The 53,890-nt window shown below is 49.5% G+C and overlaps 1 protein-coding gene and 1 long non-coding RNA gene across 3 annotated transcripts; one reads left to right on the top strand and one right to left on the bottom strand.

Moving 5' to 3' along the window:
• Positions 1-23,016: 23,016 nt before the first annotated feature.
• FAM43B (family with sequence similarity 43 member B) lies at positions 23,017-26,166 on the top strand. The gene has a single exon (XM_069575079.1). It carries the CDS (start codon positions 24,089-24,091, stop codon positions 25,058-25,060), a length of 972 nt encoding a protein of 323 aa, XP_069431180.1. The 5' UTR covers positions 23,017-24,088; the 3' UTR covers positions 25,061-26,166.
• A 1,705-nt stretch (positions 26,167-27,871) lies between these two features.
• Positions 27,872-41,652, bottom strand: LOC138434424 (uncharacterized). 2 transcript variants are annotated; one of them, XR_011254779.1, is made up of 3 exons: positions 41,538-41,652; positions 30,250-30,469; positions 27,872-28,349 (listed from the first exon to the last, which is right to left on the bottom strand). It is a non-coding gene; the product is annotated as an uncharacterized lncRNA (long non-coding RNA). The 2 variants fall into 2 exon arrangements; XR_011254780.1 differs by lacking the exon at positions 41,538-41,652 and adding an exon at positions 30,616-30,860.
• Positions 41,653-53,890: the final 12,238 nt, after the last annotated feature.

Genomic DNA, 53,890 nt, shown 5'->3' with positions numbered 1-53,890 from the left:
GCTAATCACTGAAGCCAGGGGAGGCAAAAAGAGAGCAAAAAACTGGCTTGAAACTCAACATTAAATAAACCAAGATGATGGCATCCAATCCCATCACTTCATGGCAGGCAGAAGGGGGAAAAGTGGAAATGTTTTCAGATTTTACTTTCTTGGGTTCCAAAATCACTGCGGACAGTGACTGCAGCCATAAAATGAAAAGACCCTTGCTCCTTGGAAGGAAAACTATGACCAACCTAGACAGCATATTTAAAAAGCGGAGACATCACTTTGCCCACAAAGGTCCATATAGTCAGTGCCATGGTTTTTCCAGTAGTCATATACAGATGTGAGGGTTGGAACATAAAGAAAGCTGAGCACTGAAGAAATGATGCTTCTGAACTGTGGTGCCGGAGAAGAGTCTTGAGAGTCCCTTGGACAGCAAGGAGGTCAAACCAGTCAATCCTAAAGGAAATCAACCCTAAATATTCATTGGAAGGATTGACACTGAAGCTCCAATACTTTGGCCACCTGATGTAAAGAGCCAGCTCATTGGAAAAGACCCTGATGCTGGGAAACATTGACAGCAAAAGGAGAAGAGGGAAGCAGAGGATGAGATGTTAGATAGTATCACCCATTCATTGGACATGAATTTGAGCAAACTCAGAGAGATAGTGAAGGACAGAGGAGCCTGGCATGCTACAGTCTATGAGGTCGCAAAGAGTCAGACATACTTAGCAACTGAACAATAAGAGCAAGCCAAGAAGAAATGACACAGTTCAGTTCAATCCAATAAATAACAGTCAAGCACCTTCTATGTAACAAGCACTGTTCTGGGCGCTGTTCCCTGAGGAAGGAAGGATGACTTCTCAGCATCCATTCTACCAACCATAAGACAAGTTAGAGAGGTAGGAGCTCTGAGGTTACAGATGATATCTGAACAAGTTATAATCAACACAGTCATGTTCCCTAATTCGTGGCTTGTGTTACCAAGCCAGCTGTTGGCAGCAGTGAAATGGGCCACGGTTTACTTTCTTAGCCTAGAAACCTACTGACGTTGACCCAGTTGTCTGTGTTCTTCAGGCGATACCTGTTAGTATTTAAATGTATTTGGCTAATTTAATCAAATGATATGTTTCTAGCTTGCAATGACAAAATATCAGCAGAGTTTTTATTAGCCAATAATTCATTCAGTCACAAGACATTGAACTTAACTCAGGCTAAAGACTAAGGCACACCCGGGAGGAGTCTAGGGTACAAATTTAAGGGTGCTCATTCTCAGGAGCATACAAGCAAGCCTGCCTGGCTGCAGTCCTAGTCAGACCCAATTCAAACTAGCTTAAGCCAAAATAGAAAATTATAGATGAATATTCTAAGCAGAAGAGGCACATGGTGAAGCTGGTCTCTAGCACACATGGATCCAGGGCTCAAACGCGCCAGTATTTGCTAATTCTCTCTTTTTCTCCCCTTCCTCTCTCCCCTCTCTATTCTTCTGCTTGTCTCTGCCTTTTCACTTCAGTCTCTCACCACCATTAGTCTTTCTCCTTTCAGTTAGATCACAGTTGCAAGCAGCATTAGACTAAGGTCTTCATTTTGTAAGGAAAACTGGGACAGATGAGGCAAAGAGGGGGACCATGAAGGGGAAAAAAGAATCTCAGGGAAGACTTCCCGTTGGCTATCCTGGGTCACATGTCTGTGTCTGGACCAATCACTGTGGCCAAGGCTAATATAATTGCCTGATCTGGGACATGTGCTCACCCCTGTGGTCTAGAGGCTGAAGGTTGGGACCAGAAGAGACGAGGGGTCTGATGGGCAGACAAAGACAACTCTTGGTATTTTAAATCTGAGACACTCTAGTCTTTGTTATTTTTCTACTGAAAACAATTATTTTTAAACAACACAGCTTGATAACCTGAGGTTTCTAAAAATTGCACCAATTGAGTTACAGAAAAGTAGATACCACCCCTGATCAGGAAGAGGTAGTGGCAACAAAGGCTGAAAAGATACATTAGAGCCAGATCATGGAGGTCCTTTCATTATTTCAGTAAAGCTGTGTCCAAAGCCTTAGGTGCCAGCAACTGTGGAGTTTGAACTCTCTTCTGTAAGCAGCAAGGCGCTTTTGAGCAGAGGCATGGCAGAGTAAGAGAAACTGCTGAAAAGTCACCAAACAATGTGACCGTCAGCTGTCGAGGCTGGAAGAGAAACAACACACCCATGTGCTAGAAAGGACTGCAGATAAATCTCTGGCTCAAATCTGAGGGAGAGAAGGCAGGGAAAGACCACCAAGGCAACCCGTCAGCTGAAAAAAGCCAAGTATCTTCAGCATTTCCCACCCAGCAATCCCTTGGTCTGTGAGCAGTTGGAACTCATTGCTTTCACAGCTTTGAGTTTCCAGTCCACAGGCTGAAAGCACTGCAGTAAACTCATCTTTCTGTTTTGTTGTATTTAGCGGACAGACTTTGGTTTGTTCAGAATGGATACACTGAAACATTACCAGCCTTGACAGTATGTAGTAGTACAACCATGCTGATGAGGATGCTGAGGCTGTGAGGGGGCCACACAGCTAGAAAGTGATGGAGCCTGGATGTGGATTGAACCCAGGCAATGCCACTCCAGAACCCACCCTCTTTAACTTAACTGCCCAGTTCAGAGAAGCCCCTCAAAATCCTTCTGTCTGGAACCATGTGCTGTGCTGTGCTTAGTCGCTCAGTCATGTCCGACTCTTTGTGACCCCATGGACTGTAGCCCGCCAGGCTCCTCTGACCATGGGGATTCTCCAGGCAAGAATACTGAAGTGGGTTGTCATGCCCTCCTCCAGGGGAGCTTCCCAACCCAGGGATCGAACTCAGGTCTCCCGCATTGCAGGTGGATTCTTTACTGTCTGAGTCACCAGGGAAGCCCAAGAATACTGGAATGGGTAGCCTATCCGTTCTCCAGGGGATCTTCCCTATGCAGGAATCGAACCAGGGTGTCTCTAATGAGAAAGCCTGCACTTCTTCAGGGAGGAAATATGAGCAGGAGTCCAAGCCAACAAGATTCTCTCAGGTCTCAGGCTCAGCTACTAATGAATATTGACAGGGAAAAAAAGAGAAATCTCATGTTTCCTTGATTCTAAGACACGCCATCCATTTAACTGAAAGTAGGGAAAGAAAGGGTTTCCCTGGTGGCTCAGCAGTAAAGAACCCGCCTGCCAATACAAGAGACTCAAGTTCGATCCCTGGGTCAGGAAGATCCCCTGGAGAAGGAAATGGCAACCCACTGCAGTATTCTTGCTTGGAGAATCCCATAGACAGAGGAGCCTGGCTGGCTACAGTCCATAGGGTCACAAAAGAGTCAGACAGGACTTAGTGAATAAACAACAAAGGGAAATAAACATTTCACTGAATATATGGTTGACGATAAAAACACATCCTGATTTCAGAAACATCGTAACAGGGAAAGTGTGCATCTTTGGTTAAGAAAATGGAACACATAGTCCAAAAGGTCTTTGAGAAACTTGTCAGAGACCTTTTCTTAAATATTCCTCGAGTGTGCATAGTGTGGCCAATCTTTTCTGTAAAAGAACTTAAAACAAAGCTGGGTTCTTTGATTTCAACCCCCACCAACATCTGTGCCAGAGCTAATCACTCCCTGCCTGCCTGTGCCTCATGCTCGCCTCTCCCAAGCCACAGAGTAATTTGGGTGTTTACTTATCTCCCCTGAAAGGTTCCGGGCTGGAGAGAGAGGCTCGCAGCCTGAATCACGTCCTAGTCGCCGCCAATGCCGCAGCCTGGGACCTGGCACGTGGTGGGCTCTTAGTGAACATTTCCTGAGGGGTCACGTGAGTGACTCCAAGAGCCAGTAAAGGCAAGAACAGGTGCAGAGTGACCCCTACACCCAGCCCGCAGGGGTGTGTGCACCACACCTGGTAGAAGCCGAGCGTCGCTCCAGAGGCTTGAGCATCAGAGGCCGAAGGTGCGGAAGACAGACCTCCTTTCAAGCAGAGGGGGTAGGGAGATGCATTGGTTCCGTGACCTTGCAGGAGATGCTGTCACCCTGGGTGGGGTGCGGGGTCCGGCCTCTGGCCCTGCTATTGCCCAAATCCATCAATTCTGGAAGGAAACCTGGTGCTGCTAAGCTCACCTTCCCCCTCCTCAACTCACAGGCAGGAAGAAGGCGGGACACATTTTCTCCCCAAAATATGCAGAATGGCGGTTGCCATGAGCACTGGGATCTGCATGTTACTTGACATCCGTTTTTTTAGAAGTTCGGTTGCCATGGTAACAAAATACCATTTGCGAGACTGAAGATGCATCTCTGGCTCAAATCTAAGAGAGACGAGGCTCTTTCTAGACATCTCCTGGAGTGGCGGGGCGGAACCAAGTCTCCCAGCTCGGGAACTCTGATAAATATCAAAGATTTAAATTAAAGTGCACTGAAGCAGCCTGGGGTTAAAAAAAAAAAAAAAAAAGGCTGATGGAAGGGAAATGAAGCTCCCATGAGGCTGCCTGGATTGCGGAGCTGCACAACACACTCCCCAAAGCCAGCCCAACCACTGCTGACACTGCCTGGCACATTGGGGGCAGGTGATTTCAAACAGAGTCTCTGTTGCTGGTGGCACATATCTCAAGTACAGGCAAACACAGTCACAGCCAAAACAACAGATGTTCATTCAAGAAAATATTTACTGTGCATCCACTGTTAGCCATGAATAGCCCTAGGCACTGAGGATATGGGCAGAAATCCTTCCCAAGGAGTCCAGATCCTCAAGGAGACAGCTGATCAAGTATTAATAATATGTGGTTTATTAGAAGGTGGGCTAGGTGAGGGGACTAATACTACCGCCCTCCAAAGTTGTTCACATCCTAATCCCTGTGAATTCCTGAATACATGACCTTTCGTGGCAAAAGGGATTTTGCAGATGTGATCAAGTTAAGGATTTTGTTGTTGTTTAGGCGCTAAGTTGGGTCCAACTCTTTTGCGACCCCATGGACTGTATCAAGATTGCCAGGAGAAATATCAATAACCTCAGACATGCAGATGACACCACCCTTATTGCAGAAAGCGAAGAAGAAATAAAAGCCTTTTGATGAAACTGAAAGAGGAGAGTGAAAAAGTTGGCTTAGAACTCAACATTCAGAAAACTAAGATCATGGCATCCAGCCCCACCACTTCATGGGAAATAGATGGGGAAACAGTAGAAACAGTGACAGACTTTATTTTGGGGGGCTCCAAAATCACTGCAGATGGTGGCTGTAGCCATGAAATTAAAAGACGGTTGCTCCTTGGAAAAGTTATGACCAACCTAAACAGCATATTAAAAAGCAGAGACATTATTTTGCCCACAAAGGTCCATCTAGTCAAAGCTATGGTTTTTCCAGTAGTCATGTATGGATGTGAGAGTTGGACCATAAAGAAGGCTGAGCACCAAAGAATTGATGCTTTTGAACTGCGGTGATGGAGAAGACTCTTGAGAGTCCCTTGGACTGCAAGAAGATCCAACCAGTCCATCCTAAAGGAAATCGGTCCTGAATATTCATCGGAAGAACTGATGTTGAAGCTGAAACTCCAATACTTCGGCCACCTGATGTGAAGAGCTGACTCATTTGAAAAGATCTTGATGCTGGGAAAGATTGAAGGCAAGAGGAGAAGGGGAGGACAGTGGATGAGATGGTTGGATGGCATCACCAACTCGATGGACATGAGTTTGAGCAAGCTCCAAAAGTTGGTGATGGACAGAGAAGCCTGGCATGCTGCAGTCCATGGGGTCGCAAAGAGTCAGACACACTTAAAAAAAAGGAAAAAGAAAGTGGGTGGACCAGGATGGGAGAAGAGGAGGTGACAGGAAGGGTCAGATCCTGGATACACCTGCAGAGGAGCTGACATGAACAGTTCAGCCCGGTGAAGGGTGTAAGGGAAAGAGAGGAGTCGAGATTGATGCTAAAATTCTTGGCCTGAGTAACTAACTGAGAGGCTGGCATGGCCATCCCCGTTTTTAGTCACTTGAATTTTGAGAAGTTTATTTGACATCCAAGAATGGAGGTTAGGAAAGAGAACAGACTCAGAAATGGTCCAGGCTACAGATAGAATTTGGAAGTGAATTGAAAGTCACTCAGTTGTGTCCGACTCTTTGCTACCCCATGGACTGTATACAGTCCATGGAATTCTCCAGGCCAGAATACTGGAGTGGGTAGCCTATCCCTTCACCAGAAGACCTTCCTGACCCAGGAATCAAACCAGGGTCTTCTGCATTGCAGGGGGATTCTTCACCAACTGAGCTATCAGGAAGCCCTTAGAATCTGGAGGTGGTTAGTTAATAAAAAGGGACTTCCCTGATAACCCAGTTGGTAAAGAATCCAGTTGCAAAGCAGGAGACCCCGGTTCGATTCCTGGGTTTGGAAGATCCCCTGGAGGGGGAGCATGGCAACCCACTCCAGTATTGTCTCCATGGACAGAGGAGCCTCTCCCCGGCGACAGAGGAGCCTAATGGGCTACAGCCCATGGAGTCTCAGAGAGTCGGACACGACTGGGTGACTAAGCACAGACACAGCTTATAAAATGGTATTTCAAGCTAAGGGCCTGGATGCGGTCACCAAGGGAGGGTGGGGCACTTCCACATCTCAAGGTCCAGGACACAGGGAGATCTCAGCAGAGGGGGCTGAGACAAGTGGCCATTGAGAGAGGAGGACAGCAAGCGAGGACGTAAAGGCAGAGCATTCAGGAGGAAGAGGTGAGCCGTATCAGATGCTGCCGGGAGCCCAGCAAGGTCCGCGCTAAGACTCCACCGCTAGAGACGGCAGCTTGACAGTTGTTGGTGACCTTGAGAAGCACAGCGGCAGCCAAAGACCTGTGAGCAGGTCCAAGAAAGTAACAGGGAAGAAACTGGACCTAGGAAGCAGAGAGCTCTTTTCCTCGTTTTTCTGTACAAAAAAGAAGCAAAGAAATAGGGATCGGCTGCAGAGATGATGTCAAATCCAGAGAGGGTTTTACTTCGGCTTGGTTTTGTGTGATGGGAGAAACGATAGCACGCTGGTATGCTGATGGGAAAATGATCCAAATGGCAGAGGGGGTGGGTAATGATAGCACAGGATGAAGTGGGGGGCTCCCTTGGAGTGACGGCCCCAAGCGCACAAACAGGGAGAGGCTCCAGGCGCCAGTGGGGGACTGGCTTTGGGCAGTTGGTCCATAGCAGCTGAGAGGGAGGGTGGAGACGAGCGCAGATGCCAGTGGGCGGGTGGACGTGCGGCTGAGTCTGTCCGCTTCTCATTGCCCCAGTTTTCTCAGGGAACCAGGAAACAAGAGCCTCAGCAGAGAGTAAGGACAAGGAAGGAAGTGTGGGGATGTGAAGAGTGAGGAGGAGATATGAGCTCATCAAACAGGAGAGGGAGAGAGTGAATGCCCTAGGGGAATGTAGCAGAACTGCCTGGCAGGCCTAAGGGCTTACTCAAGGCTGTGGTCATAGCGGACTTCCCTGGTAGCCCAGTGGTTAAGCATTTACCTGCCAATGCAGGGGACAAGCGTTCAACTCCTGGTCCGGGAAGCTTCTACGTGACTGGGGGCAACTAAGCCCATAAACCACAGCTACTGAGCCCGTGCTCTGGAGCCCACGCTCTGCAACAAGAGAAGCCACCACTGTGAGAAATCTGGCCCCGAAATGAGGAGCAGCCCTCACTCGCTGCATCTAGAGAAAAGCAATGAAGACCTGGGGCAGCCAAAAAGTAACTGCGTAAAAAAGGCCAGTGGTCATGAATGCGGAGTGAGCTGTGGCTTCTGTCTTTCTCCAACCAGGCTGCACTGCACAGGTGCAGACAGGGAGTAAGCAGACAGTGGACGGAATGAGATTTGGGATTTTGCTCAGGTTAGAAATAATAACCCAGGGGATGGGAAAGGCATTTGAGGGGCTTGTGGGAGGCAGAATAATGGTCCCCTGAAAGATGTCCACATCCTCACCCTTGGAATCTCTGAATATATTAGACTAGGCGGCAAAAGGGAATTACAATAAGGTTGCAGACAGAATTAAGGTTGCTAAACAGTTGAGCATGAAATGGCTCATGGAATGGAGAGGTTATCAGAGGTTATCTTGTGTGGTCTTTTCTTGTGTTGTTGGAAGAGGGTGTTTGCTATGACCAGTGCGTTCTCTTGGCAAAACTCTATTAGCCTTTGCCCTGCTTCATTCTGTACTCCAAGGCCAAATTTGCCTATTACTCCAGGTGTTTCTCACTTCCAGGTGTTTTTTGCATTCCAGTCCCCTATAACGAAAAGGACATCTTTTTTGGGTGTTTGTTAGTTCTAAAAAGTCTTGTAGGTCTTCATAGAACCATTCAACTTCGGCTTCTTCAGTGTTACTGGTTGGGGCGGTAGACTTGGATTACTGTGATACTGAATGCTTTGCCTTGGAAACGAACAGAGATCATTCTGTCACTTTTGAGACTGCATCCAAGTACTGCATTTCGGACTCTTTTGCTGACTGTGATGGCTACTCCATTTCTTCTGAGGGATTCCTGCCCACAGTAGTAGATATAATGGTCATCTGAGTTAAATTCACCCATTCCAGTCCATTTTAGTTCGCTGATTCCTAGAATGTCAACGTCCACTCTTGCCATCTCCTGTTTGTCCGCTTCCAATTTGCCTTGATTCATGGACCTGACATTTCAGGTTCCTATGCAATATTGCTCTTTACATCATTGAACCCTGCTTTCATCACCAGTCCCATCCACAACTGGGTATTGTTTTGGCTTTGGCTCTATCCCTTCATTCTTTCTGGAGTTACTTCTCCACTGATCTCCAGTAGCATATTGGGCACCTACTGACCTGGGGAGTTCATCCCGGATGCTTTAAATTGACATCCTGTAGGGCTCATCTGTGTATGCACCCCAGATAACGTAGGGCCTAGAAAAATGTAGAAGCTCAAAAAGTGACACAAGGTGACCCTAACCGCGAGGCAGGAAGAGAGGTGCAGACCTAGAGAATGACTGTGTGGACAGGGTGGGGTAGGGGAGGGCGGGGTGAGTGTGGAGACTAGGGCTGACATAAACACACCCCCATGTGTAACACAGATCCCTAGTGGGAACCAGCGGCACGGCACGGAGAGCTCAGCTCAGTGCTCCGTGGTGACCCAGGCGGGTGCAGTGGGCGGGCAGGGAGTCCACGAGGGAGGGGATATATGTGTGCCCGTAGCTGACTCACGCCATTGTACAGCAGAAGCTAACACAACTTTAAAGCAATTGTACTCCAGTAAAAAAAAATAAACTGAAAAACTGACATTATGTAGGGGTTTCAGGTTTTGACAATGGCAAGGTCAAGGGTATGACAGTGAGGATGCGTGCTGAGATGGGTGGAAGACAGGATCCTCAGGGGAGGGACGGGGAGGCAGGAATGTCAGAGGACCGCTTCATGGAGGTTGAAGTGGCAGGGAATTAAGCAGCAGTGGCTGAGCAGAGGACACAGGAGCTCAGACCTCAAGAGAGATGGTCCCCGGGGCTGGTAGATGATTAGAGCAAAGAGAAGCATTGGGTAGTATGGTCTAGCGGCCTAGGAGACTTCAGGAAGGAAAAGACGGTTTTGACTTGGGAGCAACAAGCACATCTGTTCGTTTAGCACATATCCTGTGACATACAGCCCTCTCCCCAGCAAGACTGTAAGCTCCAGAGTAGGGGACACATATATCCCTTATTCTCCTCCATACCGTGTCCCTACATATCAAGCAGTCAGAAATCGTTTGTTGAACGGCTGATTGAATGAAGATATAAAATAGATAAACAAGGACCTGCAATATAGCACAGGAAACCATATTCTGTATCTTGTAATAACCTATAATGGAAAAGAATATGAAAAAGAAATATATGTTGTTTATATGTTTATAAATATACATATAGCTGAATCACTTTGCTGCACACTAGAAACTAATACAGCATTGTAAATCAACGATACTTCAATTAAAAAATTTTTAATTACAAAAGAGTTACTATATGCGGTTAGACGAGGGAGGCCAAGACAGGGGGATTCACAGGGAGGTTAGTGTCAGCACAAGATGGAGCCGAAGACATTCCCTCCTCTGACCCCGTCTTTGCTCCCACCTGCTCTGGCTCAGGGCCCGGGGGCGCTGTAGGGGTCTCCTCTTGCCTGCATTCCTGAGATCAAGCTGTATCCCAACACCAGCCTTGGTTTAGGCAGCTCTGTTGTACAAACATGACTTTTCTTTGCACTGGACTGTAATTTGAAGGATGCACCAGCTTATCCACAAATACAGGTGCGCTGAAGGTAATGTTTTCATCCGTCACCTATGCTGCCCTCCTGTATTCACACCGCTCAGTTCCGAGACATCTGATTGTAGACTAATGCTATTCTGAAGGCGCCTTTCTGCTGAAAATCCTTCAGAATGAATAGCAATTTTGGTCACATTCCTCTTTTTCTTTATTTCTTAGTCACAAAGGCGCACGCACATTTTTCCAAAGGTTAAGAACACGCCACACAGACTTTAGTTACTGATCTGTCGGTTGCTAGCTGTGCGGCCTTAGGGAAGTTGTTTCACCTCTCTGAGTCTCTGCTCCCTCATCTGTAAAACAGAAATTATAAATGTCAGTAGTTCCTATCTCGCAAAAGTAATCATGAGGGTTGGCTCTGATAAAGGAAAACGTTTTGCATAATTCTGACCACTTAAGTAAATACTGGTTTGTTATTATTAGAAACGAATAGAGCCGAACGAATTAGAAATGAAAACAGCTTCAAGAAAAGTCAAACAGTTACAGCTTCAAACGAGTCTGCAGCAGACTTCTGGATGTTCATGAGCATTCTAGAGCAAACTATTCTTTAAAAAGAAATGAAAGTGAAAGTCGCTCAGTCGTGTCTGACGCTTTGCGACCCCATGGACTGTAGCCTGCCAGGCTTCTCTGTCCATGGAATTCTCCAGGCCAGAACACTGGAGTGGGTAGCCTTTCTCTTCTTCCAGGGAATTTTCCCAACCCAGTGATCGAACACAGGTCTCCCACATTGCAGGCAGATTCTTTACCATCTGAGCCACTAGGGAAGCCCAGTATGCACACACCAGTGTTTACCAATTTAGCACCAAAAGGTATGCACACACACACACACACACACACACACACACACACCCTCATAACTGAAATACATTCACACAGTAAAGCATAGTTCATTTCTATTCATCACTTATATAATCATTTACAACCACCTGGATACAGAGAAAATTGTACTTTAAGAGCACTGAAAAACCTTGCCAACCTCTCTCTAAATGAAACAGTTCCCCAGCCTTCCAGAGAAGCATTGTACCAAATGCCATCTACCTTTTTTCAGAGAGGAAAGGCGAGCAGTCCAAGGTCACAAAATGAGTCACTGACGGAAGTCAGACTTTAAAAATAAATAAATAAAAGTGTACGTGCTATCCTTTAAGAATAATGTACTGACCTGCCATCAATTAAGGGTTGGCTCTAAGTTGTTTTTTTCAGACTGGAGAGAATGAAACCTGAGTCAAATAACGGGAACACATCTCACTCAGCTATTCAGCAACCATCTTTTGAGTTCCTGCTGTTTCAGATGCCAATCAGGGCCGTGTGGAGTTAGGAGTGCAAAAGACAGATGTAGAGGACTTCGCTGGTGGTCCAGCGGCTAAGGCTCCACACTCCCAATGCAGAGGGCCCAGGTTAGAGTCCCTGCTTGGGGAACTAGATCCCCCATGCCACAGCTAAGAGTCCACATACCGCAACTAACGCTCCTGCGTGCCGTGACTACGACCCGACACAGAAATAAGTAAATATTTTTAATAATAATAATAATAAACAGATGTATTCCCTGTCCCAGGAGTTCCCAAAGCCTTGGGAGCCTTAGAGTAGAGGAGGGCAGGAATTAAATAAATTATTACACAAATAATGAAAGAGTGACTGTTCTGATACATGTTTCGAGAGATACAACCAAGGAAGTCAGGACAGTTGGTTCAGGGAACTATTTTCCTAAGAGAAGTGACTTCTAAGACAGCTTGAAAGATGAGCAGGCTGGAAGAAGAGATGAGAAAGAATGGGAACAGCGTGTTGGAAAGACCTGGGGGGCAAGACAGCGCTTAGAGGTTAGAGGCACTGGGTACAGCATGGTTGAGGCCCAGAGATGGGGGCAGACGGCACCTTGTAGGGAAGCTGAGCAGGGGGAGAAGGGGGTGCAACCCGAGCCTTGGAGCCCATGTGGCGGGCCGGGAATTATATTCAAGTCCCTTTTGGTAAAACTACACATTTGCAAAGCAGAAATGGAGACACAGATGCAGAAAGCAAACACATGGACACCAAGGGGGGAAGGGGGTGGTGGGGTGCATTAGAAGGTTGGGCCTGACACACACTGCTGCGTATTAAACGGGCAACTAATGAGAACCTCAGCGTCCCTGGTGGCTCAGCTGGTAAAGAATCTGCCTGCAATGCAGGAGATCTGGGATCGATCCCTGGGTCGGGAAGATCCCCTGGAGAAGGGAAAGGCTACCCACTCCAGTATTCTGGCCTGGAGAATCCCATGGACAGAAGAGCCTGGCACGCTACAGTCCATGGGGTCTCAAAGAATGGCACACGACTGAGCGACTCTCACTTCACTTCCTTTCAATGAGAACCTGCTGTGTAACACAGGGAACTCGACTCCATGGTCTACGGTGACCTAACTGGGAAAGAAATCCAAAAAAGATGGGATACACGTATACAGCTGTTTCACTTTGCATACAGCAGAAACTAACGCAACGCTGTAAAGCAACTACACTCCAATAAACATTTTAAAACAAAAATCCATAGCGTAGTGGCTTGAAACAAAAATAACTTCATTATCTCACAGTTTTTGTGAGTCAGGAATGGGGGAGCGGCTGCTTGGCAGCACAATGCTGGTTCAGGGTCTCTCACGAGGCAGATGTCAGCTGGGGCGACAACCAGCCGAAAGCCTGGCTGGCGAGGAGGGGCCGTTTCCACAGCGGCGCCCTCACCTGGATGGCGACCTGGCAGAAGGCCTTAGCTCCTCGCCAAGGTCTCATGTGTCCTGTGTCCTCATAACACGGCAGCTGGCTCCAGCCAGCAAGAGTGATCCAGGAGAGAACAAGGCAGAAGCCACCCTAACCTTCGTGTTCGAGCCCCGGAAATCAGCCGGCGTAATAGCCAGAAAACGTCTTCATTACACCGATTCAGGGTGGAGGGGGCCACACACAGGCATGACTACCAGGAAGTGGGGTTCACTGGGACCACCTGAGAGGCTAACTCCACCAGGAATGTCTTACACATCACTACCTGTCTCCAGGTGCCCCCACGGTGTCCAGTTTGGAACTCATGCATGTGTAATCAGTAGATCAGTTGTGTCTGACTCTTTGCAATCCTATGGACTGTAGCCCACAAGGATCCTCTGTCCATGGGATTCTCCAGGCAAGAATATTGGAGTGGGTTGCCATTTCCTCTTCCATCTTTCCAACCCAGAGATGGAACCTACATCTCCTGTGTCTCCTGCACTGGCAGGCAGCTTCTTTACCACTGAGCCACCTGGGAAGCACCCACCCAATAAAATGACTCCTTTGATGAGGGAATGTCCAACCCGGAAGGAATTAGTCCAACTTCTTCATCTGGCACGACCGTGTCCTACTGAACGGATACATAAATAAATGTGGATTAATCGATTGACATGCGTTTGGGTAACTTGAGCGCCATGATGGACCATCAGAGGAGCACAGAGGACGTGGAGAACCAAGATAAAGTCCCCGTTCCTTCCCCAAGCCTGCCTAAACGACAATAAGGGAACGGAAGTGGCATAACCTTGCACGGAAAAGGGGGCAATGACAGCCGCTGAGGGTGTTGAGGACATGTTTGAGGGTGGAAGGAACGTGGACAAGGGGGAGCGAGCGCAGTGGAGCAGAAATAATGGAAACCCAGAAAGAGTCAAGTCGTGCCCTGCTAAGGAGCCCCAGAAACCCAGGCACCCCACACCCCAGACATCTCTAGTGACAGCAGATCGGGTGTGAAAACTGAGGATCGGTGAGAGCCTGCAGTGAGAGCCCTAGGTATTCTCCCCTCTCCGTGGCAGCGTGGAGATTCCCACCTCACCCCCTGAGTCAGAAGACCGGAGCTCTCCTCTCTGGGGAGACCTACCCCAGATGCCTCTGGACTGAGGACTCCAGGAGTGACAAAGGGTGTGGAGGCTGTATCCGGAACAGCCAGCCCACCTACTGACCAGTGAGACCCCCAGGAGGCCCCATCTCCACTCTGCCCCCAGAATCCTAGCAGCCGGGTTTATACACCCCCACCTCCACGGGCAGGAGGCACCTGGAGCTATCCCTGGGGACCCCGGCCAGCCCCAAAGAAGGGACCTACAGACCTCAGCACTGGAGGGTTGTTAAAAAAGGAAATGAGGGACTAACCTGGGGGTACAGTGCACAGGAGTCCGCCTGCCAATCCAGGAGACACGGGTTTGGTCCTTGGTCTGGGAAGACTCCATGTGCTGCGGAACAACTAGGTCCACGTGGTACTAATACTGAGACCCTGCGCTAAGCCACAGCTACGGAGCCTGCGCACTGCAGCTACTGAAGCCGGGGCACCTAGAGCCCATGCTCCAGGGCAAAAGAAGCCGGAGGACCCCAACGAGGAGTGAACCCTGTTCACTGCAACCAGAGAAAGTCCTTGTGCAGCAACAAAGGCCTGCTGAAACCACAAACAGAAAAAAAAAATTTTTTTAACAGAGCTGGATGGTGGTTAAAGTGGTAAAAACAGATTTTAGGGGGTGAGGGGGAGGCGAAGAAAAGTGGCAAAAAAAAAAAAGAGAGAGAGAGATTTTATTTAGGAATGATTGCAATAGAGAAACCTCAGGATAGAACTGGCATCGATTCCAAATACAACATGAACAAAGGGGCATTTCACGGCCAGCTAGGGTAGGGGTTGTAGTACAGGTGAAAGGCAAATTACTAAGAGGAAAAATCAGAGCTAAGAGGGGATTCTGACTAAACCACAAAGGCAGACCTTCGAGTCTGCCATGAGCGGTCAGTGGTCAGCAGGGGGACGACGGGAGGGTGAGGAATTTGACCAGATCGCATCAAGGGTGATCAGATATCCAGGGTATGGGATTCTGTCTACACTGACTTAACAAGATTCTTCCTAAAATTGGGTGATGCAGGATGGGACAAGGATGGGGTCTAGTTGAGAAAAGGATTCAGAGAAGCCTGAGTCAAGTCTGCTCAACGAGTCTTTTGTCAGGGTTTCTTTGTAAACCTAGCTGAGCACGTCTTCAGATAAGGAGGCCCACACGTGACAAGCTCTGTTCATCACCTTCCATCTCCCGTACACAGCGCTTCAACCAGTGTTTGAGCCTCTCAGACAGGACTAGATGACAGTGATTATCAGACATTAGAGGAAAGCTGGAAGCATGACAGAGTTGTATATCTTTCAATTAAAAAGCAAAACAAAACAGGGAGAAAGAACTCGAGCAGCAGAGCAGTTCATGAAACTGAAAAAAAAAAAAACAACCTGTTAGAAACAACTATGATTAGAAAACTCTAAAGATTTCACAAAAAAACCTTAGGATAAACGAATTCAGCAAAATAATCAGGTATAAAATCAACATACAAAAATCTGTTACATTCCTAGCCAAGAACAACTTCTAAAAAGAACATTAATAAAAAAAATTTCATGTACAATAGCATCAAAAAGAATAAACTACTTAGGAATAAACTTCACCAAGGAAGTGAAAACTACAAAATATTTTTGGAAAAAAAATAAAGACAACACAAATACACAGCAGTGAAGACATCTGTCTTCATGGATTGGAAGTTAAGATGCCAATGCTACTCAAAGCAGTTTATAGATTTAATGCAAACCCTATCAGAATCTCAACGGCATTTTTTTTTCCAGAAAAAGGAAAATCCATTCTAAAATTCACATGGAATCTCAAGGGACCCTGAAAAAGAGCAAAGTTGGAGGTCTCATACTTCCTTATTTCAAAACTTATTACAAAGCTAGAGTAACCCAAGCAATGCAGTACAGGCATAAAGACAGACATAGAGACCAAGAATAGAATAGAGAGGGAAATAAATGCTTGCACGCATGACCAAATGATTTCAATAAGGGTGCCAAAGCCAGTCAATGGGAAAAGGACAGTCTTTTCAACAAATGGCATTGGGAAAACTACATATCAACATGTAAAAGAATGATGGTGGATCCTTACCTTATACCATATACCAAAACTAACACAAAACCGGATAGAAGACTTAAAAACAAGACCCAAAACTATAAACTCTAGGGGGTTAGTACCCAAAATCTATAAAGAACTCCTATGATTCAACAGCAATAACAAAAGAATAAGCCAATTTTTAAACAGGCAAAAGATTTGAATAGGCATCTCTCTAAAGCAAATATACAAATAGCTAATGAGTGCATGAAAAAATGCTCAACATCACTAATTAGGGAAATGCAAATCAAAACCACAATGAGATACCACCTCCTATCCATCAGGGTGGCTCCTACCAAACAAGAGAAAGAAAGAGTGAGTTGAGAGAGGAAGGAAGAAAATAACAACTGTTAGTTAGGATATGGGAAATTAGAGCCCTTGTGCAACGTAAATTGGCACAGCCATTATGGAAAACAGTATGGTAATTCTTCAGAATATTAAAAATAGAATTATCATATGATCCAGCAATTTCTCGTCCCATTATACATCCCAAAGAATTGAAAGCATGATCTCTAAGAGATATCTATGTTCATGGCAACATTAGTCACACTAGCCAAAAGGTGGAAGCAACCCAAGTCTCCATCAGTGGATGAACGGCTACACAAAACATATGTGTACAATGGACACTGTTCAGCCTTAAAAAGGATGTAATTACTGACACATGCTACATCATGGATGAGCATTAGGACATTATGCTAACTGAAATAAACCACTCACAAAAAGACAGATGCTCTATGATTCCACCTATATGAGGTATCTAGAGCAGTCAGATTCATAAAGACAGAGGGTTAAATGATGCTTGCCAGGGGCTGAGGATGGGGGGACTGGGGAAGAAATGGAGTATAGAGTTTTGATTTTGCAAGATGAAAAAGTTCTGAAGATCAACTGCATGACAATGTGGATGTACTTGACAATCCTGAACTGCACACTGAAGAATGGTTACGATGGTAAATGTTACCTTACATGTCTTTTATCACAATTAAAAATTTTAAAGCAATTATAATTCATGTTTTGAGAGACACAGGAGATAATATTACATCCATGAATAAGAGTAGGCTGTTATTTAAAAAAAAGAATAAGAATTTGCTCTTAAAATGAAAAATTATGAGAAGAAACATAAAAATCCAACTACAAAATTGGGAAAATAAAGTTGCGGTAATGTCCCAGAAAACAGGACGTTTTTCAAAATGGAAAATTGGAAAGAATATTTTGAAAAAATAGAGGATCAACCCAAGGGGTCCAATATCCAACCAAAACAGAAAAAAAAAAAAAACAGAAATGGAATGGAGGAAATTAGCACACAGAAATGTCCCCCAAATTGATTTTTAGATTAAGAGATTGATTTCCACATTGACAGGTTCACCCAGTGCCCATGATAAACGCACATTTGAAACTTTAGAGCTCTGAGAGATCCTGAGAAAGTCCAGAGAGAAAAATCAAGTCACACATATACACACACAGGATCAGATGTCAGAGTGTCAGCTGACTTCAATAGCAACAATAGATCATCTCCCCAAAACTGTGGGGGCAATTTATTTCTAGCCTAGCAAAACTATCAGTCAAAGCTATTGGAATACATGTTCTGCCAAAAACAAGGAAATAAATTCTGGCTGGCGGGAAGCAAAATTCATTCTTCACTGTGGCATGCTGGGTCTTTAGTTGGAGCATGCAAACTGTTTATTGCAGCATGTGGGATCTAATTCCTTGGCCAGGGATGGAACCTGGGCCCCCTACATGGGGAGCTTGCAGTCTTGGCCACTGAGCCACCAGGGAAGTCCCTGTTTGTTTGTTTGTTTTTAATGAGGTGATTAAATATCTCCAGAAAAGCAAAAATGTTGCCCAATAAGGAAAAAATGAAATCATAACATACTTCAAGGCTGAGCTATGAACAATAGTTCCATAGTTATTAACATTATATTTAAACACTGAAGCAACAGCAGTACAATGCTATAGCTAAACTGAGAGGCAGGGAAGGAAAATAATGTGTGGGATGAGATGGATGGAGGGAATTATATCTTCATCTTCCATAGAAGGGAGGCAATAGACACAGTTTCAAAAAGTGGAAAGTCTGGATTAGGTGCGTTATTTAAAAATAAGAAGGCATGTGGCAGAAGTGCCATCTAGAATGTGTAAAAGAGGGGCCGTCTTTGGAAGTGAGACCTGAGATTGGGGAAAGGATGGGGCAAGCGACTGATTTTTTAATTATACGCCTACAATAAGTCAGTTACCTGACTTCTTCAACTAATACAAGTGTAAATATGATAGATGGGTTTCCCTGGTAGCTCAGGGATAAAGAATCCACCTGCCAGTGCAGGAGACACAGAATGGTTCTTCTGGTTTGGAAAGATCCCACAGGCGGCGGAGCAGCCACGCCCGTGGACCACAACACCTGAGTCTGTGCTCTGGAGCCCTGGAGGGGCCACGACTGAGGGTGGGTGCCTAGAGAAGCCACCGCTACGAGCAGCCCATGCAAGCAACTAGAGAGGAGCCCCCACTGGCCACACTAGACAAAAATCCCTGCAGCAGTGAACACCTAGCACAGGCCAAAATAAATCAATTATAGAAAGAAATTGAAGGTAGAGATTGCTTTGTAAAATGTTTAGATGCTCAAGCAGCAGACGGCTGTAAAAACAGTTACTTTTCCTATAAACACTTAGATTATCACTGTCATCTGTAAATCCATTTACAAAAAAGCACACATTACTTTTTTATTGCTTAGAAAATAAAATTATGCTCTATTAAGTACAAAAAATTAAACTGAAAAAAGAAAAAAAATTCCAACTACACGCAAGTCTATGAAGCAGTGATGATACTGCTTTGAAACCTGTATGCAGGACAAGAAGCAGCAGTTAGAACCAGACAAGAAAAAAAAAAAAAAAAGAACCAGACAAGAACAACAGACTGGTTCCAAATTGGGAAAGGAGTACGTCAAGGCTCTATATTGTCATGCTGCCTACTTAACTTCTATGCAGAGTACATCATGAGAAGTGCTGGGTTGGATGTGTAACACAAGCTGGAATCAAGATTGCTGGAAGAAATATCAACGACCTCAGATATACAGATGACACCACCCTAATGGCACAAAGCAAAGAGGAACTAAAGAGCCTCTTGAGGAAGGTGAAAGAGGAAAGTAATAAAAATTGGATTAAGACTCAACATTCAAAACACTACGATTATGGCATCTGGTCAGTCACATCACTTCAAAGCAAATAGATGGGAAAATAACGGAAACAGTGACAGGCTTTATTTTCTTGGGCTCCAAAATCACTTTGTACTGTGACTGCAGCCACAAAATTAAAAGATGCTTGCTCCTTGGAAGAAAAGCTATGACAAACCTAGACAACATATTAAAAAGCAGAGACATCACTTTGATGACAAAGATCCATAAGTCGAAGCTATGGTTTTTCCAGTAGTCATGTATGGATGTGAGAGTTGGACCATAAAGAAGGCTGTTGTTCTTCAGTCCCTCAGTCATGTCCAACATTTTGCAACCCATGGACTGCAGCACATCAGGCTTCCACTCATGTCCATTGAATCAGTGATGCCATCCAACGATCTCATCCTCTGTCATCCTGTTCTCCTGCCTTCAATCTTTCCCAGCATCAGGGTCTTTTCCAATGAGTCGGCTCTTCGCATCAGGTGGCCAAAGTACTGAAGCTTCCGCTTCAGCACCAGACCTTCCAATGAATATTCAGGATTGATTTCCTTTAGGATTGACTGGTTTGATCTCTTTGGAGTCCAAGGGACTCGTAAGAGCCTTCTCCTGCACCACAGTTCAAAAGCATCAATTCTTCGGCACTCAGCCTTCTTTATGGTCCAACTCTCACATCCATACATGACTACTGGAAAAACCATAGCTTTGACTACATGGACCTTTGTTGGCAAAGTAATATCTCTGCTTTTGAATATGCTGTCTAGGTTTGTCATAGCTTTTGTTCCAAGGGGCAAGTGTCTTTTAATTTCATGGCTGCAGTCACTGTCTGCAACAATTTTGGAGCCAAGAAAAGAAAGCCTGTCACTGTTTCCATTGTTTCCCTATCTATTTGCCATGAAGTGATGGGACCAGGTTCGATTATCTTAGTTTTTTGAATGTTGAGTTCTAAGGCAGGTTTTCACTCTCCTCTTTCACCTTCATTAAGAGGCTCTTTAGTTCCTTTTTGCTTTCTGCCATTTGGCTGGTATCATCTGCATATCTGAGGTTATTGTTATGCAGATAAAGAAGGCTGAGCAACAAAGAACTGATGCTTTTAAACTGTGCTGTTGGAGAAGACTCTTGAGAGTCCCTTGGACAAGGAGATCAAATCAGTCAATCCTAAAGGAAATCAACCCTGAATGTTCACTGGAGGTGTTCAGTTCAGTTCAGTCGCTCAGTCATGTCCAACTCTTTGCGACCCCATGGACCACAGCACACCAGTCCTCCCTGTCCATCACCAGCTCCTGGAGCTTACTCAAACTCATGTCCATTGAGTCAGTGATGCCATCCAACTGTCTCATCCTCTGTTGTCCCCTTCTCCTCCTGCCCTCAATCTTTCCCAGCACCAGGGTCTTTTCAGATGAGTCAGTTCTTTGCATCAGGTGGCCAAAGTATTGGAGTTTCAGCTTCAACATCAGTCCTTCCAATGAGCACTCAGGACTGATCTCCTTTAGGATGGACTGGCTGGATCTCCTTGCAGTTCTGTGGCTTTTGGCTGGGTTCGAGTCCCAGCCAGGTGGGTTCAAGTCTCAAGCAGGGTTTTGTCTGCTGAATCAGCCCGGAATATTCACTGGAAGGACTGATGCTGAAGCTGAAGCTCCAACACTTTGGGCACCTGATGCGAAAAGTCGACTCACTGGAAAAGACTCTGATGCTGAGAAAGACTGAGGGCAGGATAAGAAGGGGACGGCAGAGGATGAGATGGCTGATGGCATCACTGACTCAATGGACATGAGTTGGAACAAACTCCCGAGAGATGGGGAAGGACAGGGAAGCCTGACATGCTGCAGTCCATGGGGTGGCAAAGAGTCAGACACAACTTAGTGACTAAAGAACAACAGCCAGGGACAGGAGAGAAGGGAAGGAAGACAAGGGGAGAGACAGCCTTGAACTCTGCCTGGATGAATGGGACCAGGCTGGCCTCTCCAGCCTTCTGAATACAAAGAACGGTGGAAGTTCTTGGGCAACTGCACCCTTCCAAGGAACAAGTTTAGAGGCGGAAGAGCTGAAGGAGGGAGGAGGGGCGGACACCAAGCTCAAGGGTGTAAGAAGGCCCCTGAAGGGAGGAGAGGTCCCAAGGAGGCTGTGGGAGGAAGGAATCCCAGCCATGGAGGCCAGGGTGAGCTGTCCACAAGGTAGCAAAGTGGCTAAGCGATGTCAAATGCTGCTTTGTGGCCCGAGGACTTAGCACAGAAACAGAGCACTGCCTCTGTGATCTCACACCAGCCCGGGTGACTCCCCCCCCCAACCCCCCCGCGCCCAACATGAGGCTGTTCCAGAAGCAACGAGAAGGGACAGGACCCAGTGAGGGCGTCTACACTCAGCTCCCAAGCACAGCACACTTCCGCCCGCAGCGCCCCATTCCTTCTCTGGGAGGCAGGACACTCAGCTACTGGATCAGAGGCAGGCCATGCTTGGGATACACTCGACGTTAAAGCAATGGTTGGTTAGCAGAGACCTAAACTGAACTGGGCTTCCCGTGTCACGATAGGGGAACTCCAGCCACCCCAGGAGGCTCTGCCTTCCCCAAAGCCTGTGGAGTCACCAGCCTCCCCGCACAAGTGGAGACTTTGCTGCCAGCTGCTCCCACCTGCCTCATAATGCTCGTGGGGAGGAGGACCCCACTGGCAGCGAGGTTAACGGGGTGGCTCCTCCTGTCTCCCAGAGCCTGTTCTCTCACGAAGAAAGGACAGAGGGGGACAGTAGGAGGCTCCCATGTCCTTCTTCAGTGATTTTTTTTTTTTTAACCACAAGCACACACTACTTTTATAATGAGCAACAAAGAATAAAGACATTTCCAAGTTGAAAATAAAACGAGGCTGCAGGAGACCAGCCCATCTCTGAGGCCCCCTCCAAAGCTAAGATGCTGCAATTCCAAGTAATTTCCTGTTCTTTATTTGCACATCCTGTATGTGAGGAGCATTTGGTGAACCAGTCTTGTGTCGGGGGTGGCGGGTACGCTTGTATTCCCCCCATGGATGCTGAGCCCAGCCGGCTGGCCCCGGATGTATGTTGCCAGGCTGTGGGACATATCATCTTCCCAATGTCCCCACTCTGGGAGGTCACCTGGTGTGACCGGGCCTAGCCCAAAGCTCTGGGCTCATTCCTGGCCTGGAAGATTCCCCAAATGACCTGTTCTAAAAACCACAGAAAGGGCTTGGGGGTGGGCTCTGTGGGAGACTCCTGGACCCCCATCGGAGCAGTCCTGGGGTTCTAGGGAATTTGTTGTGGTTTAACAAATCCTGGAAGAGGGGAGATGTGGCCCCACGCCCAGGGACCACTGCCTCTTTCCCAGTGCAGGAGAACCCCCTCCTTAGTAAGAGCCCCCACTGGAGGGTCTCAGGGCAGGATAGAACATCCCCCATCCATACCCAGTATATGATGAACTCACAGAAGAGTGAGGGCCCCCACACGGGTCACTCAAGCCTGAGTGGAACTCTAGTTCCACCTCCTATCAGCCCTGTGACCTTGGGCAAACCGCTTAGCTGAGGCTAGGCTATCCTAAAATAAAGAGGTCATGAATGCAGCGCCCACCCACCCACCGCTCCTCCCCCCACAACCTCGCCGCCCCGCCCAGGTGGTGGGGAGCAGGAGAGGTGTCACAAACCGCAGTGTAATCTGTTTAATCCTGGGAGGGTCCAGAGGCTGCCCTTTGGCGAAAGGAGCTTTTAATCTGGAATTCCCCCACAGACCCCGGCCGGCTCTGGAAGGTTCCCTACCCGCAGAGCGTACCCTCCGGCCTTAGTCCAGGCGAGGGCCACTACCAGCCGCTGCAGCGGGGGGACTGGTCTTCCAGCTCCGGCGCGCCGGGCTGGCCCACGACCTTGGAGGAACCCGGGAGAGAAAGCTTCACCGAGAGACAGTACTTTTCCACTGCACTGCTCGGCCACCTCGGCTGGCTTTCTGCTCTGCAGATAGGAGGCGAAGGGAGCCAGGCCGGCCCCGGGAGGAACCCACCCGAACTCGCGCTCAGAGATGCGGGGAGGCAGGAGCTGAGGGTGAGGGGCAGGGGGCATCCAAGAAAGCGGAGGGAGGTACCGAACCCTCCCGGAGGGGCTGAGAGACCACCAGGGCGGCCTGAGAAACTTGCACTGGCAAAGCCCTTGGGTCGATTTCAAGAGCTTCCTGCTCCTTGATCTCCGACAATAATGATTAAACCCGATCCACCGCGCCTGTGCTGGGTCTCGGGCGAAGAGCCCCGCTAGCCGGCGCGGGGGGAGGAGACAGAGGAGGGGACGAGAGAGCTAGCGGTCCCGCCCGGTGATGTAGGCAGCCGGGGGAGGTGGAGCCGCGACGCCTGGAGGAGTCCCCACCGCAGTCGCGGCTCTCGGTCTACCCCTCCGAGCAGCCAGCCTCCAGCCCCGGCTCCGGCGACCTCCCTGCCGCCGCAGTTTGGGCGGCAGGGACCGCGGGGTGCCCCCCTATTCGGATCTGGAGGGGGCGCGTCTCCACCCCGCCCAGCCCCTGCTCCTCCTGGCTTCCCGGACGGCTGGAGCGACTCCCGGGGGAAGCTGTTCCCGGAGGCTCGGGGCCGTCGCCCGGGCATCTCGGCTGCCAGCCCGGCTGGGCACCGGGCATCTTTGAAGCCAGCTAGCCCTGCCTGGCACTGGGGAATCTGCGGGCACCGATTGTCCCCGGCGCCGCCCAGCTTCTCGAACGCCCTGGGCCGCGGGCTTCTGGGCGCGCTCCCCTCCCCCGGCCGCTGGGCCGGCCGCCCGCGAGCTCCCGGCGCCCCCAGCCCCGCGGGCCGCCGCCGCCGCCGCGATGCTGCCCTGGAGGCGTAACAAATTCGTGCTGGTGGAGGACGACGCCAAGCGCAAGGCCAAGAGCCTGAGCCCGGGGCTCGCCTACACGTCGCTGCTCTCCAGCTTCCTGCGCTCCTGCCCGGACCTGCTGCCCGACTGGCCGCTGGAGCGCCTGGGCCGCGTGTTCCGCAGCCGGCGCCAGAAAGTGGAGCTCAACAAAGAGGACCCGACCTACACCGTGTGGTACCTGGGCAACGCCGTCACCCTGCACGCCAAGGGCGACGGCTGCACCGACGACGCCGTGGGCAAGATCTGGGCGCGCTGCGGGCCGGGCGGGGGCACCAAGATGAAGCTGACGCTGGGGCCGCACGGCCTCCGCATGCAGCCGTGCGAGCGCAGCAGCTCAGGGGGCCCCGGGGGCCGCCGGCCGGCGCACGCCTACCTGCTGCCGCGCATCACCTACTGCGCGGCGGACGCGCGCCACCCGCGCGTCTTCGCCTGGGTCTACCGCCACCAGGCGCGCCACAAGGCCGTGGTGCTGCGCTGCCACGCCGTGCTGCTGGCGCGGGCGCACAAGGCGCGCGCCCTGGCCCGCCTGCTCCGCCAGACCGCGCTGGCGGCCTTCAGCGACTTCAAGCGCCTGCAGCGCCAGAGCGACGCGCGCCACGTGCGCCAGCAGCATCTCCGCGCAGGGGGCGCCCCCGCCGCCTCGCTGCCCCGCGCCCCGCTGCGCCGGCTCCTCAACGCCAAGTGCGCCTACCGGCCGCCCCCAGCCGCCGAGCGCGGCCGCGGAGCGCCGCGCCTCAGCAGCATCCAGGAGGAGGACGAGGACCAGGACGAGGACGCGGGGCCGCGCGAGCGGCCGGAGGTGCTCAGCCTGGCCCGCGAGCTGAGGACGTGCAGCCTGCGGGCCGCCCCGGCGCCTCCGCCGCCCTCGCAGCCCCGCCGCTGGAAGGCCGGCCCCCGGGAGCGAGCGGGCCAGGCGCGCTGAGAGCCGAGGCGGGGGCGCGGGGGGAATGGACAGGCCTAGGCCCCAGACCCGGCCGGCCTGACGTAGAGCCTCCGGCCTCGGCCCTGCCCGCTAGGGCTCCCCCGTGGTCCCCTCACCCTGCCCTTGCCTCCCTCGTGGTCTCTGTGGCTGTCCGCCCCGCGCCTCTTCCTGGCTCAGGGTGACGCCTGACATGCCCTTGAGTATGCGAGGCGGCGAGCTGGGGGAGCAGCAGTATTCCGTGTTCGACCCCCACCCCCGGAGCCTGTCGGTGCCCTCCACTGTGGAATTGCCCCTGATGCTTAACACCAAGTTGCTTTGCCCATAGGCCACGCCCTCCCTCCCCAAACATCCTCTCTAGAGAAGGGGGCTTGGGGAGGAGACTCTCCCAGAAAACCAGGAGGGTGGCCTTGGATCTTGGCCCCTGGGGGAGACAGTGGGTCTGCCTGTAGCCAGGCTTGCCTTCCTGGGGAGACCAGCCCTGGGCAGGCATTCTTACACCGGGAAGAATAGTGGCCCCGGAGAGCTGAGGCCAGGCCCCAAGTGGCATCTGAGTCTACTGCCAATCCACATAAGGAAGAGTGCCCGGCCTCTACGCCTGGCCTCTCCACCCCTTGGAGGACTTCTGGGACTTCGCTGCTCTGCCTGTGGAGAAAACAGGGATGTTCCTACCACCCCCAACAACATACGGCCCGGGGAACAGCTCTCTGCACAAGGCCGCTGCCCAAGCCTGTGTCCTGGCACCCGCAGGACTCCTCACCCACTCTGTCTTTCTGCATACAAATGTGAGTCCCTGCTTGGTGCCCCACAGCTAGGACCAAGAGGTGGCCTCCAACGGAGGTAAGAGCGCTTCTGGCAGGTGTTTGAGGCACTGACCACCCAGCAAATGGACAGGGGAGAGATGTCCCCAAGCCAAGGCTTGTCAGAGCCGGAGGGTCCTGACAGCACCCAGGTTCTCACAGGAAGATGAGGCCAGAGAGTGTGGTGACCCCACCAGGGGAGCGGGCCCCTGCCCACGTGTCTTTTAACAAGGTCACTAAAAGCCCAAAGATCTATGTGTCACCAAATGATCACTGTAAATAAACCATTCCTGCTTTTTCAGCCTGTCACCACTCTTGTGTTGTGCTTGATGCCAGGCCTGTGGACAGTGAAAAGATGATCATCAGGCTCTTGAAGGGCAGGAGAGGTCCCAGGAAGCATTCCCTGTAGCAGCTGGGGCCAACTCTCGGGGCTGGGGGGGACGAGGGAGTTGCTGCCAGGACGCTGTTCCCTGCATGTCAGGAGAGGAGACAGTAGCAGGTGCCTTGCCTGCAAATCACATGGGCTAAGCCTGGGAGGGGTGTCAGCTGTCTGTCTCGGCCTCCCGGAATGTCTGTCTGCCTGGGCACCAAACGCAAGTGTCTGGAGCATTTGGGCAGGGATGGGGCAGGGGGCCAGGGCCTTCTCATGAGCTGTGTACCTTTGAGAAGATTCGTGTGGGTGTGTGTCTAGGCAAATGGTATTTGCTGGGTCTCCTTGGGGATGTAAAAGAGAGGGGTGAACAATTCAGTTTGCTTTCAGAGGAGCTGAAGAGGTCTAGCCAGACCTTTAGGACAGCCTGAGTCCTGAGCTCGGATATCTTCTTTATTTCTGTGCTGAGCTGGGCACTGATCCCAGGGTTGTCCAGAGCCGAGACAAGCGGCCTCTGCAGTCACCCACCATCAGGACAGTTCTGTGTCCCGCTGCTGCTGGAACAGAGGGCACCCCTGTCACTTCAGCCTGGCGGGATGCAGGCAGGGTCAAGGGACTTTGAAGGGGCAAGCTGGGCTTGACTTCATAACACGTTTGGGGAGTGACAGGGGCCCGCTGCCACTCACTACGTGTTCATTGCTTCCCTCTTATCCGCAGCCGAGGATTTGCTGGGGTTTCTCCCCATAAGGGGAAAAAGGAAAGACAGGGGAGTGGAGGAGGGGCTGCAAGGCAGCCTCTGGTGTTGGAGGCACTCTCACCCAGAAACAAGGTCACAAGCACACCCTCTTTAATCAGATGTGTGCAGCAGAAATTTACTGAGCGCCTGCCTTGGGACAGACACTGAGCTAGGTCCTAGCGGTCCCTGAGTCCCTCCCCCGTGGCTCATACATTCTCAAATGAGATGCACATAATTAAAGGAACAGTTGCAATGTAATAATTCACAAGCAGACTCCCAACCTTAGCCTCTGCTCCTCCTTTTGTCTCTGGCAGCCTCCCAATAGACACACACACACACACACACACACACACACACACACACACGACTGCCCTCCTTCCCTCGTTCACGCTCTGTTCTCTAGATCTGGAGTTACAGGACCAGACTGAAAGGACTGTCTCTGCCTCCTTCCAGCTGTGTGATGCTGGGTAACTCATTCAGCCTCTCTGGGCCCCGCCTTTATCGATGGTAAAGTGGGAGGGGGCTGATTCCTACTTCACAGTCTGATTGTAAGAATGAAACAGAATCACGTCTGTAGAAAAGCTTTGGCAAATAAGACAAGGCCCATGTGAAGAAGCACCATTTTACCGGTTTCCTGCTGTTCAGTCGCTAAGTCGTATCTGAGTCTCTGAGACCCCAAGGCCCCCTGGCACGCCAGGCCTCCCTGTCCTTCACCGTCTCCCGGAGTCTGCTCCACCTTGTGTCTGTTGAGTGGGTGATGCCATCCAACCATCTCATTCCCTGCCGCCCCTTCTCCTGCCCTTAACCTTTCCCAGCATTAGGATCTTTTCCTATTTCACCCATAGGATTCTTCTGTTTAGGTTAGGATTTTTAGTCCCGTCCCGACCCCTACTCCACTCACCCCTGGCGATGGTGATTATAAGTTGTTTTTATTTCTCTCTCTCTCTTTGCCACACTGCATGGCTTGTGACTTCTCAGCTCCCCACAACCAGGGATTGAACCCAGGCCAAGGCAGTGAAAGCACGGAATCCTGACCACTAGGCCACTAGGGAACTCCCACACCTCCACTCCCAGTATGTGTGATGGAGGAAGGCTCTGGCCCACCTTCCCTCTCCCAGTCGAGGATGAGATAAGCCAGAGGCTGGCCAGTACAGTGCCAGCGGCCACCAGGCCACAGAGGGGGTGTTGGGGGCAGCTCTAGCCCCCCAGGCCCCAGGCCCTATTGCTCCCAAGGAAGGGAGATCCAGCCTAGGAAACACCCCCTCCTTCTCTGCACTGACTTTGCCTTTATCCCGTGGGCTTAGATGCAAGCTCAAGAAGATCCCTGAACCGCTGAGCAAGCCATCCAGCGCCCCCATGTCTCGATTCCGGCATCCTGTCCCCCACCTGTAAAATAAAAATGGGAGTGTTCTCTGAGTTTTGGGTTTCCCAGATGTGCCCCAGGAGCTGCTGTGGGGAGTGATGGGGAGATGGAATGGGGAGGGCACCCCAACCTGCTGTAACTGGAACGTCTTCTCTGTTTTCCCTTTGGGGTTTATGGGGTTCCAGTTGAATAATGGGAGCCTACGTCGCCACATCACGTCCAACTCTTTGCTGCCCCGTGGACTGTAGCACATCAGGCTTCCCTGTCTCTTGCCATCTCCCAGAGTTTGCCCAAGTTCATGGAACCCTACAGATTTTTCTTCTGAGGTCTTTTTTGGGGGGAGGGGGTGGAGGTTGGCCATACCATGCAGCATGTGGGATCTTAGTTCCTCAACCAGGGATGGAACCTGTGTCCGCTGCATTGGAACCATGGAGTCCTAACCACCTGGGCCTGAGAAGCAATGCTGGGATGTGAATGTGGCAATAGAGGGCTTTCCAGAAACAACACGCAGTCAGGGACAACTCAGGCAGCATGTCCCACGGGGCCCAGCCTCTTCCCGGGACCTCTGGGGCCTTACCTCCTGCTCTCCTGACCCCACTCGGGAGGGGCTGGGCCGTGACTGGCGTGACTGGGCCACAGCTCACAGCTCCAGCCACCCGTGCCATCCTGACTCCTGCTCCTCCCCTTCTTACACAGACATGCTCCCAGGTCCCCAGACCTCACCGTGTGCACCCACGTCCAGGCCCGGGCCCTGCCATCCTCACCACCTCGAATGTCCTTTCCTTTGCCCGCACGTGTTCAGCCCTACCCTCTCACAGGCTCAATCCTACCTCCTCGGAACTTTCCCTAATGCACACCCCTCCTCTGCTCCTGCCAGAGCCACGGCCACCTCTCCTCTCGGCCGCACAGAACGGGGCCTGCGCTGCGCTCGTGGCCCTCATCAGGTGACGCCTCGGATTCCTGTTTGTACGGAAGCGTCTCACCTCTCATACTGCTTCCTAGATTCGTATTCGTTTCCCCGCCCCTTCAGTACTCCTTGGCAGGAAAGTTATGACCAACCCAGACAGCATATTGAAAAGCAGACATTGCTTTGCCAACAAAGGTCCATCTGGTCAAGGCTATGGTTTTTCCAGTGGTCATGTATGGATGTGAGAGTTGGACTGTAAAGAAAGTTGAGTGCTGAAGAATTGATGCTTTAGAACTGTGGTGTTGGAGAAGACTCTTGAGAGTCCCTTGGACTGCAAGGAGATCCAACCAGTCCATTCTGAAGGAAATCAGTCCTGGGTGTTCATTGGAAGGACTGATGCTGAAGCTGAAATTCCAATCCTTTGGCCACCTGATTCGAAGAGCTGACTCATTGGAAAAGACCCTGATGCTGGGAGGGATTGAAGGCAGGAGGAGAAGGGGACAACAGAGGATGAGATGGTTGGATGGCATCACCAAGTCAATGGACATGAGTTTGGGTAAGCTCTGGGGGTTGGTGACGGACAGGGAGGCCTGCTGTGCTACAGTCCGTGGGGTCACAAAGAGTCGGACACGACTGAGCGACTGAACTGAACCTTGTACCACCTTCAGTACCTTGACCACCGCCGAGCAGAGAGTGAGGCTCAATATTAACTTGTTGAATGAATGCGAGAATGAATGAGCCAGATGGAAGAGCCATCACGGAATAGAAGACCGAGTGGGTGGAGGAGCGCTCCTTCTGCCAGGCTTCTGCCTGGGGAGGCTGAAGGGGAGCTATCCTCAGATGCCCTGCTCAGAGGGATGGCTATTCTTGGGGAGGAAAACCGTGGCCCAAGAGATGAGGCCCGTGGAAGAGACTGCAGCCCTTGTCCCTGGGGTCCGCTCTGAGCTCCAAAGCCCCAGGTTGGGGCCTTCTCGCTCTTGGATCTAGTCCAGCCCCGGCAGAGGGCTGCCACTCACAATACAGAGCAGCTCCTGGCAGACACCAGCCACCCTCCGGGTTCGCAGTCTGGGCAGCCGGAAGATGATCCAGACAGATGCCGTCTCTGATTTAACACAGGCGGTCAGACCGGGCTTGGGCACAGGATGGACCTGACTGCCAGTCCCAGAGCTGCCACTTGATGATGGCTTTATAACTTGGAGCAGGTTTCTGAAAGCTTTCGGCGCCTTGATTTTCCATCTGTAAAAACAGGGGTGGGTGAGTTCGAGATTTTAGACAGTTGTTGGGAGAATGAAAGCTTTGCACGTTTGAATAATTTAGCACAGAGCCCAATGCACACAATGGGTTGTAACTGCCGCTCTTGCGCTGACGATTGTCATTTTTACCTGGCGCCCTCCTCACTGACAGCCCTGGGATGAGGAGATCAGGTCCCTGAAGCCCTGAATGTGCCGCTTGTCCGTGCCCTGGGGTGGCATCATTTCTATATCAAGGCAGAAGATCCAGCTTCAGCCTGTCTTAGCTTCCATCTGCAGTTGTTCAGCCGCACGAGCGTGACTGCCTTAACACTGGACTAGGTCTGCTATCTTATGCTTCTGCATCTCCTTCTCGCCTGAGCACCCGGCCCAATGCCAGGCGCACAGAGAGCACGTCAGAGGTCAAAGAATGAATGAATGAATGATTAGCTGCTGCCAACAGCGGTGCTGGCACATAGCCTTCCCAGTTAAGCTCTTCAGAAAGCTGGGATGCCAGGCCTTTGTGGTGATGGGTCAACTTCCCTCCAGCTCCTATCTGCCCTTAGCTATGGGCTGTGGGGCAGAGGAGGGCTTCGCAGGTGGCAGCTAGTGGTAAAGAGCCCACCTCCCAATGCAGGAGGCATAAGAGACACGGGTTTGAGCCCTGGGTCAGAAAGATCCCCTGGAGGAAGGCACAGCAACCCACTCCAGTATTCTTGTCTGCAGAATCCCATGGACAGAGGAGCCTGGCAGGCTATACAGTCCATGGGGTCACAGAGTCCGACACGACTGAAGTGACTTAGGACGCCTGCAAGCGTGGAGCAGAGGAAGGTGCTGCTGGCTTAGCGACCAGTGAAAGTGAAAGTGAAGTCGTGTCCGACTCTTTGCGACCCCGTGGTCTGTAGCCTGCCAGGCTCCTCTGTCCATGGGGTTTTCCAGGCAAGAGTACTGGAGTGGGGTGCTATTTCGGGTAGCTAACAAGGACTGAGGGGTTGACACATGAATCTGAGGAGTCTCTGAATCAAAACCGTTCTCTCTGTCCCTTTGTTCTACTGCCTGCCTGTCCGCAGAGAATCTATGGGCTTGGCAGCTGATCCGGGATAAAAAAGCCTCCTCGCCACTCAATTTAAGAGCGCAAAGGAGGTTGGGTATGCGAGGGACGAAGGGGGCAGGTGGATCCAGCCATCACAAAGGAGACCTCAGCTGGGAAGATCGGGCCGGTCCGGCTTCATGCCGGGGACAAAGGCTGAAGGACTTGGACTGAGCTAGAAAGCACAGGTGGGTCTTGTTTTTGCCTGCCCAGGATTCACTCACCCCTCTTTTAAGGTACAGACTGCCTCCCCTCTCTCCCTGGCACTGAGACGTGCCAGGTAATGTGACTAAGCTGTGGCAAGTACAATAGATGAACACCTCTCCCGGGGCCTGGATCAAACAAAATGTAACCTTTGCTTTATTCTCCCGCCAACCTATTGGATATCATCAACCCAGGCTGTCCTTGGAAACTAAGTGTTGAAGATGAGAGAGCCTCCACCAGCCTGGATCCCTGGATGAGCATAAAAAGTAGAGCCCCAGCCCTGACACCAATGGGAGCAAGAAATGAAGTTGTATTGTGTTGGCTGCTGACATGTTGGGGTGTTTATTGCAGCAAGTGGCTTACCTGGGCTAACGCACTCTTGAGACCCACTCCCGGGATGCTCCTGGTAAAACCATCATTCTCTGCTTTTGGTCCCTGGGATTCAGGTGGAGTTTGACTTCACACATATGGGCTTCAGAGAAGGGCGTGTGATCAGGCCTGACCCATCAGAATGTCCCATACCCTTAGCCCCAGAGATCGGTTCTGGGAAGAGCATATGACTGGTCAGAGCCGCTAGAACTTCATCCTGGGACTTCCGTTGGAAACTCATGGGAAGAGAAATGCTTACTTTCTGCTGGAGTTGCTGAGAGGTAGGGAGAAATGTCTGGTGGTGCTGGCAGCTATCTTGCCACCATGAGGAGAGAGAGAGAGGCAGAGAGGCCAGCAGGGAAAAGCAGAGTGGGCCACAAGCCCCATGGCATTTGTTTGAGGCCCTGGATCTCACCAGGCCTGCCCAGGTCTGCCTCTGGAGTTTCAGTGCCTTGAGCCAATTGTTGTCGATGTTATTCAGTCACCAAGTCATGTCCGAGTCTTTGCGACCCCGTGGGCTACAGCACTCCCGGTTCCCCTGTCTTTCACTGTCTCGGGGAGTGTGCTCAGATTCATGTCCATTGAGTCAGTGATGCTATCAAGCCACCTCATCCCTCCGTCGCCCCCTTCTCCGTTAGCCTTCAGTCTTCCCCAGCATCAGGGTCTTTCCCAACGAGCCTGGAGCCAATGAGGTCTACTTTTTGCCTAAGCCAGTGGGAGCTGGGCCTTCGCCTGTTGCATCTAAGATGGCTCTGGCCCTGACAGCTGTTCTCTGTTCTCATCAGCTCAGCAGCTCTGGAAACGGGGGACTGTGGAAGAGCTGCAGGGTCTGTCGTGATGCCCAACTGTGCGACATCCAGCCGGCTCACCGGATCCAAACGTTCCTGGCTCTTTCCTTCTCAGGTCACTGGGTCGTCCACCCGGACTGCCCTGTGCGCACCTTCCCAGGCCCCTCTCCCCGGAGCAGCCTCCTTCCCTGCTCGCAGCGCCTACCCCTCCACGCCACCGATCAGCATGTGTCTGACCCTGACCCCACGTGCCACTGCACTCAGTCTCACTAGTCTCGGCCTTCTTTCAGACACTAGAGCTCGAGGCTGATCGCTCCAGCCCAGAACGGTCACCCCAGATCTCGAATAAACCCTGGGCCGCTCTCTTGAGACTGAGGAGTCAGCTCATCAGATGTAAGCGTGGCTGATTAAGCCAGTCTCCCAGGGGACCTTCCATGGTAGAGGTTCCTTTCCTATTTTTTTGGCCACACTGTGCGGTTTGTGAGATTGTGAGATCTTCGTCGCCCTATGAGGAATCAAACCTGCATTCCCTGCAGTGAAAGCTTGGAGCCTTAACCACTGGACCTCCGGGGAGGGGACATCTCTGACAATAGCGCAAGGTCTCAACAGGTTGATCTTTGCAGTCAAAGGCCTGGAAACACCTATTACTCATTGTGGGACACAGACAAGTCACTTGACTGCTCTGCACCCCCATTTCCTGTGTAGCACAGAGGCAATACTCCCAGCCGATCCTGCCGCAGAGGACTATTGCAAGGGGCTGTTCGAGTGGGATACGGCGTGAGACGGCTTTGAAAAGCGTCAAGTGCTCCACAAGCGGCAGGGTGCTTCCTTCCTGACGCCAGGACGAGCAAGTTGGAGGGAGGCCACTCCGCAACATCCAGGCTGAAGGGCTCCTATGTGGGGAGAGAAGCCCACAGCCAAGAAGGTGGACACAGACCGCAGCAAAGGAGATTTAAAGTAGACATCTGCAGGGGTTCCCTGAAGGAGAGAGTGACATGACACGGAAGTGGCTTCTGGAGCCCAGACAATAAGCTACACACACATCTCCCCGCAGGGCAGCCTTGCGGGAAGGCTGGTTTCAATCAGTCTGCAACCAGAGGGGTGGCCGGGGAGGCCCCAGAAGACCCTTACAGCCCAAGCTGCCTCTGAAGCCCTAAAGCAGGGGCAGGAAGGAGCAGGAAAGAGCGGGCTGGAGGCATCCGATTCTCGTGGCGTCGTCACACCTGTGGTCTCAGATCCCACAGGCCCTGGGCAGCTCCCGCGCATCTCCGGGCACCAAAACCAGCTTCAGATTATGAGTGATCAGCAGCCTTTGAAATAGAGGCCCAGATGCCAGGAGAGGAGAGGGACATTCCAAGGTCCAAGTGGATACCGCCCAGGCCTGTCCCTCCCTACCTGCCTCAGTCTCCAAAGGACATAAGCTCAGAGATTGACATCACAGCACCCCTCTGCCAGAATCTCAGTGATACACAGGCTCAGATGGTGGGCTGGGTCCTGAGAGGTGTGCTGCGGTCTTTAAGGAAAATGTGCACACACACACACTAGATAACTGATGTTACAGACTGCAGCTTTTTCTCTCCCACCTCTCTCCTCACTTGTGAGCACAAACAAACCCACATATGACCATACAGAGATCTTTGTTGTTTGGTTTTCACAAAAACAGAGCCTTTCTCTAACACATCCTGCAGCTAGCTTTATCAGTTACATCACGAGCCTCCCTCCAGATCAGTGGCGGGCTTAACTCATTCGTCTTTTAAAAGCTGCACGATGTATCTGAGCACCCCCTGCTAACGTCTGTGCAAGTTGTCTCCTGTTTTCAGAAACATCTAATATATGTCTGCTGTGTGCAGATCCTGGATGAAGGAGCAGATGTGTGCTGAGAAGATCCATACGTGGGCTGAAAACAGGATCAAGAAGAGTTAACATGAATTCCCGGAGCTGGGCTCCCTCAGCCAGAAAGGCCTTTAGAGCTTGTGGTCCAATCTCCTGGTTTAAAGATGAGAAAGGGGATTTGTCCAAAGTCACACCGCTCACTACTGAAAAATCTGAGGCCACAATTTAGGTCTTCTGACTCCCAGACTAATAATATCCTGACTTCTGTACAAAAGCCATTAAAATAAAAATTTGAAATAGGGCCAAGAAAGGTTTGTTTTAGCTTGTTGGTGGACACTCTAAGTTGTGTCCTACTCTTTGTGACCCCTATGAACTGTAGCCCACCAGGCCATCTCTCCATGGGATTTCCCAGGCAAGAATACTGAAGTGGGTTCCATTTCCTTCTCCAGGGGATCTTCCCATCCCAAGGATCAAACTCGCATCTCCTGAATTGGCAGGCGGATTCTTTACCACGGAACCACAAAGTTACAGATGCCTAAAATTTAGGGGTTGAATAAGGAGATAAGACGTACTCAAATCCCTTAGAGATAATGACAAAGTGACAGGGCCTCTTTTTATACTCTGCCTCTTGCCCTTCTCTCCAGGCAAATTTGCCCAAACACAAGCTCATTTCTGCCTCAGGGCCTTTGCACTTGCCACTGCCCAGGGAGGGACCACATTTCCCTCAGATTTTTGCTTGACTGCTGCCTTCTCACACACAGATCTCAGCTCCACAGTCCCCTCTTCAGAGAGGCCCTCCTTGTTTCCATCCTCCCCACAACTAACCAAGCTGTTCAGCCATTGTGTATCCCATTATCCTGCTTGCTGTCATCATCTGTAAAGACCTTGGGCGTGTGAGTATTTGTCTGCTCATTAACAGTCTCTTATATTAGAAGAGAAGCCCCATGAGGCAGAGAACTTGCCTGCAGAGGACAATGCCTGGCACGTGACTGGTGATAGTAACAATTTGAATTGACAGAGCCCAAGTCTCCTGGCTGCTTGTCCAGGATGCTCCCACTGTACCCAGAGGTGTCTGGGCTACATTGGGGCTGCAGAGGCTACTGGCCTTGGCTTCTGGAGAGAGTGCTGGCTGCCAGCTTCTGTGAGGAAGGGCACAGAGATCCTACAAGGATTCAGTTCAGTCCCTCAGTCGTTTCGAGCTCTTTGCAACCCCAGGGACTGTAGCACTTCAGGCCTCCCATCACCAACTCCTGGAGCTTGCTCAAACTTATCTCCATTGAGTCAGTGATGCCATCCAACCACCCCATCCTCTATCGTCCCCTTCTCCCGCCTTCAATCCCTTCCAGCATCAGGGTCTTTTTCAATAAGTCCGCTTTTCGAATCAGGTGGCCAAAGGATTGGAGTTTCAGCTTCAACATCAGTCCTTCCAATGAACCCCAAAGACTGATCTCCTTTAGAATGGACTGGTTGGATCTCCTTACAGTCCAAGGGACTCTCAAGAGTCTTCTCCAACATCACAGTTCAAAAGCATCAATTCTTCAAAGCTCATCTTTCTTTACAGTCCAACTCTCACATCCATACATGACTACTGGAAAAACCATAGATGGACTTTTGTTGGCAAAGTAACATCTCTGCTTTTTAATATGCTGTCTAGGTTGGTCATAACTTTTCTTCCAAGGAGTAAGTGTCTTTCAACCTCATGGCTGCAGTCACCATCTGCAGTGATTTTGGAGCCCCCAAAATAAAGCCTGTCACTGTTTCCACTGTTTCCCCAACTATTTGCCAGGAAGTGATGGGACCGGATGCCATGATCTTCGTTTTCTGAATGTTGAGCTTTAAGCCAACTTTTTCACTCTCCTCTTTCACTTTCATCAAGAAGCTCTTTAGTTCTTCTTTGCTTTCTGCCATAAAGGTAGTGTCATCTGCATATCTGAGGTTATTGATATTTTTCCCAGCAATCTTGATTCCAGCTTGTGCTTCTTCCAGCCCAGCATTTCTCGTGATGTACTCTACATACAAGCTAAATAAGCAGGGTGACAATAGACAGCCTTGACATACTCCTTTTCCTATTTGGAACCAGTCTGTTGTTCCACGTCCAGTTCTAACAGTTGTTTCCTGACCTGCATACAAATTTCCCAAGAGGAAGGTCAAGTGGTCTGGTATTCCCATCTCTTTTAGAATTTTCCACAGTTTGTGGTGATCCACACAGTCAAAGGCTTTGGCATAGTCAATAAAGCAGAAATAGATGTTTTTCTGGAAATCTCTTGCTTTTTCGATGACCCAGTGGATGTTGGCAATTTGATCTCTGGTTCCTTTGCCTTTTCTAAAACCAGCTTGAACATCTGAAAGTTCATGGTTCACATATTGTTGAAGCCTGGCTTGGAGAATTTTGAGCATGACTTTACTAGCGTGTGAGGTGAGTGCAATTGTGCGGTAGTTTGAGCATTCTTTGGCATTGCCTCTCTTCAATCCTGCAAGGATTAAAAGGTGACAGATCTGGATGACTTCTCCACCTCCAAAGCCAGGACCAGAGCCCCTCTCTGCTTCCTCTACCCTCCTCTCTGCTTGGTCGCTGACCCCACCACGTGCTTCCAGCTGGAGCTCAGAGTGGCCTCTTCCCAAGCCACCTCTTCTTGTCTCTTTGTGCCCCAGCTTCCCATTCTCCTGCTCATGGGCATTCCTGGTGTTGTGCCCAGGGAAGGTGGGAGGTCAGAAGGGGGACCCGGACACCTTGGCCTCTGGGAGTCCTCAGTCCCCAGAACACTGGGCAACCTTGGCCAGGTCTCTTCACCTCTCTGGGCTTTGTGTCCTTCTCTCAAAAATGAGACACAGGAAGGCTCCCAAAGCTGGACATCTCTATCGCCCAGGCGCTCTGAAGTTACCACCAGAGGGACATGTTTGTCCCTCATAATTGGAGAAGAAGAACCGGGCTCCCTTTTGTGGTTTACATTTTTAAAAATCAGGCTCTAGCGAATTCCCTGGCTGTCCAATGGTGAAGACACCGCAGTTTCACTGCAGAGGGTGCAGGCTCAATCCCTGGTCTGGGACCTAACATCCCACAAGCCGTGCAGCACAGTCAAAGAAATTTAGAATTTAAAGTAAAATACATTTTTTTAATTAAGAAAAAATCAAACCTTCCCTGGTGGCTCAGTGGTAAAGAATCCACCTGCCAAATACAGGAGACAGGGGTCCAATCCGCCTTGGTCTGGGAAGATCCCATGTGCCGAGGGGAATCTCAGCTAAGCCCTGAGCCCACATGCCTGGAGCCTGTGCTCCACAGCAAGAGCATCCCCCACAATGAGAAGCCCATGCATGGCAACTCGAGAGCGAACCCACTCACAGCGACCAGAGAAAAGCCTGTGCAGCAATCAAGACCCAGGGAGCCAAAGATAAATAAATAGGGAAAACTGATTTTCTAAAAATCAGGTTCTGGCTGGGGAAACCGACTGGTACAGACCGCCCTGTGCATGAGGACTGCATGACAAGTGACTCAGCAGCCACAGCCTCTTCTTCAGAGGAGTGAGCCTCTTGGCCTGAACGGACTCAGGGGTCTGGCATCCTGGGCGTGGACCGTGTCGGGGAACAGGGCCGCTGGCCTGCACAGGTCACCTGCCGTGACCCTGGCAAAGTTCACGCACAGCGCCCTTTCCCAGCCAGGCCTGGCCATTCCCCACCCCCAGCACAGGCTTCCCAGTAGGCAGAGGAGAAACTGACCGTCGGTCTAGGGCTGACTGTGCTCTCACCATCAGGCTGCAAGCCAAGGACCCACACCATTCCATGTTCTTCTGATAAATGTCAAGTGCCTTCTGCAGGCCAGGCCCTGTCCAGGATCCTGAGGAGACAGTGATGAACAGAACACCAAAGCTCTGTGCCAGTGAGGAGAGGCCAACAAGAAATAAGAAACATCCGGAATGAATAAACCTCTGTTAGAAGGAGGCATTTGTATGGACAAAAAAAAAAAAAAAGCAGAGTGGTATAAGGAAAGTGGGTGCCGTGAAATGGAAAATGCCAAGGTTATAAACTCTCTGGGCTGGAAATGGTCCTGGCAGACTGGCCAGATGCTCCCCAAAGCCGTCACCTCTCCCTGCAGGGAAGGGGCTACACCTTTCCCAGCTCCCCTTGCTGCTGGGTGCAGCCATGTGACTCTGTTCTAGCCAGTGGTGTGAGAGCCTCTTTACCATTCCTGCCCTGAGCAAGCCCTGTTTCTGCTTCCCCATCTGCCAGCTGAACACAGAGGCCACTGAGCACCGAGGAGGGCAGAGCCACAAACCTGGGCATCCCGGAAGAGAGGCAAGCTCCTGCCTCACCTGCTTAGCCTTTCCATGAGGGGCTTCTCCACAGGGCTTAAAGACCAAGGAGGCGGTTTGCAAAAGCTTCCAGGCAGAGAAGCGAATACAGTGGCTTTTCGGTCTTATTTTTTTAAGCTTTCTTAAAGCCGTGGCTCTATTCTTTCCTCATATTCTCCTACCTATCCTTCTTTGAATTCCCCATTCATCCATCCATCCACTTATTTGCTCAACAAAGATTTATTGGGAAGCTACTATATTCCAGGGCTTCCTGGGTGGCACCAGTGGTCAAGAACCCACCTGCCGATGTAGGAAACATATGAGATGCCAGTTCGATCCCCAGGCCAGGAAGATCCCCTGGAAGAGACCATGGCAACTCACTCCAGTATTCTTGATTAGAGAATCCCCATGGACAGAAGAGCCTGGTGGGCTACAGTACATGGGGTCACAAAGAGTCAGACATGACTGAAGCAACTTAGCATGCACTATATTCCAGGAATATTGAGTGCAGCACTTTCACAGCATCATCTTTTAGGATTTGAAATAGCTCGACTGAAATTCTATCACCTTCACTAGCTTTGTGTGTAGTGATGCTTCCTAAGGTATTGCCAGCAAATCTGGAAAACTCAGCAGTGGCCACAGGACTGGAAAAAGTCAGTTTTTCATTCCAATCCCAAAGAAAGGCAGTGCCAAAGAATGCTCAGACTACTGAGCAACTGCACTCATCTCACACAGTAGCAAAGTAATACTCAAAATTCTCCAAGCCAGGCTTCAACAATACATGAACCACGAACTTCCAGATGTTCAAGCTGGTTTTAGAAAAGACGGAGGAACCAGAGATCAATTGCCAACATCCACTGGATTATCAAAAAAGCAAGAGATTTCCAGAAAAACATCTATTTCTGCCTTATTGACTATGCCAAAGCCTTTGACTGTGTGGATCACCACAAACTGTGGAAAATTCTGAAAGAGATGGGAATACCAGACCACTTGACCTGCCTTTTAAGAAATCTGTATGCAGGTAAGGAAACAACTGTTAGAACTGGACATGGAACAACAGACTGGTTCCAAATAGGAAAAATATGTCAAGGCTGTCTATTGTCACCCTGCTTATTTAACTTGTATGCAGAGTACATCGTGAGAAATGCTGGGCTGGAAGAAGCACAAGCTGGAATCAAGATTGCTGGGAGAAGTACCAATAACCTCAGATATGCAGATGACACCACCCTTATGGCAGAAAGTGAAGAGGAACTGAAAATCCTCTTGATGAAAGTGAAAGAGGAGAGTGAAAAAGTTGGTTTAAAGCTCAACAGTCAGAAAACGAAGATCATGGCATCTGGTCCCATCACTTCATGGCAAATAGATGGGGAAACAGTGGAAATAATGACAGACTTTATTTTCTTGGGCTCCAAAATCACTGCAGATGGTAACTGTAGTCATAAAATTAAAAGACGGTTGCTCCTTGGAAGAAAAGCAATGACCAACCTAGACAGCATATTAAAAAACAGAGACATTAATTTGCCATCTAGTCAAGGCTATGGTTTTTCCAGTAGTCATGTATGGATGTGAGAGTTGACCTATAAAGAAAGCTGATTTGCCAAAGAATTGATGCTTTTGAACTGTGATGTTGGAGAAGACTCTTGAGAGTCCCTTGGACTGCGAAGAGATCCAACCAGTCCATTCTAAAGGAGATCAGTCCTGGGTGTTCATTGGAAGGACTGATGTTGGAGCTGAAACTCCAATCCTTTGGCCACCTGATTCGAAAAGCTGACTCACTGGAAAAGACCCTGATGCTGGGAGGGATTGAAGGCAGGAGGAGAAGGGGACAGCAGAGGATAAGATGGTTGGATGGCATCACCGACTCAATGGACGTGAGCCTGGGTAAACTCCAGGAGTTGGTTATGGACAGGGAGGCCTGGCACGCTGTAGTCCATGGCGGTCACAAAGAGTCAGACACGACTAAGTGACTGAACTGAACTGAATATTCCAAGCACTGTTCTAGGCGCTGGGGTTAGAGCAGTGAAGAGCACAGACAAAGATCCCCCCCCCGCCCCGGCCTCTCTCACTTTCTGAGATGGCCCAACTCTATCTGAGAAGTGTGTTTCTTTCTAAATACATCTGCTTCTTACCTATCAAACAACAACAACAGAACCCCACCCCTCAAGGGGCTGACATTCTAGCAAGGCAAGAACAGAAAATAAACAAAACAGTAAGAAAAGGGAGTTCTGTTACTAGACCCATTTTAAGCTGAGCAGCCTGAGGAACAGGGGTTAAATAACTTAAGCTGGTTTGATTCTGACTGACGATAATAAAAGGAGAATATCTGGGAGCCTGGTGAAGATGAACTTAACATCGTTTTCCTTGGTGGGAACTTGGTTCCTCACGGTGGGGACTTAACTGGCTTTTGCAAAAAAAAAAAAAAAAAAATCTCTGAGGCCTGTGAGCCAGAGATATATGTTCCACTCTGCCTCTTTGTAGCTGTGTGATCTGGAGCGTGTTTCTTACCTTTTCTGAACCTCGGTCTCCTCACCTGAAAGCCATGGATAAGAACATGCTAACCTCTCTGATGGATGGTTCAGCAATGGCCTCTGATGAATTCTCTCTCCTTGCGTAAGTCCCCTCTCACCTTGACTCTGGGCTTGGCTGTGTGACTTCCTCTGGCAATGGCAAACGTGACTCAAGCAAAGGCTCGAAAAATGCTGCACTTTGGGGCTTGGTGTCCTGGAACTCTGCCAGCCCCTGAAAGAAGCCCAAGCTGGGCTGCTGGAGACACGTGGCCCGGTCGACCGTTCAGCAGTTAGACATGTGAGCGAGGCCACTGTAATCCTCTTGAACCTGTTTGTTCCCTTGGATGATTGCACGTGAGTGACCCCAGGCAAGACCAGCAAATGGACAGTCCAGCCGAGTCCAGTCCAAATTGCTGGCCTGCAGAATTGTGAGCAAATAAAATGGTTGTTCCCTTAAACCACTCCGTGTTAAGGTGGATTGTTACACGGCAATAGGTAACTACTGATGCAACAGCCTCAAACTGTGTCTCTGAGGATTGAATGAGAAAATGTCTGGGAAGCATGTGAAAGCGTGTTTGGCATGAAACGATAGCTCAGTCAAATATAGTCCTTGTTATTGTCAAATGACGGAGCCACGTTTCTTGGTTCGTGGAACCCTCTCTGTTGGCCTTTCTAGTTACCTAAGCGTAGAGTGTGCTGACACTGGACAATTCTGTGAGGTCACCTTAAACCTGCCTGTGGTGGCGGCAGATGGTGAGGTTAAGGGCTGCCTTGGGTGGACGTCAGCCTGACCACTCTTGAATGGGAAGAGAAAGGGATTTCGGTTGGGTGGCCCCAACTGGCAGTTACCTAAGGTTAAGTAACCAAGACTGACAAATCTATTATGGACTCTGGGGTCCTTTCTGGAGCTCCAGAGTTTGCTCTGACCTGTACTTTGGGCGGGAGGGGGTGGTGATGCCCAGGTGGCTCAGTGGTAGAGAATCCACCGGCCGATGCAGGAGCCACCGGACGTGTGGGTTCGACCCCTGGGTCCAGAAGATCCCCTGGAGGAGGAAAAGGCAGTCCCCTTGAGTATCCTTACTGGGATAATCCCATGGATAGAGGAGCCTGGCAGGCTACAGTCCATGGGGCTGCAAAGAGTCGGACGCAAATGAGTGACTGAGCACAGGTGCAGCTGCTTTGGGGGCTTCCTCCTTCCTTTCACAGGTATATTTTCAAAACCTCTGCTGTGTACCAGGCACTGGGTGCCCAGGAGGCAAGATAGACATTCATCTGTCATTCTAGACAGACGGACAATCAACTCAGAACTGATACTATCAGATAGCGATAGGCCCTCTGAAGGGAAGAAGGGTAACAAGAGAGTGAAGGGGAGATGCAGTCAGGACAAGCTGTCAAAGCAGATGCTGTTTGAAGACCCCCAGGAAGAGACACTGAGGAGAGAGAACAACCTGGGCAAAGGTCTTACGATGAGAGCATGGCTCTTGTGTTGGATGCAACAAGCCTGTGATAGAGATTCACTGGGCAGGAGGCCAGAGAGTGGACTGCCCAAGTCGTGGGGAAGGCTTTGGGTTCCATTCCAAGCAGCGGAAACTCGTGGGTGGTTTGTGTTTTCAAAAGCTCACTCGGACCACTATTTAAAGGATGGAATTGGGAGAGGGAGTCAGAGAGGAAGGAGGAGAACTGATCAGCAGTCTGGCTGTGAACCAGTGGTGGCTTAGACCAGGGCTGCAGTGGTGAAGATGGGAGGCATGGCTGGACTCAAAACAGATTTTGAAGATAGAACCAGAGCCTGGTGAGTGAATGGGGGATGAAGGAAAGTGAGGCTTCGAGGGTCGCTTCTAGGTTTGTGATCTGAGTCACTGATCAGACCTTTAACTGAGGCACAGACCAGGGCCAAGGCAGGGACAGGTTGGGGGTCGGTTGAGGATAGAGGTTTTATTTCAGATCTCCTCAAATCACGAGGCTAATAAACATCCAAGTGGAGAGGCTAAGTGGGCAGCTGGATGTACAAGACTGTTTCCAAGAACAAGGCAGGTAAGTTTGGAAGTCATGACTCTCATGGGAATTTCAAGCCATAATCCCGGGTGCATGACCTGGGAGAGGAGAGGAATCAGTGTAGACAGGCAGAGACCACCGTGCTTGTTAGATGAGCAGGAAAGAAGCCAAGAATGGGGACGGCAAAGTGTGTGTGGGGGGTGGGGGGGAAATAGGGAGAATGTGGTCTCCCTGAGCATGGAGGCTGCAGGCAGTTTGCCTCCTGGGCCCCCTAGCTGGTGTAGCATGAGGACCCTCTGCACCCCAGAGCCCACCCCAGGGAGAGAAGGAAGCCCCTCCCTTTGAAGAATCAACCCTGCTATGGAAACAGCCCAAGCTCCACTGAGCTGCCCAGGAGCAGGAGAAAAATGCAGCTGCATTTTTGCCAAATGTTTTGTTTTCCTCGCCTGTTCTCCTCTCCCTGGATGGCATTTAGAGTCATAACAATGTTGGGTCAAATCTTGGTTCCGCCATTTTGCTGCTCATTGAAGGGCCCCGCACCACTGATTTCACCTCTCAGAGCCTCTCCATCCTCATCTGTACAATGGGCAGCCCTCTTTCCTTGCAAGGTGACGGTGAAGATGGTAGATTGTCACAGCAGGCATAGCAGGACCTCACACTTGACGGGCACTCATCAAACTGGGAGGCCCCCCTTTCACAGTTGCCTGTTTCAATCAATCATTTGGGGTGTGTTTGACCTTCAGCCGGCCAGGGCTTAGAATACCCTCCCCAGCCTCCTCTTCTGCAGCCCCCAGAGCAAACCCACACATGTGGCACTTTAAAGAGTTTACCATTAAGGACTTCCCTAGCAGTCCAGTGGCTAGGGCTCCAAGCTTCCACTGCAGGAGACACGGTTTCCGTCCCTGGTCAAGGAACTAAGATCCCACATGCTCAGCAGCATTGCCAGAAACAAAAGATTTTACCATTAATCGCTGTAGGGAAACAGAAGTGGACGGCATCTTTGAGCCACTGCTCAAGCTGTTCCCTCTTCTCAGAGACGGAGTTCTGGGTGAAGTAGAAAAAGATAGTTTTATTGCTTTGCCAAGCAAAAGGAGACCCAGCAGGCTAAAACCCTCAAAACCATGGCCCAACTTGGGGAAGATAGTAACAAGCTTTATTATAAAGGAGGGTGTGATCAGCTCGTGGACAGTCTTCTGATGGGGTTGCAGTGAGGTTTGTAGCAGTCAACCTCAGGTTTAACTGGTCTGAGGTCTACGTGCTTGTGGGCAGCAGACCACAGCTTCTGCCACGTGGACAGGCTTTCAGTATCTGAAAAGCAGCTCAAAGATGCTGTTGTGTGTATCCATTGGTGGGGAAACAGGACCTTGCCCCAAGGCTGCTCTTGACTCTTTCTCCCTGGTCTCGCATCCCCTTCCTTCCCTCATTAACAGCTGCTTGCATCTGCCCATCGGAACTCAGGGAAGTTCACGGAGGCTGAATGAAGGCTGTTTTCTATAAGTAAAGAAATGGGGGCGCAGCAGCCTTGAGCTCAGAGCCCTGCACGGTGTCAGCCTCCTGACACCGGCTGCGGTGCTGGGTCCTCTCTGGGGCTTTACCCAGTGCCCCTCCAGGGGCAGACAGACTCCTCCTCCCCTTGGCCTCGCAGCTGTGACCGGTGAGGGCAGGCAGACACCGCAGATGCAATCTGGCACATCTTGGTCAGAGGTGCACGGAGGGGCCCCGCAGAGGGTGCACCCGGGGGTCCTGCGCTCCTGCCGCCTCCCCCGCAGGCCAGCCTCGGCCCCTCCCAGAGACCCCTGAAGGGAATGGGATCTCATGATCTCAGGGGCGGGAACTCAGCCCTTTGGACTCCCCTGGGCCACGTTAAAAATTAATCTGCAAGTGCCTGGTGCTACCCGGAGCAGGCCACTGTGCAGAGCGTTCCAGAAGGAGTTGTCCCTCCTGCACCAGCGCTGCCCTCAACCCCCCTGTCCCTGGGCTCCCAGCAGGGAAAGACTGGCCTGGGAGCTCCCCTGGGATGTTTGGAGCTTTGGGTCTGTTGTCCCTGGGCCCCAGGTTAGGAAGGATAGGGACTCAAGAAAGGATCAGATGGGGGTTCCCTGGTGGCTCAGTGGTAAAGAATCCACCTGCCAATGCAGGAGACACAAGTTCGATCGCTGATCCAGGAAGATCCCACACGCCGAGCCCACATGTGGCAACTAGTGAGCATGAGCTCTAGGGCCTGGCTCTGCAACGAGAGAAGCACTGAACTGTAAGCTTCACCACCAACAACCACACCTTACAAAATGGCCCAAGTGTACTTCCCTGACGGCACAGTGGATAAGAGTCCACCCGCCAGTCAGGGGACACAGGTTCAGTCCCTGGTCCAGGAAGATCCCACATGCCTCGGTGCAACTAAGCCTGTGCACCCCAACTACTGAAGCCCGCATGCCTAGAGCCTGTGCTCCACAACAAGAGAAGCCACGTCAGCGAGAAGTCTGCACACCGCAGCGGAGAGTAGACCCCACTCACCACAGCTAGAGAAAGCCTGTGCACAGCAACAAAGACTCAGCACACCAAAAATAACCAAAGTAAATGGTAGAAGAAGAAAGACAGTTGCCACCACCACGAACTATATGCATGACACAGCAAGGAAGGAAGAATATATAGATAAGCGATATCCTTCTCATCTCTGCTATGGGTCATGAGGCATTGATTACACCCTTCCTCTGCTATCCATTCCATTTTTCCTTTGCCTTCAGCAAGCAGCTCATGTGGTCAAAAGTTTTTCCCTGGTGGGATCACTTGAGCTTCATTCAGGAGGAAACTGAGCCCACGTTGTCCTACTCATCCTGAGCTGCTGGCATCTCCCGTTACTTTTGACCACTGACCGTGGAATTAGAAGGCAGCCCCAGAGGGTTTCATGGGACCCAGGGACACACTTCTCCCTGTCCCCCCTGTGCAGCAGCAAGTGTATTTCCCCTTGATAACTGGAATCAATCACTCCAGTCAACACAAATCCTCACCCACCCACCTTTTCCTCCCTGCTCATCCAGGGCATGAGGAATCTGAAACTGCCAGATGTCAGTCTCAATTTCTGGGCTTCCCAGGTGTTGCTAGTGGTAAAGAACCTCCCTGCCAATGCAGACACTGGTTCAATCCCTGGGTCAGAAACATCCCCTGGAGGAGGAGATGGCAACCCACTCCACTATTCTTGTCTGGAGAATCCCATGGACAGAGGAGCCTGGTGGCCTGCAGTCTATGAGGTCACAAAGAGTCGGACACAGCTGAAGTGACTTGGCACTCACAGTCTCAATTTCCAAATCAATGGGACTTCTGTGATATCCTGATAGAAACACTCTTCCTTTGCATACCAAGACCTCTAAACTAGCAGAGTCCACACTCTTGGGAAAGTGGAGCGAAAATTTTTTGTCATCCAGCCCAAGATCCCCTGACCCATGGATTCTGGGAAAGAAAGAAACATCAGCTTGCATTAGTTGCTGAATCAGGGCATATGCCAACTTGGGCCAGCACTTCAGATTCACACAAGGTTGCCTTCTGGTCAGTGCTAACCAAGTCCCAGGAGGCCACGTTACCCACTCATAAAGCTGGATGATTCTGGTGATAAGAGTGTGTGGTAACACCAGTGAATCTCATATTCATTTGCCAATTTCTTTATTTCTCTTGCTGAAAAATGAGGTCTCTGGTCAAAAGCAATGCTCTCTGGACTACTGTGGTTATTTTTTTTATATTATTTATTTTAATTGGAGGCTAGTTACTTTACAATATTGTGGTGGTTTTTGCCATACACTGACATGAATCAGCCATTGGTGTACGTGTATCCCCCATCCAGAACCCCCCTCCCACCTCCCTCCCCATCCCATCCCTCAGGGTCATCCCAGTGCACCGGCCCTGAGCGCCCTGTCTCATGCATCAAACCTGGACTGGCGATCTATTTGACATATGATATTATACATGTTTCAGTGCTATTCTCCCAAATCATCCCATCCTTGCCTTCTCCCACAGAGTCCAAAAGTCTGTTCTTTACATCTGTGTCTCTTTTGCTGTCTCACATACAGGGTCATCATTACCATCTTTCTAAGCTCCGTATATATGCATTAATGTACTGTACTGGTGTTTTTCTTTCTGACTTACTTCACTCTGTATAATAGTACCGTGGTTATTAATAAGACATTCAGTAAATCTACTAATGAAGTTGCTAGCAGAAGCATGGCCAGCAGAGAATGGAAAACCTTAGCTGGAATAAATGTCTGTTGTACTGGGGCAAGTCTAGGCTACTTGTGTGATGAAAGGGATCCAGTGTAACCAACCTGCCACCAGATGGCAGGCCGGGCGTCTATGGGTCAAGTACCATGTTTGAAGGTTCAGCGCCACTGCTCTTGACAGCTGGACTCACCTGTGGCTGGGAGACTAAAGTAGAGACTGCTAATAGTTGCTCAATGGCCCCCATCCTCTTCTTCCTTAGTATTAATGAAATAATCCTAATGCCATTCGGATCATCAATGTGCCCAGCCAAATGGAGGCATTTTATAGTTTCCTTTGCTGCTGCTGCTGCTGCTAAGTCACTTCAGTCGTGTCCGACTCTGTGCAACCCCATAGATGGCAACCCACCAGGCTCCCCCATCCCTGGGATTCTCCGGGCAAGAACACTGGAGTGGGTTGCCAGTTCCTTCTCCAATGCAGGAAAGTGAAAAGTGAAAGTGAAATCGCTCAGTCGTGTCCAGCTCTTCGTGACCCCATGGACTGCAGGCTCCTCCTTTGCTACTAGGTGAGACCAAATAACTAAGTTCTGGCTAATGAAGTATAAAGTAGAGGTGCGCCTCTTTTAAATCTTCCACCATCCTTCTTTCTTGCTGCTTGGAATGAGTTTGGGAAGGCTAAAGCTCCAGCGGCAATCTTGAGTCACAAGATAAACTTGAAGATGGAAGTTACAACTAAGAAGGTGGAAACTGAGCTCCTGATGACTGTGCAGTCCTAGACTAAAAGAGAGATAAAATTATATCTTAATTAAACCATTATCATTTGGAGTTTTCTAGAGCATAAGTTAAACTTCATTTTAATTGATATTTATAGTAAATAAGATGGCGGGGAAAATAAAAAATATAGCAATAATTACAGTCAGTATAAATGGATTGAAGTATCTGATCAAGAGACAGAGACTTATAGGAGAGATATTGATAACAGACACACAACAAAGGACCAAAATATTAAAAGGCAAGGCAAGGGTTTTTATTGTGAGACACATAGATCCCACCCCGCCGGTCTACTGAGTCACTGGATAGAATGCAGGAAGTCTGTAAATAGGAAAGAAAAATTATGCCCTTATTTTCACTCACTTCTAACTATTACTAAAATTTAGCACTCTCATCATTTATAAAGGTAGACAAGAAATCACGGAAGCGCTACAGTTCCTGTGACTTTGTCACCAATATAAACTATATATGTTTTCACATCATTTTATTACAATGTTCCCAAATACATTTTATTCCTATCATGACTTCAAAAATGACAATAGCTATTACGTTTACTGTTAGAACTTGCTATTTAATATATTAACTTAAAAGCAAACAAATATTTTAACTATTCTGGTAACTGTATTTCTGGTACCTGTATTCTACAACTAGCTTGCTTTGTGGCTTCCCTGGTGGCTCAGATGGTAAAGAATCTGCCTGCAACAGAGGGGACCTGAGTTCAATCCCTGGGCCAGGAAGATCCCATGGAGAAGGAAACGGCAACCCACTCTAGTATTCTCGCCTGGGAAATTGCATGGACAGAGGAGCCTGGTAGATGATGGTTCATGGGGTCGCCAAGAGTCAGACATGGCTGAGCAACTAACACGTTCACTTTTCAGCTTGCTTATAATTCTAAACATTTAAAACATTTTGAGGAACTTTCCTGGTGGTCTAGTGGCTAAGACTCCATGCTCCCAATGCAGGGGGCCTAGGTTCTAGCCCTGGTCAGGGAACTAGATCCCACACACAACAACTAAAAGGATCTCACATGCTGAAACTAAAGATCCTGGGCAGCCAAATAAATAAACAAATAAAAATATTTTTTAAAAAAATTTGAAAAGAGATTTATGTGGAGTCCTGCCCTGCAAATCCCGCAAGGCCTTGCGCCAAAGCCATGGACACAAAGAGCAGAAACAAGGTCGCCTCTGAGGCTGACTCAGCTTCTGTGTCCCCGCTGCCAAAAGCCCCCTGATCATCACCCACAGGCTTCCTGACTTCATCAGCTCAGTTCAGTTCGGTCGCTCAGTCGTGCCCGACTCTTTGTGACCTCCTGGACTGCAGTGTTCCTGAAATTTGCTCAAACTCATGTCCATTGAGTCAGTGATGCCATCCAGCCATCTCATCCTCTGTTGTCCCCTTCTCCTCCTGCCCTCAATCTTTCCCAGCATCAGGGTCTTTTCCAGTGAGTCAGCTCTTCACATCAGGTGGCCAAAGGATTGTAGTTTCAGCTTCAGCATCAGTCCTTCCAATGAACACCCAGGACTGATCTCCTTCAGCATGGACTGGTTGGATCTCCTTGCAGTCCAAGGGACTCTCAAGAGTCTTCTCCAACATCACAGTTCAAAAGCATCAATTCTTTGGCACTCAGCCTTCTTTATAGTCCAACTCTCATATCAATACGTGACTACTGGAAAAACCATAGCCTTGACTACATGGACCTTTGTTGGCAAAGTAATGTCTCTGCTTTTTAATATGCTATCTAGGTTGGTCATAACTTGCCTTCCAAGGAGTAAACATCTTTTAATTTCATGGCTGCAATCACCATCTGCAGTGATTTTGGAGCCCCACAAAATAAAGTCTGTCACCGTTTCCACTGTTTCCCCATTTATTTGCCATGAAGTAATGGGACCAGATGCCATGATCTTAGTTTTCTGAATGTTGAGCTTTAAAGCCAATTTTTTTCAGTCTCCTCTTTCACTTTCATCAAGAGGCTCTAGTTCTTCTTCGCTTTCTGCCATAAGTGTGGCATCATCTGCATATCTGAGGTTATTGATATTTCTCCTGGCAATCTTGATTCCAGCTTGTGCGTCATCTAGCCCAGCATTTCTCATGATGCACTCTGCGTATAAGTTAAATAAGCAGGGTGACAATATACAGCCTTGACGTACTCTTTTTTCAATTTGGAACCAGTCTGTTGTTCCACGTCCAGTTCTAACTGTTGCTTCCTGACCTACATACAGATTTCTCAAGAGGGCGATCAGGTGGTCTGGTGTTCCCATCTCTTTCAGAACTTGAGCATTACTTTGCTAGCATGTGAGATGAGTGCAATTGTGCGGTAGTTTAAGCATTCTTTGGCATTGCCTTTCTTTGGGATTGGAATGAAAACTGACATTTTCCAGTCCTGTGGCCACTGCTGAGTTTTCCAAATTTGCTGGCATATTGAGTGCAGCACTTTCACAGCATCATCTTTTAGGATTTGAAAGAGCTCAACTGGAATTCCATCACCTCCACTAGCTTTTTTCATAGTGATGCTTCCTAAGGCACACTTGACTTCACATTCCAGGATGTCTGGCTCTAGGTGAGTGTGAGTGATCACACCATCATGATTATCTGGGCTGTGAAGATCTTTTTTGTACGGTTCTTCTGTGTATTCTTGCCACCTCTTCATAATATCTTCTGCTTCTGTTAGGTCCCTACCATTTCTGTCCTTTATTGAGCCCATCTTTGCATGAAATGTTTCCTTGGTATCTTTAATTTTCTTGAAGAGCTCTCTAGTCTTTCTCATTCTATTGTTTTCCTCTATTTATTTGCACTGATCACTGAGGAAGGCTTTCTTGTCTCTCCTGACCTCATACTAGGCAAAAATGCCCACCCCAGGACTCACCCTATAGCTCCCTAACCAATCACCTAATGCTAGCCTTCCTGCGAGAATTTCCTTGGTTTTGAGGCTATAAACATTGGCTACCAATCCATGAAGAGTGTCGACTCTCCCTGATCCATCAGGAGGTTGGGCTGCTGCATTTGCAGCGCCTTCATTGTCTTTGCTCCTTGCTCTTAATAAGCTGGCTCCCTTCTGAAACACTCTGTGTCAGGAAATTCTTTGCCAGCTTGGGTTTGGATGGCCACCACAGTTTGTAGGGAAATTCCCTGGATGACTAGTGGTTAGAATACCAGGCTTTCATTGCCATCACTGCCATGGCCCCGGTCCAGTCTCTGGTCAGGGAGCTGAGGTCCCGTAAGCTGTGAAACGTGACCAAAGAAGGGGAAAAGAGGTTTACAGACTCACCAGGCTGCCAACGGCATCTACGGCACAGCAAACCCCGAAAATAAGGAGGATCTCTAGAACAGTAACATTAATATCAGGACAAAGGATATACGGTGTTTTTTTAAATTATGAGAAACCAAAATGGACATTACACATAAATATGCAATAAATCAAAAAGATATAATGATCACAAATATATATCACCAAAAGATGATATAAGATGCTTCAAAAATAAAGCAAAAACTGATAGGAATATATGAAAAGTATATATAGTAAACACATATATAATGAATAATTGTAGTTAGGCCTCTCCCCCAAATTGATAAACCAATTAGACACTAATAAGAAAGGTATAATTTTTTTAAAAGTATGATTAATAAGTCCCAAACATCATATAGAACTTTGTGTCCAACAAAACCTAAAATACAGAAACTTTCCTGTACCTATGGGACATTCACAAAAATCAACTATGTGCTAAATCACAGACAAAGACTGAAAATATCAAAAATTTCAACAAAAATAAGAGAATACCATGTGTAACTTTATGCTGACACTTTTGAAAATTTAGATGAAATTGACAAAAGCTTTAAAAAAAAAACACACAGTTTACTAAAACTGACTCAAGAAGCAATAGAAAACCCAGATAGCTCTATATATTTAAAGATATTCAGTTGATGGTTTAATTTTTTTTCTTAAAAGAAAACATGAGGCTCAGTATGGTTTTACAGGAAAATTCTTCCCAAAAGTCAAAGAATACATTACTCCAACTTTTTAGAAATTCCTTCAGAGGCTAGAGTTTTTAGCAGATAATGAAAAACTAATTATAAAATGTATAGAGAAGAGCAAAGGCCCAAATGGCGGGGATGTGGAGGAAGGTGAGGGTATTGGGACTCCAGAAATCTGCAGCTGCTGCTGCTAAGTCACTTCAGTCGTGTCCAACGCTGTGCAACCCCACAGATGGCAGCCCACCAGGCTCCTCTGTCCTTGGGATTCTCTAGGCAAGAATACTGGAGTGGGTTGCCATTTCCTTCTCCAGAAATCAACCTTTATTATAAAATTATATAGTAAAGACAGGTATGATGGAACTTGCCTGGTGGTCCAGTGGATGAGACTCCACACTCCCAATGCAGGGGGCCTGGGTTCGATCCCTGATTGAGGAACTAGATCCCACATGCTACAATTAAGAGCTCGACTGCCTCAGCTAAACAATCCTGTATGCCGCAACAGAGATGGAAGATCCTGCAACTAAGACCCAATGCAGACACACAAATACACACAAAGACAGGTATGGTATGGGAGTCGGAGTGGGAAATTCACCAGTGGAACATAATAGAGTCCAAAACCTTTCCTACTCACATATAGAATTGAAATTTGACATGGCTGTCCTTGTGGCTCTTTGGGGAAAGGAAGTGCTTAGTCGCTCAGTCATGTCTGACTCTTTGTCACCCCGTGGACTGTAGCCTTCCAGGCTCCTCTGTCCATGGGGATTCTCCAGGCAAGAATCTGGGGTGGGCTGCCATGCCCTCCTCCAGGGGATCTGCCCAACCCAGGGATCAAATCCAGGTCTCCCACACTGCAAGCGAATTCTTTACTATCTGAGCCACCAGGGAAGCCCAAGAGTACCGGAGTGGGTAGCCCATCCCTTCTGCAGGGGATCTTCCTGACCCAGGAATCGAACCTGGAGTATTCAATTAGCAGTGTTATGCCCAAGTCGCGAAATCTCCCAATGACCACCAGGGAGCCGATATCCGATGCAAAAGCAAGAGAGTTTTTATTACCAAGCTCGAGCTGGGGCTCCCACCGATACCGACGCAGCAGCTATAGGGAGGAGCCCTGAGCTCTGGGTTACATTGCTTATATAGGGTATTATCACAGGAAAAATCCAAAAAACGAGAGTCTCCGGGTCTGACTGGTCACCTTCTGGTGAAGGGTTAGGTGTTGAGTTCTGATTGGTTCTCCTTTCCCAGGCTTGACTCAAATTTCCCGGGCTGGCCAAGGGTTCTGATTGGTTCGCAGGTGGTGGGGTGAGGTCAGGGGATTTCCAAAGGCTCTTTTCCCCAGAACCTTACAAAATGGAGTAGCTTAGATTCTTCAGCAGTACTGGCATCACAGGGCATCCATATGGCAAAAAGTTAGATT

This window comes from Ovis canadensis, chromosome 2, assembly GCF_042477335.2.
Source record: "Ovis canadensis isolate MfBH-ARS-UI-01 breed Bighorn chromosome 2, ARS-UI_OviCan_v2, whole genome shotgun sequence".
NCBI classification, from domain to species: domain Eukaryota; kingdom Metazoa; phylum Chordata; class Mammalia; order Artiodactyla; family Bovidae; genus Ovis; species Ovis canadensis.
Note: the sequence above shows the minus strand (reverse complement) of the source record. Positions and strands in the feature narration are given on the sequence as shown.

Bases quoted from the DNA above. Each gene is read 5' to 3' on its own strand.
- FAM43B (XM_069575079.1), top strand. From the start codon at position 24,089: ATGCTGCCCTGGAGGCGTAACAAATTCGTGCTGGTGGAGGACGACGCC.